Source organism: Cynoglossus semilaevis, chromosome 1 (genome assembly GCF_000523025.1).
Source record: "Cynoglossus semilaevis isolate Cse_v1.0 chromosome 1, Cse_v1.0, whole genome shotgun sequence".
Taxonomy (NCBI): domain Eukaryota; kingdom Metazoa; phylum Chordata; class Actinopteri; order Pleuronectiformes; family Cynoglossidae; genus Cynoglossus; species Cynoglossus semilaevis.
The window spans coordinates 7,396,392-7,466,387 of record NC_024307.1 but is presented as its reverse complement, the minus strand read 5'-3'; the positions used below and the strand labels follow the sequence as shown (position 1 = coordinate 7,466,387).

The following is a 69,996-nucleotide window of genomic DNA, read 5'->3' as shown; positions in this document are numbered from 1 at the left end:
ACATGTGGGAGAGACTGATTTCTCTGGACATAATTTTTTTTGCATTAAACGCTGGAATTTTTCCTCAAACTATTCTAACTGTTTTATCAGCTGCAGGATTTTGGTCGACATCTCTGTCTTGGCTACAGTTTACTTTCCTCACTTTCCATTCATGCAGTTGTTATATTACGTTTTAAACTACCCTGTGTTTTTAAAGTACGGATACACCTTTTTTGTCATCTTAAATGACTAAGTGATTGAAAAAGAAAACTATAAAGGGAATATTTTTCGTCCATTTAACTGTAAATTCACAGTTAATCGACACAATCCACCTGTAGGTGGTAATCTGTTAATGTTAAAGTGAATTATTCTGGATTTAACTCAACATCATCTGTGATGTCACTCTCCTGTCACACTATCAGAGTCAAACAAAGAGCAAGGAGATGAGAATAAACACTGTAGTTAAGGCTGTAATTAATGGGAGGGGGTGTTTGGGGGGGTAATTAATATGAGTGAAAGGGCCTCTGGCCTGCTTTAATGGCTCTATGTTAATGATCCTCCAATGACAGCAGCGGCAGCACTTGTATATGCAGGTACTAATGAAGTCTTAATAGTGTTAAATCTAACGGCCTCTCAATGATTCCACTAACTGTTTTATAGCCGTGTGGGCTGAACCCTAATTGGGGACTTGTGGCAGAGAGCTGCAGTTCACAGCTCTTCACAGGTTTAACAGCTCACACAGTTAAAGCAAGTGTAGATGCTCTTCACCGTGCCAAAGACAAGAGCCGCAAACGCAATTAGAGCAAAGTCAAACATTTATTTAGCGTTGATTGGATATTGGAGCGTCCGACGGGACACGGAAAAAAGCCACGAAGAAGAGGCAGAAGAAACAAAAGAAACGTGATTATGGAGGTGGAGGGGAGGGGGTGGAGGGATGTCTCTTCTTTATTTTATTTTGATTAAAGACTTTTTCAGTGCAGGTAAGGTTTAAATGCCCGGCGGTGAAGGTGTTTAATGATAGTGAGTGAAATTAAATTACATTTTACGAGCAGCAGCAGCAGAGATACGTACACGCTGTTGTCTGTTTGGCCTAATTGAAAAATGATGACAAAATAAAAAGCTCTGTATTTAACAATTCATTTAAATTGTGTTCAGTATTTAGTAACTCAGCGGGGGAGTCACGGGGGGTATTTGTGATAGAAGAGTAACTGTAAAGGAGGAGGTTTTTTCCTCTGGTTGGAGGCAACGGACCCTCCACCCCCACCACCAGCTCCACCCCCCAGCTCCCACTGAGAAACGGCCGAGGTGTGACGGAGGGGATTCCAGAGCATCCAACAAAAGGCAGGCACTTTGATTTGAAAAGCAGTGGTAGTCAGCAGTAGACAACAAACACACACACACACACACACACTCACACACACGCTCACACATCAACCACAGTCGCTGATCCTCGGCAGCCCTGCCCTGAGGTCTCATTCAGTTGAAAGACGAGGGAAACTCCAGATGCTTCACAGCAGTTGTGGGCAGAGATTTGGAAAAAGCTGGAGTGAGTGGAGGACCAGCCGGAGGAGGACACACACTGACGCAGGGCCGGGGTTGTATATTGGTAGGAAGAATTTTAACAGCACTGACAGATGCCTAAATTAATAGTAAAGCAGTGGAGTTCGTTTGCTTTTGTGGCCTGGAGCAGCGTGGGGGCTGGGGAGGGCGGGGGGGGGCAGCGGCTGAGGAGGTGAAGTTTGGGGTGAGAGGAGTCTCCAATGGATGGACAGATGAGGAAAAACAAAAAACGGGTGAGGGGAATTGGGGGGGGGGAGTGCAACAGAAAAATGTCCAGGCCTCTGCTGTGATGTAGCAGGAGGGAAAGGAGGGGTCGGGGCTGGGGGTCAACAGAGGAGCATGTGGAGATCATGATGAAGTGAAAAATGTGCCCTGCTCTGAGTAACGCTCTGTGCTGAACGCTTTGTTACCTGTTAGGACGAGAGACTGATGTGTTGGTCTGACTAAGACCAGACCATGAACCGTCTGATGTGATACTATAGGACTGGTATCAGTATGTACAGATACTGCAGCTGACCTACGAGTCAGGTACTGACTGTCACTGGACCCAGACCTTCCGTGTGCTAAACATTAGCTTCGTAAACTTTGGCCAAGAAGTAGCGGAAGCAGCACATGCTAACATTTCATACACTCAAAATACACAATTTTCAGCTTCCTCACAAATTTAATAACAGGAAAACAACATGTGGAAACATACATTTAAATTATAAACCAATTACAATTTCCAGAATACAGAGAAATAAAAGTTAATTGCATTGCTTGCTAAAACAATCTGAGCCACTAAGCTGCCTAATTTAATGAAATTTCAGACAGACTTAAAAACTGCCTCATTGTCTCAGATACATCATATCAACTCAGTGTAGCACTGATTAGTAAAACATTCAAAAACGGGAGACAGTTAGCCTTAACACAAGCTAACTGCTAACTACTTTTGATCATTCAGGACATAAACTAAACATAAACTGTAAGTATTTGAGATAAAATAAAAGAAATATTATTTAATCAACATTTAAAATTTTAGTTGTTTTTTCTACTTGTAAATATTTAAACCTTATTTAAACTATTGTTTCTGGAACAAATCAGCTACAGCCGTGATAAGCGCTTCAGTCCAAAAATTAGCAAAGTTGCTCATTAGAACATGTTAATGTGTCCTTTCTGATCAAATTAACAAATTATAAAATTACTAGATTGTTAATCAAGTAAAACTGAATACTAAACTTAGAGTACGGGGCTGTGAGGTTTATATCCGGTTTCTCACTCTACTGCCCACAGCTAATACGTGGACCGCTGCGTTAGAGTCGGACGTACGTCTTTCTAAAAATTGATTTTTTTTTCATGCTTTCGTACGCAGTCAGGCCTCTGCTGTGATGTAGCAGGAGGGAAAGGAGGGGTCGGGGCTGGGGGTCAACAGAGGAGCATGTGGAGATCATGATGAAGTGAAAAATGTGCCCTGCTCTGAGTAACGCTCTGTGCTGAACGCTTTGTTACCTGTTAGGACGAGAGACTGATGTGTTGGTCTGACTAAGACCAGACCATGAACCGTCTGATGTGATACTATAGGACTGGTATCAGTATGTACAGATACTGCAGCTGACCTACGAGTCAGGTACTGACTGTCACTGGACCCAGACCTTCCGTGTGCTAAACATTAGCTTCGTAAACTTTGGCCAAGAAGTAGCGGAAGCAGCACATGCTAACATTTCATACACTCAAAATACACAATTTTCAGCTTCCTCACAAATTTAATAACAGGAAAACAACATGTGGAAACATACATTTAAATTATAAACCAATTACAATTTCCAGAATACAGAGAAATAAAAGTTAATTGCATTGCTTGCTAAAACAATCTGAGCCACTAAGCTGCCTAATTTAATGAAATTTCAGACAGACTTAAAAACTGCCTCATTGTCTCAGATACATCATATCAACTCAGTGTAGCACTGATTAGTAAAACATTCAAAAACGGGAGACAGTTAGCCTTAACACAAGCTAACTGCTAACTACTTTTCATTCAGGATATAAACTAAACATAAACTGTAAGTATTTGATCATTCAGGACATAAACTAAACATAAACTGTAAGTATTTGAGATAAAATAAAAGAAATATTATTTAATCAACATTTAAAATTTTAGTTGTTTTTTCTACTTGTAAATATTTAAACCTTATTTAAACTATTGTTTCTGGAACAAATCAGCTACAGCCGTGATAAGCGCTTCAGTCCAAAAATTAGCAAAGTTGCTCATTAGAACATGTTAATGTGTCCTTTCTGATCAAATTAACAAATTATAAAATTACTAGATTGTTAATCAAGTAAAACTGAATACTAAACTTAGAGTACGGGGCTGTGAGGTTTATATCCGGTTTCTCACTCTACTGCCCACAGCTAATACGTGGACCGCTGCGTTAGAGTCGGACGTACGTCTTTCTAAAAATTGATTTTTTTTTCATGCTTTCGTACGCAGTACACAGTAGCTGCTGTGTTGAGATTCTAACTGTAGTAAACAGTTTTGACAGTTTTGAACAACGAGGCTTTGGGTCCGTGGAAATGTCACAGGCTACAATGCTCAGCCGTATACACCTTCTGAGATGCCGCTCTGTGGTCCAGTGGTAGACATAAACCTTTTGACTGGGGTTAACTTCAGGGCTTTTAAAACATGATCCTGCCACCCCACTACCCCGCAGCAGCCCCCACACACGCACATACACACACACTGCCACACAGACACACACATGCACCCCCGCCCCCACTCTACACACAGAAATGAAAACCTTCAGTCCTCTCTCTCTTTCTCACACACACACACATGACAGAAATGAAAACCTTCAGCCCTCTCTCTCTTTCTCTCTCACACACACACACACACACACACACCTACTTGCTCTCTGCTTCAGGGGCCTGCTAAAGCCATTATGGCTCTAAAGGAGATAGCATCGACTCCTGGCAGACAGACAAATAGTTAGTTAGACAGAGTCAGATACACAGACAATGAACCTGCAAACCAAGAAGCCTCTCTGCCCAGGACAGGCCGGCTAAATGCCTGGCCACTCTTCACAGCCTCTCAGGTGTGACCGAGCGCTCTCCCGTGTATCGCCGCCAAGGCGGCAGACAGGCACAGAGGTGTTTCTGTGAGGCCGGAGTGGAACTGAATATCTGCTCTATCTCCCCTGTCACAGGCTGCATGTTGGTCCCACGAGCCGCTCAAACACAAACCAGATCTTCTTTCCTGCAGAACTATGCGGGCTTTCACTGGGTTAATGCATATTTTTAGGCCGAGCCAAGGTCAAACGTATTGCCAAAGACCTGGCTGACACGTCATTTTTCCGAGCAGCTGCGGTTTCCAACTTTTGATGAATAACTTTGCATATGAATCAAAGACTTAAGCCAGCCCGCAAATTCATTGCACCGGGATTTTGGGAGAGGATGATTAAGGCTTTGGTTCTGAGCTGAGTCATATATATACATGCATCTTTTTTTTCTAGTTAACACTGTTTCATTGAGGCAGAACCCCACTAAAGAGGCCCTAATACCCCCTCCCTACACACACACACACACACACACCAAACTCTTCTCTAAAATTGCTGATGGCTTGTTTTCATGAACATATATTATTTCCAGATGGAGGTCATGAATAAAACCTGACGGAAACAAGTCGGGTGAAACTGGAAACTTAAAAAAACAGAAATGGAGGGGTATGGAGCCGGGTTAAAAAAAACAATATCTCTCCTCCCCCCCAGCTCCTTCTCCAAAGCCTTCACAAAAGGCTAACTTGTCAATTTCACGGTTAAGACAGGGGCACACTCTGCCAACAATGGACGCAGTCACGGCGATATGACGTGATCAATTGAAATGTTTTAATGAGAAGCAAACACGAAAAGCTGACACGTAGCTGACTAAAAAATCATGTTGACACCGAAAACAAAGACACAAAAAGCAGCTCAGAGCAGCTAAACCTTTAAAGCTTCACGTATATTCCCAGGTTCCAGCTAAATAAATAAAGACAGGAAAGAAAGGCGATACTTTCAGGCTCAAGTGAGAATACAAAAATATGCTGTGAAGCCCTCCTCTGGAATTAGAGCTGCACTCATTGCTGCTTCACAAACCCACCACTAACCCGTGGCCTCTGAATCTACCACGAGTACAAAGGCAGACTCACTGGTATGCAGTGTATATACGCTGCATTCAACTGAAAAACCCAACAAATCTCTCAACGCGCCACGTTTGTAACGTTTAAAAGCATTTGGGCATGAAAAAAAAAAAAAACACGTGCAAGCTTCTTATGGAGCCAGAACATCCATTAGCTCCTGCCAAGACTCAGTCAGACGCCAGGCGCCAATGTGGAGGAGGATGAAAAACAGCTGTAAGTTTTAATAAATCAAATCTTATCACTGGAAAGACATTCAAGGGCTGTTTGCCGGATCATCAATGGACGTGGTTCTCTCTGTGTTACCAGTTCAGCCAGCTAGCTTACTTTTCCAGATTCTTAACATACACTGCCACTCTGGAATCCTAATGTGTGTGCAAGTTTGAAGAAATTCGAGATCGAACAAGATGATAAAGTGGATACTTGTCTGCTTGGTAGGGGCTACACCCAGCAGGCCATTAGCGTAGCTTAGCTTGGAAGGTGGAAACAAAAGCTAATGAAGGAAAGACAAAATATATTAAAGTGATTACCTTTGTGTTAAAAAAACAATGTCCACGCTGAAACTGTAGTCAAATTGTTACTCTGTGTCTCTTTACAAGTTGTTTTTTGTTTTGTTTGTTTTTTTGTCGGGATAAAAAAGCTAACAACTTCCACTCTGTACTTTAGCTGAGCTAAACAGCTTGTAGCTTTAGCTCCACCTTTAGCTCTGAATTATGGGACTTTAGTGGCCTACATGTGGAATGCATAATGTGAGTAACCATAGATGGTCAGTCTGGCCTATCACGGAGCCAGGAAAAGTCCATCTTTGGGTTTAATTTGTGGCTTTCATTCTGGATCTCACATGTGGGAAAGTTAATACTTGATCTGGGCTTCTCTATAAAGGCCTGGAATTAATTATTGCACATGGGCCAAGTGAAATTCAACCGAAAAACACGTCCTAAGTATGATTTTTGAAACATAAATGGAAAGCACTCAGATAGTAGTTTCACACAGACAAGTATTGGCACGAATCCTGTTTTGATTCTAGTTCCATTCAGGATCTCGGTGCTCTCTGTGATTTAGCATGTGTTTGCACTAGTGTAAGTGGAACCAGAGTTTCACTGCCCGACTTTATCAGCAGTTGTCAGTGCGCTGGGTCTACTGCCTTCCACTTTCTCTTTTTGAATTCTGGGGGCAGCGCCAAAACACTACAAACACTGGATTTAGTTTAAAAATAAATCTCCATGTCCATTTACTGGTCACTAGTAATTCTTTCTTACCATCATTGAGAGCTCAACTTGACAAATCACGCCACATTAAAACAATTAACAGGGAAAAGGCTTGTCATTGGTTTAGGAGATGTTTGAGTTTCAAATGAAAATGACAAAGATTTACAAATTAAAAAAAAAATCTCAGATGTAGATTTGGCCTGATTACAGACATCTAAAGTGTCCCGATCAGGGGTCACCGACCTTTTTTAAACCGAGTGCTCTGTTAATGGTCCCAAGACATATGAAGAGCTTCGTCTTTGAAACACAATTAAATAATGTAATAACAATAAAAGTCTAGTCTTACTTAATAGGTTTAACTTTTAGAACATATTCCACAGGCACCTTAAGTGGTCCATATCCACACCCATCACCGTGTTGATGACCCCTGGGTTAGATCTCTTTAACAGCGGCCTTTTGATGACCAAAAATAAAGAAAAAGAAAAAAAAGTGCATCTGCAAATTAAAAATACACCTCAGTTTGGACCAAATCTGTACTGTTAGGTAAAAAGGATAAAAGGTGATTTAAACAGTTCCAGTGTTGGTTCAATGATTATTACAGACCTGTTGAGATGCATTTAATTGAATGGAAATATTAGCCACACCCATGGAAATTAAAGTGGCCAAACATTATGAACAATATTTTTATTAGAATGAAATAATAAATTAATGTATACAAATATTAATAATATTATAAATTTTTATCGTCACAACACTGGATCTCCTTTTCGTGCTTGTGGATTGTCTAGGTAATAATCGTCCTGATGCAAAACCACAGGACACCTGACATGGCTGAGCAATTTATTATGTACATCCTACTGTAGTTGTTTTTACTTTATTCAATCTCATCCTAAGAGTTCCCTAAATAGGCACCAAATCAACAAATGTCAACCAAAAAACAAGTAATTAAATGTTCAGATGTTTGTTGTGGAGACTGCACAGAAACAACACTGTAGCCAACACACACACACACACACACACACACACACCAGAAAGTCCTGTTCTGGTCAGACCTGTTGCGTTGGTGGACTTTTTTTCACTTTTTTATCTCATCTTTCTCAAAGAGTCCTAATCTCCACAATCAGACTCTCATCAGTGGGCTTTGTCCAGACAAAAGGAGCCAACATTAGCCAAGGAGGACCCTGGGGCCTCACCACTGTCTGAGCCATAAAAGTGTAATCTGTAGACAGGACATGTCCTTTCAAGTCCTGGTATGGCTCAATGGTACAGAGAAATCAAACAAAAATATCTAGAATCAAGTACAAAAAAACAAAAACATGTTTTTTTAGTAGCTTTTGGGAATGTTTTTTTTTTTAAATTCTGCTTCTATGTAACCACGTAGATAAAGTGAGTTTTTTTGTCATTGTGACACAACACAGGTAGTAACCCATCACCAAAGTGAGCAGGGGGGGGGGCAGTGTGTGGGGACGGTGCCATGTGCATCAGTGGTAACTTGGCAGCTAGTGGACTCGAACCTGAAACCTTCCCGACCCAAGTCCACCACTGCGTCAAGACAGGACATGTTCCAATATGAACTGATGTTCTTCCACTTCCACACTGCCTCAGTGGTTCAGGACTGTCACTGCTGTCATCACATTATGATTGTTGTCATCTCATCTCATTTTCACTGGTGGTTTTTCTGTCGTTTTACTGATGATTTATCCATATTTATATCACCTTTTATTACTTCTACTCTTTCATTGAACTTGCATCGGGACCAAAGTAACTCTGGTTGAAATGAATGAATCCATGAATCCGACGTTTTAGGTCAGGATTCACTCAACGTGGAGGTAAACATCTACACAGTCTGTCAGAGCGAGCGGTGAATGTCAGGGCACGGCAGGCGTTCGGTTTGACCTTTGTCTTCCGTGTTGCCGATGAATCTCCGTGCTGCAATTCTCGACCCCGTTGATCCCTCCGTTTGCCACCCTGTGGTCCTGCCATTATCTCACCTCACCAGGTTCCTCCTGGCAGGCACAGATGGCAAGTCCATTCGTGTGCAAACCACAGATTGAGCTCCTGATTGTTCCGCTCGCTGCCTTTGTCTTAGACCAACAGCCCCCGCCCCGCTCCCTCACGCCCGGTAAGTAAGCCAATTCACATGTATTAATTAAGACTCATAATGAGCTCAGCATGACGCGGCATTTGAATGCATTCCTAAGGTTTTGTGCAAACTCTGCGGAGCTCGGTGGGTTTGCAGAGTCACCCTTTCAGAGGAGCTGAACACTGTTGATGTGGGAGCACAGCATCAGATAAAGGATCTAAACACACACACAAAACCAGGTCACCCCCCAGCTTGGTGCCCACACACACACACACACAATGGACACACACACAGACAGACAGGTGTAAATAAGAATCAAATCAAAATGAGCCGTCCAGCATTAAAAGTAGAAACATAACATTTATATAATTACAAAAACTGTACAGTAACATTTAGTGATGTATAAAAACAAAAACACTGAAGTGAACAATTTTTCATTGAAAATAAAAGATTCACCCACAAGGTGCATGTAAGCTATAGTGCACAAATCATGTACGAACATTTACATTCAATTTGACCGTATAAATATTTATGTGAACTAAGCACTAAAAAGTTTGTTTCTTTTACGAAAGCGTGTAAAATCGACTTTGGAATGGTTTTAATCTGTGCTCCACGTTGACGTGTAAACGCTTACATGGCGTTCGCCGGGTCTCATACCACGGCGCAGCTGAGCCGGGGAACCGTGAAAAACAGGCGCAGCCTCAGCGCATTAACATCAAAGTGTGTTCCTATAAGAGCTTGTTTTCTCTTCTCGTCCTCAGGCTTCAAACGTGGAGAAGCAGTGGCTGTTCTCATTACCTCTTTGGCTTAAAAGTCCTACTACGTAGACCTGGCCTCACCAGAAAAAAGCCAACACACATGGCAAATAAAGACAAGGTTAGGAAAAAAAAAACATGTCAAGGGCACATGAGACTCTCCCTCCTTAATTGTACCTGAAGGGAAATCCCTTTAAATAGTAGTTGGCAGAGGCAGTGAGCTGGCAGGCAGATCAAACAGTCACTGAGCAGAAGCCCTATAAATACATCACATTCACTTGCCTCACTTCAAACACCACCTCCTCCTCCTCCTCCTCCTGTGAACCCACAGAGCTGAGCTGCGTTCAACGTGTTCACACGGACGACGCCGTTTTCTTATCTTAAAGCACAACATTTTCATTTGCTTCACATCGCCGGCCGTGCGTTATCTCTTCGTGCCGCTCCACAGAAACTCCGACGGACGATTTTGAAACACGAGCGTTCTCTCACGCAGCCGTCGTTTCAGGTGCTTTCGATTTCTTCACATACACCTCCGAGGTCCCATCAGGCACCAGATGACTGAAGCTGCTCCTGAAGGAGGCCAGGAGGCGTCCTGCAAAAGATGAGCAGAGAAAACAACACACACACACACACACACACACACAGACAAAACAACACAGAACAAACAGGAGGAGACAAATAAGCCGTTAACATTTGGCAACATCAGTGAAGAAGGAAAAAAAAAAAAAACAGGCTCTGACTTGATTTACTTAATGACTATGTACATTTCAACATTTAAAAGCTTCATCAAAAGTTTCGAGAAGTTCGGCGTGTTTGTTCAGCCATCAATGTCTTGTGACAAACAAGATCTAGCTTGTAATTATGGGCACGGAGCATGTGTGCTCAGAGACGATTTTATGAAAACAACGTGTGAAAACTGCAGGCCATAGGGTCAGAAATGAGCGAGGTCTCGGCGCAAAATGCATGTGAAAACCCATATAAAGTGCCCCTGAAATCCCTATAACAGGGGCATTTAATGACCTCATAAAAAATATAAAGGTAATTTTCACAATATCTAAGTGGAAAAAGTTCAGCTCCGCTAATGTCGCACATACAGCGATTCCTGGGCCTTTCGCCGTGTCAGACAATCTGAACACACACAGCTCAGCTTGGGTTTCTAAATCATTAAAGATCCGGGATGGAAAATATAGTTTAAAAAAATTAATGATAACAAAAGATGGTTAAAAGATGTGCTTAAGACAAGAGGCTAAATGAGAAAAAAAAAGTCAAAATATATCCCAGAAATAGCAAGACGTTAACCCCACATTTAGCAAAAAATAAGAGATTCACAAAATTAATTATAACTATAGAAGTATAAAACTTTAAATTTGATGAAAATACCCCAAAACACCTTAAAGAATCTGAACATTTCACAAAAAATTAAATATGTTAAAACCAAGTGTTTAAGGAAATATGAATACGAGTTAACAGCAAACAGCACAGATGTAACAAAAACATCAGTAAAAACAGTTCAATATTTTATAATAATATAGAGCTCACAAATGTTTGGTGACCGCACAGACATTTTAGTAGCTGTCATTGGTGCAGTCAGGTGACCGCAGCTGCCAATCACGATGCGCCAGCTCAGATACTTTAATCTGCTGCATTTTATTTGATTTTATTCATGAAAGTGAAAGAACAGTGGTTTAAGATTGTGTGGTGTTTTTAAATATAATTTTTAATTTTTAATTTTTAACTAATAATAATTAGTTAAAAAATATATTTTCATCAGCCATTTTTAAATGGATCACAAAATATTTCAGATGACCCCATTTAAATTTCAGGTGACCCCATGTAGGGTTCCAACCCCAAGGTTGAAAAACACTCGCCTAAGAAGTAGGTAAAGACAGCTGCACGTACTCCTGGTCCAAAGACACACACAGTTGAACAGATATGACTTCACTGACATAACTGTAACTAATGGTTACAGTACGTCCACGGAGAAAACTCCAGATTGCGAATGTGGATCAGATTAGAGATTATAAAAGTTCACCCACCCGTCCATGTCTTCTGTCCCGTCAGAGAGAAGCTGCTGCACTGAGAATGGGAGTTGCAGATGTACGCAGCCTCTCTGGCGCTGTACACCGACAGAACGCAGCCCTGCTGACTGTAGGACGGCCAGCAGCGGTATTCCACATTCCCTGACGTTCCCATTCCTCGGATCACGTTGTAATCTAACCACAGGAGAAAGAAGAAGCCATTTTGATTTGTGAGGATATAGACAGTTTTAAAACAAGCACAAGACATTGTTTTTGTTTTTTGTTTTTTTTAAGGAAGGTGATTCATGATTTTAGTGAGGTAAAAAACTTTTCATTTTCAATTCTAGGGTTAAATCTCGGGGAAAAACTAACGAGGGGAAATAATTAGGAGCCATCCTGGTTCACTGACTCCTCAAATTACTACAAAATGGAGCTAAATGGTCTCAGTCAATAGGCCTCGAATTAACACAGGGCTGCACTGAACACAGACATGAAGTCAATGAAGAAAATAAGTGGGGTAAAAAAATTTAGTTGGATCAGTGATGACCAACTGTGAATTTACAAAATCATTGATTGATTATAATTCAATAAAAAAATACTGGTAGTTTTTCCAAATAACTTTGTTCTTTTTTGCCCAATTCCATCTGCACGTCTTGTTTAACGAGAACTAAAATATTACTTTCACAGATCACAAAAGCGTCAAAAAACCTTGTTTATGGAGCGGAAAATTCAACGTCCACGCAGTCACGAGAGTTTAAGCCAGTGCCCAGAGGATTTTCTTTCTTTTTTTTTAAGAATGATCAAAGAGTTGATCTGCCGTGAAGGGAAAGAAACTCACTTCACCTCCTCCAGTCCAACATTTGTGTTCATTCATCATTATAATTCTTTCAGTCAGACCTCTGCTGGATCCGGCCTTAAATCATCTGCTACACATTAGCAAGAGCCACGGGAAAATGGAGTGTACGAGCGCGGATGGACAAAAACCTGCTCTGTGTGTTTGTGTGGAGGAGGCACGCTGTTATAAACTGTTAACCTTCCTAAATGGAAGGAGCTGGTCTGCGTGTGTGTGTGTGTGTGTGGGGGGGGGGGGGGGGGGGTAGGGGGGGGGGGAGCAAGAGGGACGGGTATCTCACTTCTGGGTCAGAGACAACAGAGTAGGGGAGAGTATTTAAAGTGTATTTCTCTTGAGACGAAAAAATAAATCTGAGGGGAACGTGGAGGAGAAGAGATGGAGAAATAGACATCTGGTGTAAATACAAGCTGTCCAATAATAAGATAAATTCCACTCTTGTATGTATATTCATCTAAAACATCACACACATTTATGTTTCAGGACAACGATTGGGGCATAAATATATTTTAAAACACACTAAAAGTCCATTTATTCCTGGAGCAACAGCTGTTTTATAAAAGACTTATCTTCAGGAGACTCCTTCATCAAATTACAGATGATCTCAGCGCAGGAAGAGTTCCATCTACATTTCTAATGAATCTCCATCTGTCAGCAATTTCAAATTAAAAACTCAAGACCTGCTCGGCACACACACACACACACACCCACCACACATACTCTCTCTCACACACACACACACACAGTTTTTGTGCTTGGTGAGCTCTTCACAAAGACATAATGCATTCCCAGACCCACTAACCTTGACTTTAACTATTACAAATATGTGCCTAATCTTAATCCTTAATCTAATCTGAACCTTATCCCAGACTGAGCTCTAAATTACATTTTAAACCTCTAAATATCCACTCACTCAGTGGGATCCACTGGGAAAAGGTGCCCCCCCCCCAAAAAAAAATTGTCCTTAAAAGTACAGTTTACCAACATCACACACACACACACACTCAGACACACCCCTTTTACACTCAGCGCCATTTGGCTTCTTCATAAAAGCTTTGGCAGCCATTCCATTTTTCTCCTCATATTTTAGGAACGACATTTTAACGAGCCCCTGTGGTTTTTAATTTATAACTGCAACATGTTTTGATTTCATCATTTTCTTCTGGTTGTTTAATTGTTTATAGCGTTAGCTTCTCCACCCTCCATGAAGAAGATGGTGCTACTGCAGGTGTCACACAGGGTTGAATGTGCCTTCAAGTTGGCAGCAGGTCGCAGAACAGTTCAACACTGCCCTTTAAAAGATTTGCTCTTCCCGTTGCCAAGTTCATAAACAAGATGGACGCCTCTGAGAATTAGCATTTTTTGTGCTCTTTGAAGTGCGGCCAGCTACAAACCAAATTTGAGCGTGAATGTGGCCTATTTAAAAGGAAACAAAGGCGGCAAAGAACACGAGCATCGTTTCTCAGTTGATAGCAGAGGCAGCCATTTTGGTTTTCAACTCTCGGTCAGATGATTTCAAAATGACTTAATGAAGTGCAACTGGAACCCTTATGGCTTTAATTTACCAAAAAGCCCAACGTGAAGACCAGAGAGGTGCAAATTCAGAACATAAACAGAGCGGGTTTCCTGCATTGGGACGAAGTTTACATAAGATGATACTGAAAGACCGGGACATGAAGCAATAACAAAGATGGCTGCCACAATACGGAGAAGCCTGTTCTAAATTTCAAATACAAAATGGCTGCTCTTCGTATCATCTGTAAGTTGCCGCGTTGGTTAAGACCAACTTCAAAATGACTAGGTCCATACTTGTTGCTTGCAGTACTCTGGAAGTGTAGTAAAATAGAAGTTTGTAGGCGACCATCTTGTTTCTGATTTTGTCAACTAGAATTAGTTTTTGCTTCTAACACAGTCATTTGTGTTCTTTTTAAGATATCTCTAGTCAAATGTATTAATCTTTCAGCCAAAAATTAGCTACGGTGGCTAACTTTAGCTCATCCAGGCTAGTTCCTAGCTTCAAATCTTACCTTAACTAAAATAGTTTCTGTGATACTCCAAGGCCCAATAGTATTTTTAACATACTTTTAACATAACATTTATCATAGACACAACCTACAGGATTTAGTGAACGAAATGGTTTAGAAAGGTTAAATTTTGTTGTGAAAAAAGATAGAAACAAAGATATGATTGTCACATTTCATTCAAAACATCTGTTAAACACTAAATAACTGGTTATAGTTCAATTTCCAGACATATGATTAATGTTTAAAAAACTAAATGTAGTTGAGTAAATTGGAGTAATTTGCCCTTTATAACTGATTCTGGCATCGGGACAAACGATTCTAGACAGTCCCATGGCTCATTAAACATTTTTTCACTAATGAATGAAGTAGACTGTTCATTTGAGAAATTGTAAAAAAATGTTGTTAAACCATGTTATACTCTCCATTGTTCTGATTAGGTGCAGTTTTGTTTCCCTTTCAGCAGCTGATAACAACCAAATCATACAAATCAGTAATGAAAGGCTTGTGACAAGGAAATGATCCATGCCGAAGGCAACAACGCTCTACACGCAGGTGCCAAGAAAATTCAGAAATTTAAAATCATCACAAACGAGGACAAATAAGTGTTTTGCCCTGGGACACACTGGGGCGTAAACTAAGAACAAAAATATCTGACCGTTAAGTTTGAAAATATCTTATTTACCCCTGGTGAAAGTGTGTTAATCCATGTTCTGCTCTATAAAAATGAATAGCTGCTGCTGTTAGCAGCTTAGCTCAAGTAAGTTTTATGTTTACAGGCAGTGAGAGCTTTTCATTTTTGCATTACCCACTCCTAGAAATAAGATTTGTTTTATCAAATTAATTTTGTATTTCCTGCCAATGAGGTAAAATAATATTTATAATTTTCCTAAAATCAGTACAAGTGTCTTACTTCTGAAAGACTATGTTGCTAATGCTAACGCTATACAGAAAGTTCTAATCATATAGAGAAAAACAACCTTGGAACTAGGATTTATTGTGATGTGTGTTTTTCTTTTTTTTTTTTGTATTTTCACTGCATCCATCCATATATAGTAATTCCATCTCAAAATAAGCTGGACCACCTCGCTGACATTAAAAAAAGTTTTTGTATTTCTTAAATATGAGCTCATTTCCCTGATGTATTACATGCTTAAGAAGATTAATTTGAAACAACAAGACTTATATTCTTGACGTGAGACCTTTTTTCATGATTTTTTTTTTTTTGCTTCTATACACGAAAACAAATAAAAAGGATTACATTAAATAAACAAAACTTTTACACTGGATTATGTTCATGACTGTTTCCACAGACTTGTCATCAACCTGTAAAACCTTACACAAACAACATGAATCGAAGGGAATTTTTTTTCAGCTTTGGAAGTGTTGGTTTACACATATTTTCCAACTTCTAGACAGGGCCAAGTTTTTCTAGTCAAGAGGATAAATTAAAATAACCTCCTGTTTCCTGTCGCTGTTTTTTCATTCTAACTAAGTCGGAGTTTGACTCTTTTCATGTAACTCTTAGGAAAACAGAAAACGTGTGTGTTCACTGCCATACGATGAAATCAGCTTTGCTTAATTAACACAAACAAACTGAACTAAGTCAAACAGTGAGCGACTTGGTTTGTGCATGACCAAAAAATGCCAGTGTTCAAACAAAAATCCCAAAGTATGGCAAAATGAATTTACACATTTTCATTTGCAGCAGCAGCAGCAGCAGCAGCAGCAGCAGCAGCAGCGTTGGCTCAGGCACTGACTTGTTAAACTAAAAACATTCCCTCCTTATGTCAGCCTCAGTGCCCGAGCTCTGGTTCTGTGATTAAATTCACAAAGAGCTGCTATATAAACAGTCCAGCATCTGGGGGATGGAAAAATTTCACCACAGGAACGCGGGCCAGTCATTCTGGTATTAATATTTCATTCAGAGGGAGGGGTGAGGGGCTGCAGTCAGAGACAAAAAATGTAAAAACACACCAATGGAAATTAAACCAAGGATGTCCAGATTTTCTTTTTAAGGGGAACAGATTCAAAAATGTAAAAATATTTTACGCCCAAATGCAACTCCTGTAATATCTCTATCTACAGCTAGGTGACGTATGACTGCCCCTCAGATCATAACAAATGCCTTTGTTTTTTCAGTTGGCTAATTAAATCCAGGCCACTTGGACTGGGGGAGATTTGCACGAAACATTTCAGTTTTTTATTGATATAGCAAATTATTTTAGTGTTAACCCAAAATTGGTTAAACATATGCAAATTAAAAGGAAAATAAAAAAATAATTCAGTAATAAGATGCAAAAAAAGTGTCTTAGCTACTTAGCCGCAAAGCTATTATTACACTAAATGGTCCGACATTACCAGAAAATATGAACATGAACATTATCCATGTGCCATTTTTGCCCCCCCCCCACAAATAAGAATTTGTAGGAAAAAACATTAACATAACAAAAACAGGAAAACTAAACCCTTTCCTACAAATAAGAATTTGTAGGAAAAAACGTTAACATAACAAAAACAGGAAAACTAAAAAACAAAAATCCTGAAGTGACTCAGAGCCAATCCCAGCTCAGTTCTGTTGAATGGTTACTGACGTGCAGGATTAATCCTACTATGTTGGCCGTGTCCTTTCATCGCAGCTGCTTATTAAACCTGTCCAAACAGTGTGAACCACACAAGCACCTCCTCTGCCCTTCATTTTTTTTTTGGATACATAATGGAAGGTGGAGCAGGGAGCGCTGGGTTTCTTTTTCAAGTGAATCAAAAAAGGGCCAAGGATTCAGGTGCTCAAGGTACAAGAAAGAACAAAAGTGCATAAGAGCTTGGTGTACTCTGTACGTAAAAAGCAGCCTTCCTTCCATAGTAACCTACCTCTGATTATTGATGGAGGCAGGTTGTCCAGGTGCAGGCCAGACTGGTAGAGGGAGAGGATGTGTTCAAAGGCCTCCAGTGTCTGATTGATGTCAGCTTTCAGCTCCCCTAGACACACACAATGCATGGAGTCAAACTCACCACAGGCATAAAGTCGTCCAATATGGTTTGATTGATTCTCTCCTCACCACTATCTAACCCTCGCTGTGTGATCTCACAAGATAACAACGTGTATTCATTACATCAAGACGTCAAGAACTCTTTTTTTTTCCTAAACTCATTAGAAGAGGAGTGCGGCCCTGGACGCTTCATTACATCCACTGCAATTACTTTGCTGCTCCTTAAAAGTGCACACACACTCACCTGTGGAGTTCATGATGTTGTCCACCAGGTGTGTGAGGCCGGGCGGGGCCTGGTGGGGCAGCAGGTAGGTAAAAAAATACCTGAGGCCAAGCAGAGACAACTCATTGAAGCAGAGAGAAAAACAAGACAAGCCCCATCGCATAGTTCCCACAGAACATGACTTGTCCCACATCGGTGTTAAAACAAACAGTTCGTAAAGCTGTCAAAAATGTAAGGCGTGTTTAAAGGGGGAATACTCCTTTTTCTGCTAGAGCTACTAATTTCATTGAACATATCTCGTAACTAACTTCACACACACAGCTGGTGGTTTCCTTGTCAGCGCAACCTGTATTTATGCAATTATCCGTATCGTCGCCGCTGCATCCATCCGTCACACATCTGTCATGCAGTAAAAGTGTCACTTCTCTTACCTATAGGCGTTGTAAATGTTCCTCTTCTCATTGAGACCCTCACACACTCCCCGAGCGGAGCAGGGCAGAGTGAAGTTTCTGTTTGGGAACTGGAGGCTGCAGTCTGCCGAGCTCTGACAACGCGTCTCCTCTGCACTGGCGTCGTCCAGGTCTGTCAGCTTCAGCTCGCCACCCACCGTGACAAACTGCCGAGGCTGGAAGTCCAGCAGAGCCACGGAGCCCAGCGGAGACTGGGAAAGGAAGTGGAGGAGCCTGACCAGGTCTAGACAAATCTGGGAGGACAAGAAGATTAGTCAATACCACCATCACCTGGACATGACTGAAGGGTTAAAGACGTTTGACTACCACAAGTGACCTCAGTACTTATAACTATAATAAAGAGCAAAAAGTACTGCATTTTAAATCAAATTTACTTTCATTTAAATTCATTTTCTTCAGTGATCCCAGTGTTGTATCCAAAACCAAAACATTTCCACTAAGCCTTTCAACTTATCAGTTTGATGATATGTTTAAATAACCAAGTTCTACCTGGCATTAAATGCACAATAAAGAAGAACACAGAAAAAACCTAAACTTAATAAATTGTTAACTGTAAGAGGAAAATTTAGCATAAGTAATTATACTATTACAAATTCAAAAGTAGAATAATGGTTAACTGAGACATTTACAAATGTTATAGGAAAATAAAGTCAAAAGCAGAAAAAAATGTTCCATGTACAACAACCGGCCCCCGAGCCACATATTGGAGTCAACTAAAATAACTAATGTCTTTTTTATTTTTACAAAAAATATTTTTTGTAAGATTTTTTCTGAACCGCAGTATCTAATTTTCTCAGCAAAAACATTAGAAATTTGTTCAGTTTTTTTTTCATGCAATGAAATAAACAAACAACAATGTTTTTTGTGTTCTACTTTTAAACGGTAAAATGTTGGACAATATAATTAAGCTTCCCCATGTTGTCCAATGTTGGACAATATAATTAAGCTTCCCAACATGGCTGAAGAGTAATAAAATATAAAAGTTAGTTTTGATAAATACTGTGTGATTTGCCTTTAAGACATTTCAACCACCGCACTTTGCGAGCCATTTCCTCCAAGTGTTTTTTTTATAGTACTCTTTAAAGCCTATAATAAAACGGGAGGAGAAGCTACATAGACCACTGAAGGCAAAATAAAGGCATTAGCCACGCACTGACAGAGCATGAAATGATCAGGTCACACAAACATAGCTGCTGTGTTGGGTAATGTCACCGAGCCCAGCGGACGTCACCGGTGGAACCGAAGCCCAGTAACAGCAGTGTTGGCTGAAACCAAACACCCCTGGATTATTGTAGCCTGCGCAGATGCAACGTAGCTGCAAACGGCCGTGCAGCTCCGCGGGGGTGTTTTACAGTATGAACACATGTGTATGAAAGATGATATGAGGCCCAGAGTCTGGTGTTACATTCAAGTAACAATTAGCATTCATCTGAAAAGCGGTTGGTTTAAATAGCATCTGCAAGGTTTGGACTACTTTTCAACATATTTCAACTACGTTTACCAGAACACCTCCACATATACAGTGACAAATCTGTCAACTTCGGTTGAATTCTCTTGTGCTATAAACAGTGGTCTTGAGTTCATGCTAAAGCTTTTCCATTAGATTTAAGGCAAAAAAACTTTTTGGTGCATCAATAAAAGGCTACTTGTTGCAATAGTAGTAATAGTATAGTATATAGTATATAGTATAGTTAATATACTTCACCTCCGTTTTATACTGTGAGGATGGTGTTCTTTGGGTCATATCCTCTCCCTTCTATCTTACCACCACCATACCAAACATTGGTTTCACCAAAGATTATTACTTTGGCCTAATCCGACTCAACATTCACTTACTTTGTGAGCAAGAAAATATTTTTTGTAAGTCTCAACTATGCTTTTTTTTACATTTGAAACTCCAGATATAGACTTTATACTGATAACATAATTAAGACAATGCCTATGTTTTAACTAAACTGTAGGGGGGCAAAGGATTTTGTCCTCAGCTGCTGGGGGCTGTGTGGTGGGTTCAACAAAACATGCATGTCACGTTAGATTTGGTCCATGGCTTAATCTGTCTTTTTTTTTTTTTCAAACATCCATGCATAAACACACACACAAAGGCTGAGCTCAACCCCCATCACAGGTATGCTCTCAGTAGGAGTCAACAGAGGCTGAGTTTGCACCGCAGGGATCCAAGAATGGTGTGTGTGTGGGTGAGAGAGAGAGAAAGAGAGAGAGAGAGAGAGACATGACATTCCAAGCCTCCAGTGGATTAACTCCAGGACCCATCTCTATTTCAACCACAACCTGATCAAATACACTGAGGGACAGATGTCAAACCTCCAGGAGTGTCAAATGTCCACTTCTCTAGTCTTTTGTGCCAACAAAACTGAGTGCTTCTACTTCTCTTATGTGCAACACGTGGTGCACTGTTAAGTATAAATGACAGTGTGTGTGTGTATCCAAAGCTAAAGAACAGAAGCTACCAGGCTTACCCTGAATCTGTCCTCCCAGGGGCTCTGGAGCAGCTGGATCATCTGCAGAGGATTCCCCTGCTCCAGAATAACGGTGACTCTTCCTTTTTCCCCCTGGCCTCCTGCATTTCCTGCACAGTGACCCTTCAGCTGTGGAGCAGAGAACAAATCTAGTCAGTCACAGTTAAACGGAATCATAAGTCTTGGTTGTAAAAGAAGAAACAGCCGTTAAACCACCGTTCTCTGTCCAGCACTTTCATGTGTAGGAGTCAACCATGGACACGCTGTTCCACCGGCCTCCCTCCCTTCCGCTTTGACTTGTGACAATAAAATCATATTATAGCCAACAGGGGAATGCCAACTTTTCACTAGCGTGTTTAAATCGAGCTGTTGGACACGCCGCTGTCACACGACGGTTGAATGCGACCAACAGGCCCATCTGTTTACTCCAAACTAGCTCTAAATTGGGCTGTAATGGTTTAAATGAGTGAGTGCTGGAGGGTTTCAGATGCATCCAGGGACAGGAGTGAGGACAGAGGCACATTGTCAGCTCCTGCCAAACTGGACCCAAAGGTCAAGACAGGGTCAGTGAATTTAATTTAATTACATGGGAAAGTCCTGCAGGGCCAATGAGGCCTTTCTTTCCAGGACACAAAGGAAAATGTGAGCAGTAGAGCATGGATTATGGAAAACCTTAATAACGTCTCATCAGTATTTCCAGACTTTAGAGGTAGGTCTTGGCAGTACAGTGGATATATGCAAGACGTTTACACACTGCTGTTAAAACAGGCAGACTTTACAATGTAAAACAACAACATTGTTAAAATTGTACCCAATTTTCATAAGACGTACAGTAAAATGACTTTGTTTAATTTAAAACAATAGAAAATGCTCCCAAAGCTCGTTATCTGCCATGTCGTCTTTACCTTTATCATTACAACCACAGCGGCCAAGTAATTTGATGTGACGTTAAGCCTTCGTACAGATTACCTATTATTTTGTTGTCCTTAAGTAAAAAAAAAAAAGAAAAAGAAAAAAGTAATGAGTAATATCAGTGCGTTTAATGTTGTATCCACTAGCTTCCATCATATTTTTAATATCTTCAACCCCCTTTTTTTGTAACTCACTCCTGGCCGTTAGCATCAAAGCTAGAAACAAATCCCTGAACGGATAAGCGTTTCTAAACTGTTCGAGTTTTTCATTTTGTATCTCTAGTTTTTTATGTTATGTTTGATCTCTAAAATTATTGTCAATAAAGTGTAAATAAAATGTTTTTAAAATTATAACTACGCATGTATAGTTTTGTAGTTTATAACCATCACCAAGTCTATATAAGTTGTTTGGATTTGTTGTGGTGCGTTTACGAGCGCGACCTCATTTTAATTTTATCTCAAACTTCTTCAATATAACTACATAGACACGCCCCGCTGGTTTGTGCTGACTACATAAGGAAGTACGATATTTGTAAGTGAGCTTAAATGGTTTTGTTTTCATCCTCAAAGCTAATTTAGCTCGGTGCAAAGCAGCAAATTCCTGTCACAGCCATATCGACGGTAGTTCTGTACTGACTGTTATTTATTTAACACAACCGCTCCCTAATTTACAAAAGAATGTACAGTATGTACACATGTAAATCTACCCATATAGATCCATATGTTGTGCTACTGACTCTTTTAAGTGAAATATACTTACGGAGGGCAATATTTAAACATTTTAAATTCAAATGACATTGCCTTAAGTGTAAAACCTTTTATATCTATTGCTGTAACTGCCGAGGTTCGACACTACAAAATAGGCAGGTGGATAAACAGTCTGTTTCACACACAGAAGCAGCAGACAAAGACTTTACCTTGATGACATTTGGATGCCTCAGCCTCTGCAGCAGCACCATCTCCTTCTGCAGCTTGTAAGACACCAGCTCCCTGCAGCCCTGGGGGTCTTTAAAATCCTCCACACACTTGCCCATGTCTATGCCCTGCTCGTTGACCAGCTTCAGGGCCACAGGCTGACCTCCGGCCAGGTTGACTTTGACAACCAGCTTGGTGTATCCAGAGCCAAGGATCTCCACCGCATGCATGTCCACCAGAGAATCACAGCCCATTTCATCCATGTGCGTTCTCCTGGAGCCATGCGTGATCTCATTCCACAGATTATAATCCACACTCAGATCGAGCTCTGGATGAAGTGGACTCCTGTCCTTATTATTACGGTCACCCTGGCGAGGTAAAAGGAGGGGAAGGATCTCTCTGCGTCTCTGGCTGAGTTGCTGGATCAAGGCTCTGTGGAGCTCCTCTTCATCACCAGCTTCTGGGGAAGACGTTGAATTAGAAAAGTGCGATATTCTGGCTCCAAACTGCTGCACACTGCTGATCAACAGTGACACCAGAATGGAGAGAACCACGAACGCCAGCAGGGCAGCCGCGCGTAAAGAGTTGCCCATCTCGGGCATTTTTCTCCCTCAGCCGCTGCAGACTGCACTCCTCTTCTCTCCGCTCCCAGTTCTGTTCTGTCCCCCTCTTCTCTTCCCCTCGTCTCTCCTCTCTTCTAACTTTTCTGCAGCAGAAGCGCTTCTCGGCTCCTTGTTTCCACCTCCCACGGAACTCCCCCTGGAGGTGTGTCCTGTGCGCTCGTAACTTTACACCCGCTGAGCGGCTTCGCAGGAGAGCTTGACCTCATGTTGTCACTCAATCCGCATGTTTAAAGCGCCCCCCGCGGCTCATCTGGGCTAATGAATAAACTCTAGTACTGATAATGCTCTGTATTCACGTCTTTATCTAGAACCCAACCCCCCGTCCCCGTCCCCCGTCCCCCATTAATTTCTGCTACCATTGTGTCTAAAATATAGACGCAGTAATATAACGCCTGTGCTGGCTAATACAAGGCACGATATGAAGGTTTTAGCAGCATCTTGTGGTGAAGTTAGGTGTTGCTATTTATTAATCCTGTACCACTGTGTAAACATGAAGCAGAGATGAAATCCTAAATCTGACAGTAAAGCATACCATGGTTTTGGTATTATGGTATAGCTGATTTAGTTTTAAAAAAGCGGCGTTTCTTAAATAATTACAGCCAAATTTATTGTTCAATTGATGCTACTCTGATGAACTATAAGGTCACTTATAAACACCATTTAAAAACAAGTAAAGGCAGCACTGTACATATACATGTACATTTATACACAACAAAAGTTTTCCTCCAGCAACACTTTACCACAGCTACTGAGTGTACTTTTCCTTTTTATGTTGTTGTTGATTGTTGTGCAAACTGGCAACTAACAAGTCACATGCCTGATCTTTTAACTGCGAGGTCACAAGCTGCCCCGTTTAGGAGACACTGATTCAAAATATATATTTTTAAGAATATTTATTTTACAAATTAACATTAGGAGGTGTAAAAGACTAGTGGTCCTTCTTTGAGAAAGGCTGTTCCAAAGCTCTGTGAAAATTATTATTTTCTTTTTTATTAATTTATTATTTAGGTCAGGCTACATACATTAAATGTCGGTCAAATAATTTCACATATTTTTTACAGTGAAAATACCTGATGTAATGTGATACGACATTATTTTTACTTATTTGTTTTAAATGCATTATTCATTGAATTCAGAAGCAGTGTGAAACAGTTACCACCTGCATAATCTGTCCAACAGGGGGCACCAAAACACCCTTTTACCTGCTTACCTACAATGAAACCTAGATTGAATCATGTGAAAAATACCTAACTAACTCCTCCTCTTAACAGTTACACATAAGGAGGGCATTCTATTGTTGTGTATTTTAATGTTCCACCTGGAGTCTGACTTACAGTAAACACAGGGATTTTTTTTTAAATAGAGTTTATAAAATGTTGCTGTTTTAATCCAAGTCATCTGTAAGCACCATTTTCTATCCCTCCGTCACATGAATCATTTATGACACAAAAAATTAGTAAAGGAACATTTTGAAAGCAGCATGTAACATATTTACATATTAAAAGCCAAAATGGCTAAAGAGTTTATGTTAGCCATGAAACGTCTAAATGTAGCTAGAGCAATATGTAAAAGGTAAGAGAAATATTAAAAAAGACAAAATAAATACAAACAATGGCTGTCATATAAAGAAACATTACCTAACAATTAGTCTTTAATTTTGCAAAAGGATACACAAAAGAAATTAAGGACAAAAAAAAGAAGTTAATTAAGTATATAGTGGAGGGTGCAGGGGGCACATTGGACATTCAAGATAAAACATTTTCTAAAACAGTGTCACAAAAACACAATCATTTTCCCACTGCTTCCACATAGTGTAGAGTGCTGCTGTGTTTTTATGTAACAGTTTTTCTCAGAGCTGTGGGCAGAAGTGCAGCTTTAATGATGCCTTTCCCAGAAATCTGCCACAGGAAATTACCATGGCTGTCACCTCAGTACCAGCCAGATTCCGGACCCCCCCCCCCCCCTCCCTTTGTTCACCCTCTCATTATGTGTGTGTCTGTGTGTTTGTGCATGTGTGTTTACTAGTGTCTGAGGTAAACACAAGCCATGTCAACTGTGACAGTCTGTACTGAGAACTTTACACAGCAGGTTTTGTTGGTTATCACTGACCTCTGGATGTCATACTCCAACTATTTAAATTGTAACTGATTACAGTTTAATCCAAAGATCTCATTCAAAACATTTAGTCCTGGCACTGAATTATAATCATCATCAGTCGAAACCCAACTCTGTGTTGTGGATGATCTGTGAAGTCCTAGAGCGCAGTCTTTGCAGTCCGAGATTCATCAGTCGGAGGGAAGACGTCCTCCGACGTATCTTCTCTCCATTTCTGCCGTCGACACTCGCAGAGTCCCAATTACCTGGATTCAGGAGCCTTAAGTTTTTTACATTAGGGAGGAGAGGCTTGGAGAATCTCCAGTGCCCCCTGTCCCTGCAGCTCCCTGATCTGTCAGAGTTTGTCTGCTCATATGTTCCAATGATGTCCCTAATATCACTGGAGCTGTCGGTGATATAATGGTTGGCCTTCCTCCCACTGAAGTCTCTGACCTCCACATCAGCATCGTAAGCTCCAACCAGAAGCTTCACCACCTCCATGTGGTTGTGCATGGCAGCCAGGTGCAGCGGCGTGTAGCCAGCATTTGACTGAACATCAACGCTCACTGGAACATTGTGTTGCTTGGCAAAGTTAATGATCAGTGCCATGAGATCAGGGTTGCCATACTTAGCGGCCCAGTGCAGGCAAGTGAACCCGGTGATAAAATCTTTCCTGGTGACAAAGCTGGGTTCTTCTCTAAGAAGGCGTTGCAAACTGTCCCAATTACCATCTGAAGCACACATCATCCACTCATGCTCCAGTGGCTCCAGAGTGATAGCGGTCCTGTCTTCATCCAGGTTGTAGGACACCTGGGAAATAGAGTCACTGTCCCCTTTGGAGGACAGTTGAAACGACCTGCGGTGGACCAGGCTTCTCCGCACTTGAGGGGAAGAGTCCATCATGACCTGAAGGAAGTGTTCGCGGCTGCCTATGGGGGTGTGACTACCATCACTTCCAGTGAGACTGGCCGTCTCCAACCGTTCCTCATCCTCCGCACAGTCTGGCCCAGGCTGAGTGGGTCCGTGCTGGGATTGCCTCTGTCTCAATGATGGCGGGCTCTGCTGGAGCTCCAGAGTGTCAGTGGGACTGAGTCCATCAGAAGTGCCAGGTTCCTGGCCTGTTCTACTACTGTTTACAGGCCCAGGCAGCTGGAACACAGAGTCCTCTGCAGGTTTGGGAGAGGCTTCAATCACAGAAATTTCTGGAATGTTGTCAGTGTTTCTCGTCCGCTCCTCATACTCACTCGTCCTTCTCTGGAAGATGTTTACGTTCCCCATTTCCCCAAGCTACCGTCACTAACTAACTAACTAGCTGACTGATTAACTTACTAACGAACGAAGAGAGTGAGTGATTGACAAGAAGACCAGATTCTTTACCTGTTGCTTCCGTGTCCTGAGCGGTGAATGGAGCTGCTCCCACCGATGACTCACTTTTCTGTGAATAAAGTTTGTAACCAACGTTCTCGGAGTCATATGCTCCTATTTACCCCGAGAACGAGTTTTTACTCCGGGTGAGGAGACAGTCCAAGAAACAGTAACGAACCACCAGGTCCAGTTTCTGACTCATTTGGTCCGGTTATGTCCTTCCACCTTGCAGCACTTCCACAGTGAAACATTCGTAGAACCAGGTCCCGCCCGGTCTTTGCTGCCTCTTCAGAACCGCCGGTACCCTTCCGGTGCACTCTGAAGGTCCAGAAAACTATTTCAAATTTACATTTTCTCAGAAATTCCTCCAGATGAATCGTTCTTTCTTGTTACACGCCTCTCTGGTGAGTTCAGAAGCACAAAAAACCCCAGAGGAGACGTACAGGTATTTGGTTGCAGGGGCGTTTCAAAGCCAGATGGGTGCGCCAGGAGGCGTGAAAGAAGGTAGAGGGGCCCCTTCATACCTGCCTTTAACCCGTGCCCTGTATCAGATGTCCTTAACAGGGAGGTACTGCTGGGATGTGTTGAAATTTTAGATTGATTTTTTTTAAATTATTTGTAGTGCTGGGGAATTATTTAGAACTGTGATTTATCACAATGAATCTTTTCTTTCAATTAAAAGCAAGTATGCACATAACAACAAACAATGTCCTTTTGTTATTTTTTGTTTTGTTTTGTTGAATCATAACAACTTTTTGATGCTGGCAATAATTTAGAATTTTATTGATGATTACTTGCATTTTATCACAGTATTTTCGTATGTATAGTATGTATACCAGTGTTGTTTTTTATTTGTTGTTTATAGTAAGCAAGTGTTACAGGAGTGTATTCCTTTTGAATTATACTTCAAAATTCCATGTACTCTGGCGATAAGAGCATTTAATTCAATAACTAAAATAAAAATAAAATGTTGATGTTTCTGTTCATGTGAGAGCTGCAGCAGTGGTTTCATCACCTGCACTGCTCCTATTGGTTGATTCTTTTTCACATATTTGCTATTTTACTATTAGTTTACAAGTTTCATTTAAGGCCTTATAATATTAGCCAGTGGCGCTTTGGCCCAGAGGCAATGTCTCTGTCATTGGTGTGGAACCCCAGCATTTAAGGCCTTATAATATTAGCCGTAATAAGATGGTAAGGGTCTAAACATGAGGGTCTTTCTCTGAGTTCTCCAGATGTTTTTAACAACATGACTCAACGGACCATTACAACATATGAGGCTACATTACTGACTGTCTAAAACTGCATGATCCTCTTCGCTGTCTCTGTCTTGTTCTGTGTTAACGACCAGATATAGATTTTAATTTTTTTCTAAAGACTTTCTCACACTACACTTTTTTTCTTGATCTTTTTAATTTCTTGATCTTATTTATTGGAAGAAAGTTCCAATAAATAAGATATTTTTTCCAAAGTGGTCTCTCAGTGCGGAGGTCTGGTGTCATGATTCATATTTATAACCAGACACAGACCAGAGGCTGCCACATTACAGAGACTCACTGGTCTGATGAGTCACATGGTCTCCTTTCTTCTAAGCCGTCTGGCTCTACTCTCTTCCGCTTCCTAATCAAGACCCCATTATTTTACTTCTCCTGCCATTTGTCCCTTTTTTACCAAGTGGTAACCTAAAAAAACCTGTTTACTTAAACTTGTTGAACCATGTCTTTTTTTAAAGCATTTTTTTCCATTGCAAACTACAAAGTTCTCAGAAGAAGAAGAATAAAGCAGTATAATTTTTTAAAAGCTCCCTGATGATCTTTCCTTGGCAGAGTTCTCATCTTGTGGCCAAAAGCTTAAAACTGATTTGTGAGTCTCGCTATATGCAGGGAATGGCAACAAATCAAAAAGGGTAGGGGGCTGTAATTTACCCTGAGAGGATTTATGTTTTGGCTCAATGTTTAAAATTGAACTTCAGTTCATTATAACAAATGAAGTGTGAATGAAAAACACAAGTTACTTACTGATGTATAAAGAACACAGTTTCTATAAAAGGTGGAAAACGGAGTTAAAACTAACATTTGTGCTTCATTTGAACCAATCTAACAACATTGACAAAAATGTTGGGTGAAACGTTCAACTGAAAACATCTTTTATTCTGAAGTTCCTCATATTGTTATGTTCCTAAAATAGTGGGTCAACTGTTTGGGTTATACTGATTTATGTATAAAGGAAAAGCATAATAAGAGCACCCATCAAAGGCTAGGTCTTTTCAAACAATTGTTTTGTTTTAACACGGCTAGACCTAAATCAGGCAACTGTCACCAATGACTGTTACACTTCAAGTTTGGAATACAACAAAATAACTATTTGTTATGACAGTGGTCTCAAACTCATATGAGTGGGGGGGCATTACTGTAATCATCATGTCATTGGAGGGCCATGTCAATGCAAAAAAAAAAAAAACTCTTTCAGTTGGTTTGTTTTAAATACTGTATGTGACAACAATACAGAAAGTCACTTCTGCAGAGACCAGGCACATGACGCCACTTCTGCTTTCAACTAACAAAATGCAGACGTGTGTATTCAGTTTAGTTAGTCAGTACAAAATCCTTTCTGCTCTGATTTTCTCAGTTACTACAACAAAAACATTTGTCTCATACGTTTACTTAACCCTCGAGTACATTTCAAATTGAACACTTGTGTGTCCAGGTATTTTATCAGTTCATCAAATCCCTTCATCAAATCATCCCTCCGTAGCCATTAACCCTCAGTAAAGAACTGAGGCATTATTGACATCGGTGCGGGCCAGATGTGGGAGGTTGGTGGGCCAGAAGTGGACCGCAGGCCAGGAGTTTGAGACCCTTGTGTTGTGCGGGCCAGAAGTGGACTGCAGGCCAGGAGTTTGAGACCCTTGTGTAATGAAGAAAAAAGTGTTTCTCCCACTTAAATCGAACCAACTTTTTGTATGAACGGTGAGCAAACACCATTTTAAACATTTTCAAAAAGTAAAAGAAACATTGTCACTGTTGCAGTCCAGTCATGTGGAAACAACTCGTTTGCACCCACGACTCCTTTGTTCCCAGTTAATTAATAATTAGCTCCGTTCCATCACAGAGAAGTGTAATGCCTGGGTTGCCAGGTTTTGAAAACACGTCCTGGTTTGTTCTTTCTATTTGGCTGTGCAGTAAGGAAGCACGTTAACCATTACCAGATGCTAACGGCTTTCTATTAGCCACCACTCAGTGCACCGGTTAAATGTCAGTGTTTTAGTAATCAAGACAAGCTGTAAGCCAAGCTGTCTTATTAGCTAAAAATGACAATGAAAAAGTATAAGGAAAATCAGGAAAAGATAAAAGCTAAACATTAGCTAAAAATAATTTAAGTGAGTTAGCTAGTTGGTGGGTTAGTTTAGATGTATTCAAATATAATTGGTCAAATATTTTTCCTATTTTATTTTTTATTTGAAGCATTTGAAAATACAATATAAAATCTTCATAATACACATTATTATGAATATATGACATAATTTAGGAATAGAATATAAAATAATTGTCTAATCACCACAAGACCACCCTGAAGTACTCCGGCGGACCATCTGGAGGCTGCGCACCCTCTGTTGAAGACCTCTAATCTAGATAATAGTAATACAACAAAATTACAAATAATCTCAGAAATTACTAAACATTAGTTTTGCAGATAGAAACAGACCGTTACTTTAGATAAAATTGTCTTAAATAACATACAGATCCCGTTATGTCACCATTGACTTTAATTTCATTTTGGTCGCCGTGTTGTGTGACCGATCGCCGTATCATTGTCAGCTCGGCGTCAGGTGGGGGCTCCATCAGAAAGCAGTCAAGCCTCAGGTCGGCAGCGGTTGGACAGAGAACCAGGCAGCGGCCTCAGCATCACCGCGGCTCCGCCAATCAGAGCAGGGCAGATTAACCCCAACAGTCCCGGTGCTGTCGTGGAGTAACATCCTTAGAAAACAAGCCTCCTTCTCGGTCCTCTGCTCTTCACTGTCGTTATGGAGGGCTCTTTGGCGGCAAAATAAACCGATACGATCGTTGTTTCGACCGATTTTATTTTTATTTCTATTTTTCGCCTCGAGAAGAGAAATGGAGGCTGGCTCCAGAATCGGAGAAAGCACGGATGCGATAGTGATGGACGATTCTCCCACAGATGAGAGGGGGATGCAGGATGGCTGTCAGAGGTGGGGTTTTATTTCATTACCTCTGTTTCATTTACTGTATTTTACTGTATAACCTGATGTCAGCTCGCTGCAAACACACGACATCTACAGTAGAAGAGAGATGTGCGTACTGTGATTACTATGCAGTGATACTCTGTGACAGTAGGACAGAGTACAGTGTATGATCTTTGTAGTACTTTATGCAAATTGTGTAATAAACGCTATCATTTTATCATTTTTAACTGATTATTTCTACCTTTATGATTTATTTATAACAAAAATACTCTGATGTTGTTAACGTCTAACTTCTTAATGTCAATGTTCAGTAATGACATTAATGTTTTTGCCGCCTCCATCAGGCAGTTTGTCAGTATCTGATGTGTTTTTGCAGCCGCAGGGATTTTATGTTGATATGTAACAGACAGTGAGCATGACATCACACATGACATCACACTACTGTTGACTCAGGAGCTGTGGCCTGTTCAGTGTCACCAGGCTTCTGCCATGGTCACCATGAGCTGTGTCTCACACGACAGATGGGACAGCAGTCCACAGACAAATATTAAACGGTGCAGGTCAGTTGTTGGAACTTTTCCAGTTGGCAACGGTAGCCTAACTTAAAAAATTTAAAAACGCTTTGTGGAGAATATTTTCTTAGAAAAAAATGAAGAAGCATATTAAAAAACAATAGAGAATAAAAAATTTAAAAAGTAAAAAAAAAAGACAACCTATTTAGTTATTGAGAAACGCAATAATTGGTGAGTAATTAGCAGTATTTTTTTAACTTAATGTCAATAGTAAATGCACCATAACAAGGATATTTTTAAACTAATGTTGTTGAATGAATCATGAATGTTTTATGCCATAAAAATGAAAGTTTTTCTGGACGCAGTTATCTCCAACCACCACCAGGGTACATTTGTTTCCCCTTTCATTACACTTGCCTAAAACCAGACCAGGGTATTAAGGACGTTAACAGTCTTCAGTAAAGTGAATGTTCTAGCATCTGACACTCGCCCAGCGTGAAAGACAGTGCAGACAGACTAAGCCTTAGTCCTGTTTGATTAGGGTTTTGATCGGCAGTAAAGTGAATGTTCTAGCGTCTGACACTCGCCCAGCGTGAAAGACAGGAGCCCGAAGGCAGGAGAAAAGATGCTCGGCTCGGGTGTCAAAGACATTTAGAGCGTCTCCTTTGTGCCAGTCATTTAAACACACAACCCACATTTACTGTTGTGCATTTCACCACTGATTAAATCCAGCTAAAACCACAGGTAAATTACAACAACAACGGATAGCTAAAAATCACAACAGCTAATGCTAGCTGCATGTCCAGCCACGTCACAAATGTTTTTAAGTCTGGCCAGTAGAACACAGATGGGTTTGGTTTGGCATTAATGGTTTCAGTCTGGCCAGTAGAACACAGATGGGTTTGGTTTGGCATTAAAATTAGAAATGTATTTCCATAGATTTTTTTTAATGTGAACTTGTCTTTGCGGCCAACTTGTAGCTATCTAGCTAGCTATTTGTGACCATCATTGATGTGTACTTCCACTATGTTCCAATGTTCCATATTTTATCATCTATTGTCTGCAGACTATGGATTTCAACCCATCTATAATTGTTCCTCAGACATTGATCTGAATCTGAATGTCTATAAAAAGAGATGAGATCAGCCCGGGCTTCAGCTCGTGCTTTTTGTTTTTCCTTGTTAGAGCAGATTTACGAGGCTATCCTGACATCGGTGCCTGATGCCTGTGTGAGTGGAGCAGCTCAGCGACACCTTCCCAGGATTTATTTTTGTATTCGTCCGGTGAATTATTGATGACTCTCCACAGTTTTTTTTTATATCCTTCCGCGTGTGTGTGTGTGATACCCAGCATTATGAAAAAAAATAGACTCAGTTTCATGATGTGAGGACACAGCACAGGTCACAGAGTGTCTATATAAAGGTTTAGTGAACATTTACAGCTGCATTAAACTCCCATTTAAATCCATGTTGAAGTTAAGCTGGTGTACGTTAGCCTGACTTCCACTTATACTGTATATGTTTTAATATATTTATTCATATATATTATATATTTTAATAGAATATATGTATGCATATATATCATATTAAAATATAATATATACTGTATATATAAAATATATAACGAAAATCAGTGAATGAAAAAATGTTGAACTATTTATTGATTTAGATATTTGTTTCCATTTTATTGCAACGTAACAAAAACTATTGTAACTTTACCACAGGGAGAGCGAGATCATCACCTGTCTCATTATAGAAGGATTTTAAAACAATATGAGGTCTTGCCGCCTCTGTTGACTTACTACGCTGCTATGGTGACAAGACAGGAAGTGCTGCTGAGTTTGGTCCACTGTGGAAAAACAAGCATGTGGTAGACTACACAGCAGTCACGGTCCAGCTCACTAAGACAACTGAAGCAGAGTTCTGTGTCTACTGTTAGGGCAAAAGTCATAAAACATTATAGCTATAGTTAAAAAGAAATATATAAATATACAGATAGTAAGACTAAGATTTTTAAATTACCTCAAGGTGACTCCGTTTAAAGCCTGTTTCTTTTGCCATTGTTATATATATATATATATATTTATAAAAATAAATATATATATATATATACACATATATATAAAATTTCCTGAAATATTTATTAACAATAGGAAAGTCCGGCAAACCGATATTATCCGCCTAATATTTCCTGTTTTTCCTTCTATAACGAAAACCTGATAACGCAATGCCTATGTCTGTGTCCTAAAAATAGTTTAGGGGATAAACGGCTGCATATTAAAGTGAAAGTCACTAGATGGCAGCATTGCAGCTCATTTGCTTAATCTCATTCTCATACAGTGGTTTGTACCGATAAATCATTCAATATTACCAGGCCTATATCAGTATCGGTTGATATCGGAATCGGAAATTAAGCATTTGGACCATATCGGCATATTATATCCGACAATAATATAATATCCGACAATGCCTAATTAACAACAACAATATATGACTCTGCAAGTAACACCAGCATGACCAATATTAAAACACAGCAACACAGAATTTATTTCTCCTCAGATTTTCAGCCAGCGCCACACTGTGGTGTAGAGTGGAGTAGTGACAGAACTCACACTTAAATTCAAATTTAAAAGCACATGTACACACAGGAGAAACAAGACTATATACTGTATATTAGATTATATAACAAGTACCACCATTGGCACACGTGCCATAGTTTGAAAACTGTACTGAATTCAAGGAGGCACTAAATGATCATTTTAAGTAATGGCGCCGTCTTTTAAGGGCTTCGGTCGTTTATGACAGCTGACCTTTCAGCTGACTTCTCACCATCAGGCTGCAGCTGGCAGCAGAGTGGATGAGGTGGTGGTTCTTAAGAGATTGCTTTGGTTTTTTTTCTAATGAAACTTTTTAATTTTGTCATTAGACAACGTCCAGGATTAGACAACGTCTAGGATAGAAAAGAGAATTAATGTTTACTTTCAGATTTCTGCCACAAATAATAACAACTGGATGTGGATTGTTGTTGAATTTGCGTAGTGAAAGAATTCAGAAAACAGAAAACAACCTCTTCTTCTCTCCTCTCTTCTCCTCAGTGACATCCCAGCTGTTTCCCTGTGCCCCCCTGACAGTGTGTGCTCTGCCGAGAGTCCTCTGAGGGTCCTCCAGTCAGACGGCGAGCTGTGTGACAGCTGCAGCAGCCTGGGCAGACCCTCGTCCTCCTGTCAACTCTTTCAAGTAGGTCTGAGCACTGACTGGTCTTCTACTTTTGGCTGAATACCACCAGATGTCCCCACGGGGGATCACATCCTTCACCAGATCCAAACTCCCACTCACCTCTATCTCTGCAAACCAACACAACTTCACCACGGTCTCCATCACGTCCATCACGTTCTCTCCTTATAAAACTGTCTTATTTCATAGCAGGTGTCCTTACTTTTTAGGAAGTACTTTTTTTTTTCTTAAATATTATTTAGCTGTGTCTTCTTCCCATGGTTCTGCAGGGGCCCCGACTCGGTGCCTATGACTCTCCACAGCCACTAAAATGCCCCCACTGTAGCTGCCGCGGGTCACTCAGACCAAACCAGGGCCACGGGTATCATTTGAATACAACAGATCCTCACCCGGATAGAGGCGCTGCAGTAAAGGTGGGACACAGCTGCAGTTCTGCTCATCAGGTGTCACGTCACGGCGACGCACGGTGCCACTGGCTGCACGGATCACATGACGGCAGGACGCACAAGGCGACGCAGAGACATGTGGTCACAGTTAGGTGTGTTTAAAAGAGCAGAAATAATCAAATTAATAATCTATTTACCCACGTTTTCATTTACTGTGTGGATCTTCATTAACATGACCTGTTGTATTACAGGGACGGTGGACTTTACTACATCCTTAGAAGGTTAGTATAGACACAGCTCTCACTGTAAGACCCTGAAACTGATGGATATATTTATCATCTCTGTCAACTGATACAGTATCAGCCAATATTAACATTATTATTATTGGTATCATAGTAAAAGGTACAATGTACAAAGTGTAGTTTAATGTGTATTTAAGAATTTAGTTTAAAAGGTAAACAAATTAATTAAACGAAAAAAATGCATGACCAACATTTTTTTCCCTTCAGTTATTCCCAGGTGATAGCAGACCATCCTTTAGCTCTGTTGGTGGGCTGTGCTGTACTCTTACTGGGCTGCTCAGTGGCAGGACTCCTCATCGGCCCCCTCCCTGACTTTTCTGATCCACTGCAGGTAAATTCTACACACAACCTTCCATTGTGTTTACACCTATTTCATATTTCCACAGAAACGTATTGCTGCCACGCTGAGAAAAAAAAATTGGCTCCGTATCACATAATCACGAAATAACGTGAAAGTTATTGTTATCGTTATTACGTGATACTGAGATAATTTCTTTTCTCAGTGTGGCAGCAATACGTTTCCGTATATTTCTTATCTTAAAACTACAAAAAAGAAAAGAAAAAAGGAATAAAGAATTTGATGGATTTCAACTGTAAGTGACCGTGATTCAGTGTTTGGTCTTTAATGGTTTTCAAAATGGCTGTTTTCAAAATCTTACATCTTATCTATCAATCTTACGAACAAGCAATCTTATCTAACTTATTGCCAAAGCAATGTTCAGATATTCCGTTCGATGAAATATGAAGGTCTTCATCTGAGCTGTCAATCTTTCTAATGTGATCGTCTCCCTCTCTCACCACCTGGGTGGCTCAGCGTTAAATAATTACTGTTTCCCTAATGACTCAGGAGCTCAGGCGTATCATTTAACACAGTCTCATCTCTGATTCACTGAACTGCTCTATATTAGAACACACATTTACGTCATCCTGATTAACTACACCCTCCTGTGTTTGATGAGCATGTCGTATCGTAAAGGGCAAAAAGGGGGGGAAAGTGCGTCAATACTGCAACGTGTAACTGCAACAAGTAGCTAATAATAGTTTTAATATGGATGTGTGTGTGTGTGTGTGTGTGTGTGAATGTGTGTAGTCATACCATCTAAACAGGGTTTCGAGCCACGGGGAACCTACATTGGAGTTCGTCAGTCCAGCCTGTCCAAGCTGCGAGAGAACACGGGCCCAGGAAAAGCTCTGTCTCCTCTACCACAGCAGCTCAGCACAAGGTTAGCATTATTAGGCTAACTGAGACTCAGGCCGTGATATAACAGTAACTCTAGCTACTCTACCTGTACATGTGGTTAAAACTCACAACACAAATTAGAAAAAGAAACATTACATGTGCACTCTCAACCCAGGGAATGATAAAAGTTTGTTCTGTGACTGAGAAAACATCTTTATGACTTACTTACAAAACTCAGTAATGGGGCTCAGCTAGGCTAAGCTAATCATGCTAACCGTCTTCTTCTGTGGGCTACATGGCAGTTTTTTTTGTCATGCCATTTATTTTTGCATAGCATTACTGCCACCTACTGAACCTACTGTAGTTTCCACTTGTATTTATTTCCATGTAGAAATATTTTACCTACTTCCATAAAATTAGACAAAATAATTATATGTAATATAATGCAAATACACAAGGCACATTTCCTATGGCCTGTTATATTATATTATATTATATTATATTATATTATATTATATTATATTATATTATATTATATTATATATAGCAATAAAAAAGATTCAACTTCATCAACAAATTAGTGCTAATTAATTACATTCACCTTTACTATTTATTGATTTATAATTATAAATGTTTTCCTTTTATTTATAGGAACATTTTACAGCACTGAAGCTAAGATGATATCAACAATGATAATGATCAATGATAAAAGACATTTCAAGCAAAGAAATATAAAAAAGGCAAAAAGAAATAAAATAAAACCAATTCTTTGGTTCTTGATCATAGCTTAAATAAATATAAATTCTTCCAAACCTGATTGTTGAATTTAAAAAAACGTGTGTAAATAAATACTAATTACATTGAAGCGCTGCATGTCCTTTTTTTTAACCCATAACCTAATTTATGGGCCTTTCATCAACAGAGACAGCAGTGATGAGAGAAACACCTCCAGACTCCGCGTCAGGAGGATGCTGGCCAGGGATCTTTACCCAAACACTTTCCTGTGTGACGCTCCAGGTAAGTCACTTCACAAATGGTTAATCCATACCTCATCGCTTTACTGAATCCAGTGTTTTAATTATTTGTTTTTTTAGAGATAAAATATAAATATACTTTTTTAAAAACTACATTCACATACAGTACTCAAAACTGTTTAGAATACAAAGCATCTGCAGAACCAGCAAAATAACAGACAAAACAGCACAATAACAATACAGATCCAACAACAACAAAGGGATCGGGAACTGATCTATTGTGGCTTGAAAAATATTTTTTCTGTTCTTTTCCCCAGGCATGTCATTGAAGATTTGAATTTTGAATAAATATAACAAATGTGTTATTAGTCTTCTTTTTCCTTGATTAATTTCACCCTCCACAAACACTCATGTCATGGCAGCAGATAAATCACGAGTCAATGATTCACTGCTGGTCGTCTTGTTTCTGAAAGTCAATCCATCTGTCCGTTTCCACGCAGGCGCACATTTGGCCCAGCTGGTGTTCCGATCTGAAAACTCTGCGAGTCTCTGGAGCCTGGAGGCCATCCACGCCATGTGTGAGATGGAACAATCCAGGGTTAGCTCTGATCTTTTGTCCCTTTTAGTCCTACGTCCTTCTCTGCACCTACGCTCTGACGACCTCATTGTTTTTTTCACATTAATACAACTTCTCTCAGAACTTTATCCAGTGGAAGCTGAATTATTTTGTCTGTTTCAGATCCGCTCCCAGGCTCAGTTCACATTAATACAACTTCTCCCAGAACTTTATCCAGTATTTTATCTGTTTCAGATCCGCTCCCAGGCTCAGTTCCAGGACATGTGCCAGCAGCACGTGAGGACGGAGACAGAGGGAATGTCCAGAAGCGGCTGTTGCCCAAGCTGGTCCCTGGGGAATTACCTTGCTGTGCTTATGAATGCTTCCTGCTGCCTCAGCCTTACATCTCATCAGGTACATTAGCATTCCAGTTGGTTATGTCCTCGATAATCTCCTCATCGTAATGCATATTTTTTCTAAACCTTCTTTGATTCCCTGACAGGTTTCGGGCTCTCTGAGCCTTCTACGGAGGTGTGCTCCACACTATCACCAGGGCCATCTAGTGGAAGCCTGTGTGGACAGACCAGAACACGGCGCCTGCTCCTCGGTTCCAACTCGCTGCAAACAGTCACGCATGGTGTTCCAGATCCTGCACTTTCTGGTGGATAAAGACTTCCTTGGCCCCCAGACTGTTGAATACCAAATCCCCACACTGAAGTACAGCCTCCTGTTCTTACCTGTCACCAAAGGGGAGCGCACCATGGAGATATATATGAAGAGTCTTGAAGGCAGGGAGCTCAACTACAATAATACAATTGTCACTGGAATGGATTTTGGCATCAAGCTGACGCTGTTTAAACACTATCTTGCAAGAGACTCGATCTTCCCTGCCTTAGCTGTTTTCTGTCTTCTTCTGACCATGTTTTTTTATCTCCACTCTCTCTTCATAGTGGCATTGTCTGTAATAGCAACCACTGGGTCCCTCCTGACTTCCTATTTCTTCTACAAAGTGGTCTTTCGTCTCACGTTCTTCCCCTTGGCCAACCTCACAGCAGCTCTGGTTCTCCTGGGAAGCTGCTCAAACCAAGTTTTCATCTTTGCAGATTTATGGAATTTGCAGCTGTCACAAAAGCCACCTGCCGTCTTGGAGAAGAGGGTGCACAGAGCAGTACAGGAAGTGGGCTATTTTATTTTAGCATCAGGGTTGACTTCCAGCGCAGCGTTTTTCTCCGGCTATCTCAGCAGCATCACAGCTGTCAGATGTTTCTCCGTGTATCTTGGGACCTCCTCTTTGATCAGTTCCCTCCTGTCTCTCGTGTGGCTGCCTTGCTCTTTTGTTCTGCGGGAACGCTACTCTGCGACTTCCTCCGTATCTGTAGCCGTGCAGGGCTGGAAACCTTGCTGTTCCAAAACCGGTGGATTCTGGGAAACAAACTCGCGCAAAAGATGCCTTTTCACCCTCTGCCAGAAGCTGAGGGAGCTAAAAAGAGGGCTGAGTGACACTTCAAATTTGTTATTCCTCAAAATTGCACCTTGTGGAGTGGTGAAGTTCCGGTATATCTGGGTGTGTTGGTTCGCCGTACTTGCTGCTGGGGGGATGTACATGTCCTGCATCGACCCAGGCATGAGGCTCCCCACCCTGGAGAGCAAAGATGCCCAGCTTTTCCGCTCCAGTCACCCATTCGAGCGATACGACACAGAGTATCGCCACATGTTCATGTTCGAGAGACAGAGAAATGGAGAGGACAAGCCTGTGATGGTGACACTGGTCTGGGGGATCGAACCAACAGATAACGGGGATCACTTTGACCCTAACAGCAATGGTTCTTTGGTGCTTGACCCACACTTCAACATGAGTAGTGCAGACGCCCAAATCTGGTTAAGGGACCTGTGTGGAAGGGTCCGGAACCAAAGCTTTTATTCTCGTACCTCACCTGAGGACAGAAACATGATGACGGAAAATATCTGCCTGGTTGAGCAGCTAATACACTGGGTGTCGCTCAGACGCTGCTCAGATCCTGACGACAACCTCCGTCCCTGCTGTAATGACCTGTCTTTTCCTTACGCTCCCAGTGTTTTTGAAAAATGCCTCAGTATGATGCTGGCAGAGCGGTACTCTGAGGGTCATCTGGCCCACACTGGAGGCCTGTACTTTCACCCAGATGGCAGGTTTGCTGCCCTAGTGTTGGAATTCAAAACCACCTACCTCTACAGCTTCAACTATAGCAAAACCAACACTTTCTACAAAGAAATCCTGACATGGTTCAACAGGGAACAATTTGGAGCACCTCAAGGGCTGGAGAACGTCTGGGTCAGCAGTCAGCTGTCTCTGTTTGACCTCCAACAATCCCTCAGCTCGGAGACCCTGGTTGTAGCCGGTTTCTCTGTAGCTCTCACCTTAGCTATGCTTCTCCTCACCACCTGGAATATCCCTCTGAGCATTTATGGCACTGTAGCAGTAGGAGGCAGTGTTTTCGTCACAGTGGGCCTCCTGGTTCTTCTGGAGTGGCAGCTGAGCGGGATCGAGGCTCTGTTGATATCGTCGGCTGCAGGACTGTCTGTAGACTTTGTTGCTAACTACTGTATCTCGTACAGCTTGGCTCCTCATTCTGACAAAATTGGAAAAGTAGCACATTCCACCAAACGGATGGTTCGCCCTGTAGCAATAGTTTCCGGTGCTTTTTTCTCCATGGGGATCATCATGTTACCGGCTACAGCTCTCCTGTTCAGAAAACTGGGAATTTTTCTGTTCTTGGTCAAATGCGTGGCCTGCGGTTTTGCGACCTTCTTTTTTCAGTCGTTGTGCTGCTTCTTCGGGCCCAAGACAAACTGTGGGAAGGTCACTCTTCCTTGTTTTCCAGATAAGTCCAATGGCAGTTTGTCCTCAGCCTCGGTAGCAGAACCTGGTCTGTCCTCTGCAGCAAATGGGGAGTTTGCTAGACCCAGAGTGAGGAGGAGTTATGAACAAGACGCAGGTGGATATCTCTACCCCGTTCACCAGCGTCAGCACCGACAAAAACAGATGGGGGGGAGAGAAGGGGTTTGCAGGGGACCAGAACAGTATGAACTTCAGCCGCTGGCCTACAGGCTCAGCGACAGCTTCGAGAACAGCACCTGCACCAGTAAACTGTCCAACCGTCCCTCGGTCCTCTCTGATGAGATTGAATATTGCGGTAAAGATATAGAAAGAAACGGCACAAGTGCTGAGAATGTCCAACATAAGATCTACCAACCACCTCCGGCCGTTCAAACCTCATCTCCTTACAGGGACAACACCCTGAGGCCTGTCAGGTTGGCACAAGCCGACTTCGCTGATGACGAGTTGCTGTGTAAGACTTGCAGAGGTCAGAGTAGCGGGGCAAGAGACTGGGGCAATACATCCTTCTCTTCATCGTCGAGTATACAGGACACAATAATCAGCCACACGATGGAGACCACTGACCAGCCCTCACTCTGCAAAGAGGAGCAAACCTCCGAGGAGTGTCTCCACTACCACGCTGTGACAGGACGCCTCCCCTCCCAGTCGCAGAGCTCCTGCGAGGGTCTGGAGGAGTCTTGTGAAACATGCCTCAGTGACATTGATCCAGGACCCTCCAGCACGCAAGACCAAGGAGACGCTCAGTTACAACCAGGATACCTAAACGGGAAGAGGGACACTCTGCGCCTCTCCCTGAAAGAAACTGTTTATGAGACGTCCAAAGGACGCAGCAGTCAGAGTGAAGAGCTCGTCATTTTACCCAACAGTAAGCCCGATTTACCAGATGTGTGGATAAAGAGAGATGGGAAACGGGAAGATACATGTTAAAAAGAAAAAAGTTTCAGGATTCCTGGTTGACACTGTGTCTTCATCAGAAGACACAGGAGATTAAAGAATTGAATAAAGGACCATACAAGGTTACTTTTGATCTTGTATTTCTGACACACTTTTTTCAAATTTTAAATTTGAATATCTGCTTTGTGCACGTCTACATTGCACCCATTTTTAAAAGTCAGCCTTTCTCTGTATAAGAATTCACTCATGGATATTCAGATTATGACTAAAAAATGACAGAAAAATGTTCTGCTTTCCATGGATCATGATGTTTGCAGATGATATTGTAATCTGTAGGGAGGGTGGGGAGCAGGTGGAAGAGAACCTTGAGGAGTAATCTAAGGCAGTGGTTCTCAAACTGTGGTACCCACCAGTGGTACGTGAGCGCTCTCTAGTGGAACGTGGGTGAAATTCATATTTTCATTAAACATAACCATCATTATAAACATATCTCCTGTGTTGTTGAAGCTAACAGGGAAGGCCTATGCTGCTATATTCTAATGTTGGTCACCGTGGTGGTACTACAGAGAGCTGGTACAGAGTATAAAAAGTTTGAGAACCACTGATCTAAGGTGAGGGTTTGTTTTAGGGCAACAGGGAATAAAGTTCAACAGAAGTGCGACACGTGGAAAGATAAAAACTGTAGCAGACGTAGTTTGAGAAGAAAGGGAGTGGAATGGGTGGTGACGAGTATCGAGGTAACATCCGGCAAGCAGCTTAAATGAATAGGAAGGTTTAAAAGACAGTAGTGAGATATGCTATGATGCATGGTTTAGAGACAGTAGCTCTGTCTAGGAGACAAAAGGTTGAGTTGGAGGTGGCAGAAACGACGATTCTGAAAGACCAGGATGGACAGGATTAGAAATGAACAGATCAAAGGGACAGTTAAGGTGGAGATGGAGTTAGAGACAGAGGTTTGGATGGTTTGGACATGTGGTGAGGAGGGAATTTGATCACACTTACAGAAGACTTTGATTTTGCACTAACAGCAACATGTACAGCACACGCTGATATTTTTTAGAATCACAAAAATGTCTTTCGTGAAGTCAGTTTGCATTTAATGTTTCCTCGTCAAACTAAAGAGTCCTGCCGTTTGTTCAAGTGTCAGTGCCAAAAAGACGTTTCTCTCTAAATTGTATGTCTTTAAAGCTAGTAAAGGTTTCTAAGAGTCAAACCCACATGTTTTTTCTACAACGTTGACAGATTATGGTGCAAACTGTTCCTGGATCTGTGGATCTGTCTGTACATGCCTGTGAGCTCTGCTGCAGTAGTGGAACCATCACTACTGCAGTATTGCAAAAGTACATACTGTACATTCTGGCTGCTGCACTGCTTCGAGAAACTCCACTGAACACAGATTAACGTTCTGCTCATGTACTGTATGTCCTCATCCACAGATCTTTTGCAATAACATTTTTGTGAGCAGCATGAACCGACGGTCCGTCAGTAGGAGCTGATAAAGATGTTTGTGATTCGTCCAGCTGATGTATGAGTATACGAATATTTCATGTGACTTTGAGTGTTCTGTGTTGTTCAAGGAAGTTTGACATGAGGAAGAAAACCATGTTACATTTATGTGACTGTGAAGATGAGTGCTTTTGAAGAAAAAATGAAATTATTACTGGCCTTTGACCCTAAAGCTGCAAAATCAGTTGCCTTTGAAACAATGAAAATCAATAAAGTGGACGAAAGGTCACAAACTGTCATTTACAGCCATTACTGTTTATTTTTTCACAGAGCTGGAATCGAATAAAATATATATGTATTTCCCTGGAGGTTTGTCTTCTTGATTCTTTTCAGTATTTGTTCCGAGAACTGGACAAAAACACCGGGCCTCAAGTATGAAAATTAATTTAAATTTGCTGGGCATAAAACCATAAAATGAGATTTCCTTCAGCATAAACATCCAAGAAACAAAATAAAACATTTTTTTCACTTTTTAACAGTAGCTAAATCAGATTCTTCCCAGTCTTCTCTGGCCCAGTCGGGTAAACGTGTCGAATATTCAAAGTCTGGTCCTTTGTAGCGTAGAGCGTGGAGGTACATGATGAGCTCCCTCTCCGTGGGATCAGGTCTCAGCAGCTTACATTCACTGCACAGATTGTCTCTAGAGTCGGTGGACGGTTGATGTCCATTTGATTCTGTTGATAAACGTCCCTCACCTGCCGCCACTGTGGTGCCGTCACCGTCTGCGGAGCCTTGGCTCGTCTCATTTACTGCCACCTCGCTTGTGCCACAGACCTCAGGTGACTGTGTTGAACAACCTTTACTGCCCACGTCTTCTTTGGATGGTACGCCCGACTTCTCGTCTTTTTCGGAGGACTTGATTTTTGTTCTGAATCCATCGTCCGAAACAAAAAGACTTTCCTGAGATTGATGTTCCTCCATCAGAGCCTTTAGCAGCTCTTCGTCACTCCTTCCCGTCACGCCTCCCTTCCCCCTGTGAGGACCCCAGGCTGAGGAGCCATAGATGGGATCGCTAAGGATGGGAAAGCCCAGGTACTGCAGGTGGACCCTGATCTGGTGAGTGCGGCCGGTCAGTGGTAAGCAGCGGACAACACTGGTTTTGCCGTTGAAACTCAGTCTGTTGAAGACGGTTCGACTGTCCTTTCCCTTGGGGTCCGCGCGACAGAAGCCAATTTTGAACGACGTAACCAGAATGGGCTCCTCGCAGACCACCTCACCCTCTGGAAACTCCCCCTCCACTCGGCACACATACTCCTTCTCAAGCTAGGAGAAGAAAAATTACATCAGCGTCTTTCACATACTTCAAAATGACCTGTTGACCAAGAGGACTAGTCCAGTCTGCAGGGGACATACCTGTCTGTCTCTGACCATCTGGTCCAGTTTCTTCGACACCTCCAATGTCCTAGCGAACAGCAGAACTCCGGAGGTCAGCCTGTCCAGCCTGTGGACGGTGTGGAGCTCAGAAATGCCCTGCTCTTTCCCAAGTATGAAAATGACCGAGTTGTGGCGAAATCGGCCACAGGGGTGAACTGGGATGGAAGCGGGCTTGTCCACCACGAGCACCTCACCGTCATCAACCAGAACCTCCAGAGGTCTGCCCACCACTGGGGGCTCATGGCGGTGGACAGTGTGTTTTAAGAGGTCGTTGTTCTGTGGAGAGTGGGTGGAAAATGATCAACCAATGAAAAAGTCGGCCGATTTGACAAACCCAAATAGGGCTACAAACTAAAACTAACGCTGTGGAAATCTGCAAGAGTGTGAAAACTAATCAGAATGATATTCACTGTATATTAAATATGCAGTATTACTATAAAGACGTTATGAGATCACTGGGTTAAATACATTTTATTATATGCATCGATATGTAAATAAAGACGTACCATGAGGTCACTGGGTTAAATGAGTACATTTTATTATATGCATCGATATGTACGATGAGAAAGATGCTGTTTCTTCATGGACTGTGTGGCCTTATATGAACTGTAAAAATACTGTACCAAAATCGTAAGAATACTTCTCAAAACCAGTTTTTGGAACACAGTAATATTTAGTAAACTTTTCTTTGCAAGGTCAAACATTTCTTGTTCAGTCCAAACCAACACAAGTCACAAGAACTTTTACTGTGTGAAAAGTTCACACAATGACAATTCACAATGACTAAGTGATATACTTAAAATGCTTAAGGATGACAGAACTTTTACTGTGTGAAAAGTTCACCTTTAAAATGACCACGTGATATACTTAAAATGCTTAAGGATGATGGGGTCCATTACTGTATTGAATCTCTACCTACAAATAAAACTATAATAAATGTAATTCAAGCTAACATTTTTTAAAAGTGTCAATGTATTCAATCTTCATGAAAACCCTTGGGAGGAACCTTTTCTCTGGAGATAAATAACTGTTTTTCCTGGTGTGTTTTGAACCATTTAAAGCTCTCTAGTGTTTCTAGAGTAGCATTAGTAGTGATGATAAATCTCTGGGGTGCCCTGCTGACACTGACCTTCAGAACCACGGACAGATCATCCACCGGTGTGTCGTTCAGTCGGATCCGTCCTTCTTTGACGGCCTCCTCATAGTACTCTATAGACTCCACTCTGAACTCGCTCTCGAACACGTCCTTCAGACTCTTCCCCACCCAGCGGCCTTTGCAGTAGGTTTTAAAGTCAAAGTAATAGGGTCGGACTTTACGAAGACCACCTTCGTAGTAGTAGGTGGTCTCGTTGAAATGCTCCTGGCTGAAGCTGACGCTAGGGTTTCGTTTCTGCGGAGGAGGGACGTACCTCTCGCCGGCAGGAAGCTTCTTCCCCCCGGCTCCTCTTCGCCTCTTACTTCGCCCTGAAGGTTCGGCTCCACTGCTCTTACGTTTACCGGTATCTGCTGCTTTTTCCGCTGTGGGTATCAGCGTGGACACCGTCGTATTTGTCTCCGCCACCGGTGACAGTGACTGTGGAGCAGCGGCTGCCTCCGCCATGGTAAAGCGGCTGTACCGGGAAAGGGGAAAAAGACGACCCGGAGATGGAACAACACCGGGATATGAAACGCACCGCTGCTCTTTATTTACCGCACGACCAACAAGTTCAAGTCGTGAGAATAACTGAATCAACAAACTATGTTTATTCAGACATTTGAAGCTCACGTGCATCTCAAACAAATGTCCTCTCCTAGAGAGGCGCGTGTTGATGACGTCAGCGCACGTCAACGTCGTGGGTATTGAGCTAACGTAACTCAAATATTATTTGGAAAAATAATATTTGGATTACCATAGCAACGACAAAACACATGAAATGACAAAAATTAAGTTTTAATCTCATTCAGTGGCATATTTTACTTCATAGGATTAATGCAGGTATGTTCTTATATTGTGTTGAAAAACAAAATACACAATCAACTAAGTAGGTTTTAATAGCAAATTTAATAGGTGAACACATAATTACAATGCTCAGTAGATAAAGTTTAATCATTGTCTAGCTCCAGGCTCCCTTTTTATCATCATGAATAAAAACTTGCATATATATCATTTATAAATATAAATGCATCCCTATTCAAACACAAACATTAGTAGCATTCCTAGCTGCTTGTGCAATTTACCGTCTTTACTCACCGACCCCAAAGTAACAGTGAGAGGAATCAACACCCAAGACAAATTTGTCTTCCACCTGACTCTGTCCACTGGGTTAGTCAGGACTCTGGCCCTGCACTTGTCCCTCGCTCTCTCCCCCACTCCTGTTGCTGGGTGAGAACACAGTGGGGCAGGTGGTGGTTAGTTGTGGAGCTCAATGCGACCAGGGAGAGTTGTTATGGGGAACCAGAGACACAGCACCAACGCCACCTCCTGCAGGGGCAACATCACTGCAGTCAGAGTTCATCTCTGAGGAAAGATACGAGGATGGTAAAATCAGCAGTCATAACTGAGGGCTGAAAGGTCAAAGGTGTCGTTGGACGTTACCCCGGCCACTGATGCCTCTTATCTGTCAGAGGCACGTACACCACTCCCATCAAAGCTTTCTTAATGAAGGTCCCATCACTCTGTCGTTCATACTGCTCCAACACCTGACTGCCACCTTCAGGGCCCACTGGGAGAACCAGCCGGCCCCCTGGCTTTAGCTGCTCCAGAAGCTGAAACACAGGTCACAAAAATGTAAAAATTGATCACCCACTTCAAGGACCGTGTTCTTCCTCCTTAGTGAAAATCCTGTGTTCTTACAGCCTTTGGAACTGTAGGTGCAGCTGCACCAACATGGATGGCATCATATGGCGCTCCATCTGGGAAGCCCATCCTTCCGTCTCCCACTGAGGACGGATTAGTAAAATGCTGTAATGTAAAATGTTAAATTAAAACAGTTACAGCTTTAACACTGCTGGACTCACCCACAAGTCTGACGCGTCCAGAGGAGAGCAGTTCAGGCTCATCTGTCTGCACGTTCCTTATTGACATTTTAACCAGTTCATCTATGTGTTCAATACCAACCACTCTACCACTGGGTCCTGTCTACAAATACACACACAAACACACAAGAGAAAAATTACAATGTGTTGAAATGACATAATGACATAATATATCCATAAAGATTGATATCTCAAAGGACCGACCATTCTTGCAAAGCAGGCTGTGAGGTACCCACTACCAGAACCCACATCCAGAGCTGAAGCTCCTTCTGTTAATTTTTCACTTAACAGCTCTAAGGCATGAGCGTGCTGTCAGACAAGAGCACAAGAGGAAACAATTAATAATATATATATATATACACACATATATATATATATATATACATGCTGTACATACATACACATATGTATACATATATATTTGCTATATAAATAGACATACATACACATATATGTATACATATATTTGCAACATATACTGTATGTATAAATTAATATCAATTCGGTAAAAACTTTATATTTACATGTGAAATATAAAATTTCAAATTAAAATTCCTTCTTATATTTTGTCCCTCACCATATGTGGAGCACTGATGGTCGCTCTGTAACCTGTGGTAACAAACCTCTCTCAGTCAAACTGTACACGTCAGCTTCAAAATCATCCATTACCTAACAGCAGAAAGTTACTTTTTTAGCTATGATGCTAATCATTCTTTAGCTTCATTCATTACCTATGGACTGAGGAGAATCTGTATACGGATAGTCTCTGCAGTACAGCCCTCTGTCTGTAGCCAGCATGGCTTCAAATACCCTGTCACTGCGGATGACGCCATGATCTAACAGAAAAGAGAAGAAGACAGGGTAGTGAACAGAGGATAGGAGGCGCCACCGAGCAGAAGCGCTCGTATGGTTTTTCTTTCTTGGTGTTTTTGAGTTCATTTAACTGTAAACCTCCATGCAGTGTTTGTTTGAAACTTCACTTCAGCCATTTTCAGCATATTTAAATCCATACAAACATGAAATATTTATTTTTGTCTGTAAAGGAAAAAGCATTCAAGATGTACAATAAGTTTAATAAAGACAAAAACTATGTGCAAGAGTTAGCCCATATTTAAGGGTGTTTTTATTTTCCTGTATATACAGTATTTCTATTAGTATTGATGTAAATGTAATTGCTTTTGAGCCACTGTAATTTCGAATCTTTACCCCTGAGTCTGCTGACGAGCTCTGGGTGTGTTTTGCCACTGGACATCCAGGCCATACTACGGGACAGCAGTAAACCCATAGGTACTGCCACTACTGCCAGACGCAGGGTCACTAGCATTTCCTCTCACTTTGCAGCTTCCTGCAGTGACATAATCATAAAAACACAAACTCAATCCAATGATATTTAGCCAAAACATATATAAAAAAACACAACAATAAGTTTCTAGGCTTATTAGATAAATAAAATCATTCTAAAGTCCGTTTTTAGATGCAACATATGTATAATGTTCTTTTAACTGTTAGCTAAATAGAGGCAACAAAAATACAACAACAAAAAAACACCGTGTAACCCAAAGGACAAATTAAAAATCAAAGATTCTCTTGTTTGTTAATGACTGTTTGAAAATAACTCAGTTCTTCCCTCCGTCGAATACTCCCTGCAGCGAAGGAAAATAAAGCACATTCTTCAGACAGTAAACCGAATATTCATCGTTTAGGCCCCCATATTTACATTTTATATTTAACAATATCTTCTTTTGTCAAGTAGAAGCCCACGTGACGTGTCAAAAAGCTAACACTAACTAATAAAATCATTCAGCAGGTCTGTGAGAATGTTTACCTTCGCCACAGATTCTTCTTTCCTTCAAGCTGACGCGTTTCTCAGAGCCCGCCTCTCAAGGTTAGCTGACCAATAAGATACCGACGTTCTAGCAGATGCGGTCACAGCCAATAACAATATGGGGAAGTTTGATAGGCGTATAATATGCCCTATCATTGCAACCCAATTACGGAAGTAGGCTGTTGTTTATATGAGCTTGTGGACGATGGACGTGGTTAGCTAGTGAGGCTAAGTGTTTGAATTTACAGAAAGTCTGTGGATGTGATAATAGAAGTCATTGCTATTGTTTTTCTAAAGGTAAGATGCTGCAAATAATATACCGACGGTGGTGATATGCATAGCTAAAAGTCATAAACATGCTTTACGAAATGGTTAAGCTAACGATTGTAGTCGTAGCCTAAATGGTGCAGCTTCACAGTCCTTTCTGCAGTGTATTTACCACATTTTCATGAATATCTTTTTTCCATAAGTTTGATGAATTTACTAGTTTTTAAATGCTGATTCTCTTAGGCATGTCGGGTAATAATGGCTTCGTTTTGACACTGATGTTGACATTATGACAGCTGCGGAATGACGGACGACTTCGAGAAGCAGAGCCACGATGTCCGCTCCAGCGGTGAGCTGTGGACGGAGATCTGCTCCAGTCTACCGGTCGTAAACGTAGAGGTAGCACCGGAGAACAACGGAGATTTCCAGGACTCATTCCAGCCAACAGCAAACGTCCGTACAGTAGTTATTGGTCAATCTGACGGGATAAACCATGACTCTACCAGTGTCAAGTGGGAACCCATGGAGGATTCAGAGATTTACATAGCCAGTTTAGGTACTGTAAACTTTATGTTATTGTGAACAAAAATGTTCTCATGTTAACGCCATCGTTTGATGTTGATCATTAATTGCGGCTGTAACTAATATAATTATAATTCATACCGTTGATCATTAACTAACTAATATAATTATAACTGTAACTAATATAATTATAATTCATACAGTAATTAATTGATTTACCTAACAGATACATTATTTATTTAGATATTTGGAGACTCCAGACTTCATATGTGACTTATATTGTTCTGCAGAGAACCGTCTGAAGAAGTTAAAGGGCCACAGCAGTGATGTCACCTCGAGGGACATGCTGCGCTCTTTGTCTCAAGCTAAAAAAGAATGCTGGGATAGATTCCTGCACGATGCCCAGACCTCAGAGCTTTTTCAAGGTGGAGACATAGATGAAAGGTAGGAAAACAGGAGCTGGATTTTAAACCAATGTTTCAGGTATTTTATTGGTATTGACTGTTCTGGGTAATTTTTTAGCCATTTCTCAGTAATTACTTTTTTTTAACTGGAGGAAAAGAACAATTCCCTCCGCTATCAGAAACTAAATTGACCAACTGCTTCCATTTTTGTATCTACCTCTTCCAGTGCACTTGAACATTTCAAGAGGTGGCTGATCCCTGAGAAGGTAGCCATCAGTGCAGAGGAGCTGGAATATCTGCTGAGGCCGTCGCAGAGCCAAGAGCCGTCCGAATCAAACCAGACACAAAATGGAGAGGAAACAGAAGGAGACGCACAGCACTCTGAAGAAGTGGACGTCCCCAGTCCAGAGAAATGATTGTGTTCAAGGAACGAGGACAGGAGAACGTGATTAACAACATCTTTAGAACATGTGACTTTGTAGCCTGGACACCCATTTTCCACCCATGTTGATGTTCTTGTTTTTGTCCTTTTATTAGTGGTCAAAGGAAGTAATTACAGCCTTTATTTATTCTCCATATCCGCAGCAACTAAGTACTCAGTCCTCATTCTGTCCTTGTTGTTTTCTTGCGTAGTGTCAACTACTTTACTTCACAGTAATTCTTCCTCCCTGGGAAACAGGTGCCGAGATGAAGGAACCAGGTGCCAGTGTCATTAACATTTTAGAATGACAGTGTTTGACAAACAAGTTTATTTATATTGAACTATTCATGTGTGTGTCAAGAAGAAATACTGATGTTATATGCAGTATTTTGCAAAAGGTAAGGCAGATGTGTGCTATTAAGTAATGTTAAAACAAATATACATTTTTTTTAAAAAACTACACAATTTTTATGTTAGATGTCTAATAAATCGGCACAGCAATCTATTTCGTATGTATGTATACATATATACATACACATTACTAACATCTTTATTGTTGACATGTTATTTTACCCAAGTATCAATAAAATCGTTCTTTTTACATGTCTGTATAAAGTAAATCTGTTTTCACCACATGATTAAAATGTGTTTTAATAGTTTTTCTTAATTTTTGATCATTATATTAAGTCATGTCTTCTCTGCTCTGGTGGTGTTACAGGGTGTAAAGATGCAGCATACTGAACTAACAGGTCTGTGTAATACTATGAAAGTGGAAGGACTATATATACTTTTCTAGTTTCTGGTTAAAGTCAGAACAAATCAATTTAATTTAAACTGGCAGCTGTTGATCATCATTCTGCAACTTATGGTAGAAGATTAGACTCTGGAGGTTTCCACTAATGTCTGGCTGTAAATGGACATTAAAATATGAAGAGCACAATGCTCTGAACATATGTACTTATTAATTATTATTGAACAAAAGATTATATTTTTGTCTCCTTTAGACTCGTAAAATCATTGTGGTCCAACCACTCAAAAAAAAAGCTGAAAAAAACCTGGTTTGAACTTGATCACTCAAAAGTACCAGAAAGTTCCTTGTACATAACTATTTTGTAGAAATGGAAAAACAACTAACGTTAATGGACAAATTTAAACTGGCACAACATTATGCATTTAATCCCTACTGGAGTTGTTATGAATTACAGGCCTTTAGATTAAAAATGATGATAAATCTTTGTCCATAATTTAACACTTGTCTCCTCTTTTCTTTTAAGCCTCAAGTGCCAACATTTTTTTTCTATCTTCCATCTTCTTTTCTATCTTCATTTATGACTTGCTACCAGGACTCTTGATTGTCTTATTAGAAAAATGGTTATGAATATTTATCAAGGGAAATGCTGGAGAAAGATCATGGTTTGTGGCCTAATTACTCAATTTCTTGCTTTACCCCCACATGCTTCTGTCAGGCTGGGTTAACAAAATGTTTAAACCAAAGGTAAAAAAACAGCCCACATAAAGAGACGTTCATGACATAACATTCAGAATGACAGAACTCGGGTCGTTCTCACGATTTCTTCTTCAACCTCCACTAATTTTTTAATTGTTACCTTTAATACAATTTAATTGTGTCAAACTCAAGGCCTGTGGGCCAAATGTGGTCCGCCAGAGCTTATCATGCAAATGGATGTAATAAAATAAAGCTCTCAAAGAACTTACTGTTTCTGCAGTTGTCAAAGTATGTGTTAATTCACAATTAATTCATTTACATTTGTTTACTAAAAACTTCAAGTCTTCCAAAATGTACATTGATTTTGTGACCTGCATCATGAAGACACAATGGACTGTTCAGTATTTGTCAACCCTGTTTGGACCACAACTAAATTTCGGCCCCTTGCAAGATTGAGTTTGACACCCTGGATTTAAACGATGAACCACGTCACATTAAAACCATTAATAACAAGCACAAACTTAGCAACAATAAAAAAAAGACAAAGTTCAGCTGTTGTAACAAGATACTTTGCCATTGACTGAATTACATCAAACAGCAAAAGCAAAAAAATGCAGACCATCTGCATCATCACAAAAAACAAACCTTCTATTCAGAGACCTTCTGTTGAAATTAGACTACATTTTAAATTTAATTTAAAAAAAACAAAGCCAGATGTTTGACTAAAATAAATAATAAAAAAACTGTAAAAAAAACTCCCTTACCATATCCATTTCCTATGAAATATGAATTATAACATAATAATTTGAAGATTTTTTTAACCATACTTTCAAAGAGACAATGTGTATTAAAAGAACTACACAACTCCAGGAGAACACAATGTGCCTCACACCACAGTAATAGTAAAGCACCAAGGTGGGAGCATCACATTTTCGGGCTTTTGTTTTTGGGCTTCAGCTGGATTTTAGTGTGAATAGTAACCCCACAAAATCTTCAGGAATCTGCCAGACAGACCGAAAAAATAAAATCCTCAAACTCCCAGCTCAAAAAACAAATCCAAATCAACCAAAAATGTTATAAACTGTTCAGTAAAAGTTTTAAAATGAAAAAAAAAAAAAATCTTCATTTTTCTTGCTCATCATTTTTCATTCTAAAATCATTACTGAGGCAGTGTTTTTTTCCTGCACTCTCTTCTCACTTAGTTGTCGAGATGATGCAAATATCAAGACGAAATGGAAAGAACATCAGATGCAGAAATGTGGTCCAATATTGTGTCAAAGCCGCTATAAAACGGAGTGTGCGTGTGCCCCAGAGACACACGAGCGCTAACGGGGGAAATTAATGACTGCAAGAAAAACGGTGAAAAATAAAAATAAAAAATGTTGTGAACAGACTCCCTGTTCATATTTGATGTGAGAGGTTGTGTGGCCCCTCAGAGGAGACCATAACGATCGTTCACAAAGGTGAGACTGAAATGTCAATGTAGATTGTTTTTGTGAAACCTCTCTAGAAGAAGTGACTCACTCACAGGAGTGTACATCTGTGTGTGTGGTCAGAGGGGAGACAGAGACTAACACAGAGACAGAGAGAGAGAGAGAGAGAGAGAGAGAGAGAGAGCAGCAAATTTCTTCTGCACCAAATTTAACAGACAAAGTAAGAAGAAACGGTTGGACTTCTTGAAAACAGAGGACAAACAGCTGCTGAACGACAGACAACAAGGTAATTACTGCTACATTAAATACATGTATTCTAGCGACAGAAGTGGAACTGTGATTCAAATCAGGTTCCTATCAGATGTCAACATTATGGACGTTTGTTATTATTTTTTCATCAGTTGATGAATTTGCAGCAGAAGCACATTTTTGCTAAAGCTTTAGTAAGACGTTAGTAAGAGTGCACTGACTGACTGTCACTGTTCTGATGTGTTGTTTCTTCAAATTACACTATATGTAATTATCACACATACAGGAACGATTATTATCATCTTTATCATTTTTTTTAAAGCTTTTCCATGCAATTTTAGCAGAAATACAGATTTTTCAGATTGTGCAGAATATATGTAAATATATATATATATACATATATGTACATATATGTGTATATATATATAAGGCAAAATCATTATAACAAATCGTGGTAACATTAAAATCTTTTTTTTTTACATATTGTTTGTTTCGCTGTGTACTTCAGTACTGCAAGTTGCTACACACACACACACACACACACATATATATATAAATATTATTTTTGTGAAGTTATGTTAGGCACAAGTCTGGACTGACATATTGCTTTGTTGAATCAAACTAAGGCTCGGGTTCAGTGAGTGTGACAGATGTTTTTTTTTTTGCCATATTTATTTAAAATCCTGCAACTATAACAATATTTCCTATAGGCTAATGATCCATGGCTCAGTAGCAGCCTGCGGACCAGAGGTTGAGGAGCCCTCTCTTAGATTATTCGCCACCGTCCCAAACCATACATCATATCTTTTCTCACAACCGTCCTGTTCCTCACCTCTTGTCACCCTTTTTTATAAACCTCCCATTAATATCAATTATTCTCCCATCAAAACCCGATTGACTTTTCCCCCGTCAGACTATTACTGTTTAATGCTGCACATGTGAGTCTGTGAAGAGTGGATGGAAACTGAACACACAAGTACTGACAGTGACGAGAGAATAACAGACCAACGTCAAAGGAGTCCAAGGAAGTACCATGTAAAATCCCACAGTTGTATTTAGGACGTATTTTGGCGATGTTGACTGTGCAAGAGCAGCACAAAACTTTGTAGGCATCTTTTTCTTATGAAAACAACCAAAAGTTCATTAGTTTTAACCAGAGTTGTCTAACGGTTGTCTAAAAAATTAATCTGATTAAAAAAAAGTCATATTTACTTATTTTACCAACAAAAAGATGAATATCAGCAGGTGGATGTATGATATTTACACCTGTTTTTTTCTCTCATTCAAATGATGAAATTAATATGTAAAAATGTCATTACTGAGTAAAACTTTGGCCATTTTCACTTGACTTTTTCCACAATTTCTCCAGTATGGGATCAATAAATGTAATAATCTTCAATCAACAAGTAAATAAAAAAAAAAGAAGAAATGATTGGATAGACACCACACCATAACTACCCCATAGCTGATATAAATTGTGCATTGGAAATTAAAACTGTCTCAGACAGTACCACCTGAGGCAGTACCACTGTGGCTGCAGCTGAGCTAGACTCTATCCTCTGTCCTTCCAAAGGATCCAGGTCAATGACACAAATAGCAGATCCTGAAATGTATTAAAAATATGCGTTAATGAACGTGATCTCACATCTAACAACCTGGTATCATTTTTCCTTCTGCAGCCATGGACTGGGACACGTCACTGAACCAGTCAGGAACGAACATCTCTTCAGTTTCACCTGCACCTGGACCTGCGTCTTCATCCACCTCCTTCTTCTCTCCCTGCTGTAACTCGTCCAGCTCCTACTTTTCCACCTCCCTGTACCTGGCCCCCACCTTCTCTGGTCTGGACCTGCTGTTTGAACTGAAGCTCCTGTTCATCCCTCTCTACTCTGCTGTTGTCCTGGTTGCTCTTTCTGGCAACCTCCTTCTGCTCTTTCTCATGTGGCACAACAAGAAAAGACACAACACCACCAACTTCCTCATCAGTAACCTGGCCGTTGTCGACCTGGTCATGTGCATTTTCTGCGTCCCCCTGACGGCCTCTTATGCTTTTGACAAGCGAGGCTGGATTTTTGGCGCCCACATGTGTCATTTTGTCACGGTCATGCAGTCCGCCGCCGTCTATGCGGCGGTGCTGTCCCTCATGGCCATTGCGGTCGATCGTTACATCGTCGTGGCCTATCCCATTCGCAAACGAGTGGGTTGCCTGTTCTGCTGGGGTCTGGTGGTCATAATCTGGCTGTCCGCGCTGGTACTATCACTGCCCACGGCTCTGCACATCGTCTATCTGGACCTGCAGGCTACAGGCCTGGAGATGGCTGTGTGTGAGGAGTTCTGGGACGGCCAGGAGCGAGGTCGTCTTATCTACTCCTGCTTCGTCCTCTTCTTCTCCTACTTCGTCCCCTTGGCTGCAGTCTCCATTTCCTACTGTGCTATATCCTATCATCTGAAGCAGAGGACCATTTCTGGATTAACAGCGTGTCCAGAGCTGAGGACGGCACGGGCTGTTTGGAGCAAACGGAGGAAGAGGACCTTCTGTCTGCTGCTGGTGTCCGTCCTCTGTTTTGCCTTCTCCTGGCTGCCCTTACAGGTACTGCAGATCGATGGTTTGGTGATTTTAAAGGGACAGTTTTAATGTCGATAGCATTAGGCTTTATTACAACTTTAAAGATTAGGTGAAAAAACTACTTCTGAAAATTGATCAGTCTTTTTTCAGGGATTTCGAGCTAAAGACAACTCTGTCCCTTTCTTCAAAACAATCTTTAGGATCAGACAAGTCAACAGTGGGAATCAATAGTCTGTCACTTTACCACAGAAGTGGTACTGAACCTTTACCAAGGGGAGTCCAGAGGAGTTAAAATATCAGTGAAGGTGAAGAGGGATTGACATCAATGGTCGTAAAAAGAATTGGGGTCTTTGGGAAAACAACCCAACTTCTCACAAGTCTTTTAGTGAATCGCCCTTTTTCTTAAGGTCCCAGTCCATCAATAAAGGCCTCCAGTATAACATCAAATTTGAAAAGCAGAACATTTCCAATCTCATCTGATCTCAAAAACCAGGCAGGGTCGCCCCAGGTCAGTACTGTGATTGGACACTTCCTGGTCAGAATAGCTGCTGTAACCTTCTCATCCCCTGGGCAGCCCACGGCCTAGTGGTCAGTGGACCGAGGATTGTAGGTGTCATTCCTGCAGAAATGATGCTACGATCGATGACATAGGCTTCGTAAAGTCCATGTGACATTAACAGGAGCCAACCCCAGAGTAGTATCAGTATAATCTGCAACGTTCGTAAAGTCCATGTGACATTAACAGCTGCTGCTAACAGGAGCCAACACCAGAGTAGTATCAGTATAATCTGCAACAGTATGACTTAGTTTTGCAAATAATCTTCTGTTTGACTAGTATATAATCTGATGTCAAAGTAAATATGTGTAATGGTACCTCTCTGGCAAAGAACTATATAAATAAAACAAAAACCAATAGAGACCAATTAGCGTTTTTACTAAATCTAACTCTGGCAAAGAACTATATAAATAAAAAAAAAATAAAAAAAAACCCAAACAAGACCAATTAGCGTTTTTACTAAATCTACTCATCAGATTAGTTTTATTATTTTAACACTATTTATTTTTTTTGCAGGTGGTGAATCTGATCCGTGACCTGGACACCGACTTCTCTATTTTGGGAAAAGATTACATAAATGTCATCCAGGTTTCCAGCCACCTGTTCGCCATGACCTCCACCTGTTACAACCCTTTCATTTACGCATCATTACACAACAAGATTCTGTCCTACCTGTGCCAACAACTCCTGTCCTGGAGGAAAGAACATGGAAAAGACCAAAACGCCGGCTCCAGCACCCTGAAAATGTCCAAAGTTACGCGTCTTCACACCACAACCATTGTTGCCGATCTGCCAGGTCTGGGACAGAGCCGCATCACTCCTGAAGAGAACTACGCTTGAGTTTTTACACCACATGATGATGATCTTTGTTATTTGGATGCAGATATTTTCAGTGAACAGGATCTTTGTTGTTTGGATGCAGATATTTTCAGTGAACAGTGAAGAATGACTTTCTGTCTAAAATGGGGAATTATTGTAAATTCTAATTTAACAAAACTGAAATTCACAGCCAAACAGCTCATAGCCAACAATAAAAACATCACAGTGCTTCAACTATAATTACGTTTTTTGCACACATTTGTGAATTAAAACACAATGAATTGTGTTGAATTATTGGATTATTGTATAAATTCAAAATATTATGTTTCTGTAATTTTCTGTGTAAATTTTGTAACATTTGTGTCAAATAAATGTGTTTTTTTTATGAGGCGTTAATTCTTAATTCCTATAATATACAGCTTCTGGACTCTCCTTAACTAACAAACAAACTAATGTTCACGATCCAATCTTCTTCAGTTTCTGTAATCACTCCTTTTACAGTTCTCTCACAAGATATTCCTTACCACACAGATGTAAGGATGGACATGACAGGCACCACAGATGTTCTGTCGGCCAGCTCTCCTCCTCCATCTCTCTCCGCCGCTGCTCTGTTTGCTTCACTAAACTTTAAAGGAGTCCACTGTTTGAAGCGGAGCACCGAAGCTCCTGTCACATGATCACAGCCTTGCAGGACATTCTTTGCAAGGCCTGATGAACTGGCTGCTGAGAAACATTGTTAAGGATCAGAACATTTAAAAAAAACAATTACATAACCTTACACAACATGCCATCAACAACACCAGTACACGGCAACAATAATTACCTACTGATCCACTAACATCCACTGCTCAGGTTGCTACTCAACTGCTACTCACGTTTGTATTTTATTGTATTTTACCCATTTGTGTGTTTTTACTGTTCTATCTACAATATCTATAACAACAGTTTTGGACGGAGACTGAAAGACGTGTCGTTTTTAACAATTGTCAGATTATCTTTGATGGTCTTTAAATAAAAATAAATAAATAAAAAGTACATTTGTAATTCTTTCACTGCGGGCCAGTACCAAATGACCCACCGACCAGTCCTGGTCCACGAACCAGGTGTTAAGAAGGCCTACTTTACAGGACACAAAGAGCTTAAAGGTCAGGGTCAGGAAAACAACCTGGTATAATCCTGGGGATGTGTTCGTCACTGATGATGTTCAGTTCTGGTCTTGTCCAATCCAATCACATATCCTGGTTGTGTGGTAAAACACAACACCTCACTTATTATTAGTTAGTTTGTTATTGAAACCACCTGCTGTTACTGATTTTTTTAAAAATCACCCAATCAAAGAGATATTCTGAGTCAGGGAACAAAGTTGTATTTTTAATTAGCCATTAGATTGCTGTCACGTCGCACAACATACGTATAGCGGTTTTAGTAATGGTTCGAATGAGGATTCAAATAAAAGACGATGAACTCACAGAAATATAAAGAGCCACAGACAGATGACGCCCGTCAGCTTAGATTATATAATAACTAGAACTTCGATTCAGACCATGAAGCACTGGTGCTTCAGTGAAAATGACTCTCAATAATGTGTGTTTTTAATGATTTGATGGAGCTAATTATCTAACATTAGCAGTCTTTTGATCATGTGGACTGATGCAGACTTGTTTTTGAGGTTATATAATGGACAATTACTGTTCAGATAATATTCTTTAATAGAAGGGTTTTTTATTTTAGAAACCACAGAGGAGGTTACAGAGAATGAAAAGCTCATTTTTAGAAGCTGATGTTGAGAAGATGAACTACACGTTGAATGTCACACCGTGTTAGCACAAATCACTTTAAGTAGCACAAAATATGAGCCACACTCTTATATGAGTATTATTAATGCTCTCAATTTGGAATATGAAATATCTTTTGTGAAAATGCAAATAGAGACCCACTTAAAGAGCGTATGCTAATGTCACTGATGTAAGAGTTTAAGTAGTTTTGTATAATTAAGGACATGTGATTTTTTATCTGTTATGCAGTCGCTGATTTAATATAAGATTGCTTTTTACGTCCACTTTTATTAAACTATAATTTTTAACCCAACTGAAGCAGTAGAATATTAAAACTACATGAATAACACCCTGTATAATACTACAGTTTTACTACAGTTTAATTTTAAATAAAAGTTTGTAAAGCCTTGCAATGTTTAAAAAGAATTGAAACAATGGTACCCAAAGTGGGACTTAAAAATTAAAAAATAACTGAAAACCAAATTATGTTCCTTATGCATGTGAAAACAATAGTAGGACAATAGTAGTGAAATTATAGCAAAAATATCTTGGAATTTTGGTAAAAGAACGAAAAAAAATCCAAGTTTGTTTACAGAAATATTATAAGTATAAAGCTATATTGGCATATTTAGCTCAACCAGCAAACAATTTTAATTCAATAAGTAACAACCAAAATAACCTAACAATCCAAATCCAACAATCCAACCAGGAAAATAAATACAACTACCAAAATAACAAGCTTAAAGCTACCTGTAAAAATGTCAAAAGACAAAAAAAAAAAAAAGCTTAAAATATCTACAAGATAACAAACATAAGCTAAACGTGAATAAAAAAACAAATCAAATGCAACCCACACTGTTATTAACTGAGAGTAAACAGCAGCAGGTTTGAAGTCGATCTTCGCCGCCTGATTAACGTCAAACACCTGCTGCATATTTCATGTATTGATTATCATTTAAATGAAATGCCATATATAAAATATATATTTTCAAAAGGTTTAATGTCATGACACCTGTTGATTACAAACACATGACAGATGATAGATTATTACCTACTGGCATTAGAGAACCAACCTTTGGGTTTTTCAAGCCTTCATATGATGTGACCTCCTGGCTCAGGTTTGAATTAGTTCAGAGTTAAGGACATGATTGCAACTGAAAATGTTTATTTATTTTCCTAATAATTTCATCACCGAGTGTCTCCGTGTACGTGGAAGTGTCTGAAAACCTGATTAGAGTCGGATGCTTCATACATATTAATCAAAGACCTGATTATTGAAGTTAGACGACGTCTCTGTGTGCAATTTCAAGATGTTCGCATTCTGTTATTCCCTCCATCAATGTATTCAGTGAACCATGACAATGAGATCCTAATCACTCCAGGTGGAGAGGAATAAATAAGGTAAAGCCAGGAAACAGAAGGGGGGATTTCCTTTTTGAAATTATGAAGTAGTTTTTTTGGTTTTTGTTGTATTGTTCTTAAATTTTCATATGGCTACATTGCTCATTAACATTAACACATTACCATTGCTCATTAACAAACAATTGTTTGGTTTTAAAAGTTCTACATGAACTCACCTAATATATTTGTCTTACACTGATTGAAAATAACTCGATTGTAGATTTGATTTGTGGTTGAATATCTGCCTTTATAATGAATCAAAAACTTTAACTGCTTCTTCAATTACTGTATTAGAATAGAAATGATTGGAAATGGGAGCCCTCAAGTGGACAATGGCTAGTACTACAACTAAAACCTGGGTAAATTTCGTAAAGCGATATGTTTGGATTTATCGACAATTACGTTTAAGTTCTGCGAGAATGAGTGAAAAATAAGATTTTTTTTCTCAAACTTTTAAAATAATCATATGATAAATAATCTGTTGATGACTTACCTTTTCGTGGGAGATTTGAACAGGAGTATGCTCTCTGCATCGAACAATTTAAAAGTTTCTATTTTCCCTGTCAGTCTCCTCGGTAGTTTCAAATGGTTGTCACCTACTTCCGGTTACCTTCCCGCCACTGTCCTACATCTTCTGCTCTCCCTAATGACGCGCACCTGCCTCTATTAAGACGAATTCCTTTGTTCGTTTATTTTATAGGCCCACCCCGGAAATGGGGATACAGCAAACTTGATCGAAATGTAACAGTTCCATCATTTAATCAAAATGGCTGCTATATGAACTGCAAGATAAAGCAGTTTGTTTTACTTTTTTTATGTGTGTGCTTTTTTGTTGTCCGTTAAAGTGATGCATAAATTGTGTGTGTTAACTGAAACAAAACAAAACACAAATTAGTTGTATTATATACGGAAAAAATAGCCAATACGACTTAGTTATTTATAACTTACACATTACAATTTAATGATATTTTACAAATGTTATACACTAACCAACTATGCTGATCTACAAGAATGATTCGAGAATTCAAAATAACTACACTTATTAAAGTTAAAAAACTGAATAATTATAAAAGAGGCAGCCAAAAGCTAAAATAAAATAAAAAAATCAAAATGATTATTGTGTAGAAGAAACTCCATCAAAAACAGTTTCAAACGCATATATTATTTATTACAATTAAATATTTTTCTTATATTACAGAGGTCCATTTAAAACCATACAAATAATCTGTGCTGTGGTTAATATTTCCAAGATATTTCCAAAATGCCATGCAAAGAATACAAACATAAATTCACATAAGAAGAAACAAACTTTAGGTTTTTGTACACCTGGGAATGAAGTTTTGTATTTTTGTGGTATTTCAAGAATCAAACCTGCATCATCAGCATCATCAAAACGAAAGGCATTTGTGAAGTGAACACACACACACAAAAACATAAAATAAAAATCCTGTCCTTCTCTTGAAAGATGTGGAATATTTTAGGATTAAGGGAACCGTCACGGAGAATCAACTAAGACAATGGTACCACACGTCGCAGTGAAGCATAATTTACTAACTTAACGTCTGCTAAGGCCATGACACAACTGTAAATGTTTTTAAATGACATATATGAAGGTTCAGAGTTAAGTCTTGTGAATCTGACACATTATCAAAAACATTTTCTTGTGTTTTAGGTTGTTTGTAAACCACACATTAGAGCTAAAATAAAAAATCAAACCTTATTACATTTCTCTATTTCTGCTAGGAAGAACTGTGCTGTGTGGGCTTTACTTTTTAAAAACCTGTCCTTTGGTTTGTTGACAACGATGTAAAAGGCAGGTGTGTTTGTTCCTATCACCTAACCTATTCATTCAAATCAACTGATTAATTGATAGGAATATATTAATTTATTAAATTTATTTACATCAAGACCATAATTACTGAATCAAATTAACCCCGCACTAAATATGGAACAAACTGAGCATATGTTGGGGAAAACAAGAAAGCAAAAGAAAAATTCAATAACGACTCAAAAGACAAAAGAAAGCTGAAAAATGATCTAAACACACACAAATGTTTCACACGGACACAAAAACCCCATTGAAAGCAATACTTTGATTCTGATGTGAACATTTTTCAGTAGCAAGTTGTGTGTAGAAAAGTGAAATGGTTTTTAAATGGTTGACAGTCCAGATGGAGAGAAGATAAAAGATCGGATGTTTTTCTTTGGACTTTTGCAAAACCTCAGCAGCATGGCAACTATTACAAATCAAGTTACAAGTAAGAACAGCTGTTTGGGGATTAAACAACAAAACAGTGACAAATTCATGAAGGGAAGGAACGCCTTCTGTTTTGAAAATGATTGTTAGAGGATTAAACTTGCGTTAAAGGACATACTGCAGCGAGCCAGCTATAATAGTTATCACACAACAACACATAAGGCTGTTGTCAACAACTGGATTAATTAAGACTAAACATGTCATTAAACTGGGAGACAGTGGTAGGTAGTCTAAATCACCTGGGCGTTGGGGTTACAGTTCAGCGAACACACACACACACACACACACACGAGTGATAATAATCCTTGCATAATTTAAAAACTACACATAATGTCAAATACTTTGCAGCACCTCTCTGCTCTCTCTTACAATTTCAACTCAAATGAATCATGAACACACAGGAAAAAAAAACAAAAAACATGTCGATACAAGATTAGGTCTACGCATCTGATCTGATCAGAGGTGTCAAACTCAATAGACCTGGACCGCCACTGATCATCCAGGGTCACGTGGGCGCTGGGACTGAACATGAAAAATGTACAAATAAAGTCAGTCTTATTCGCTCACTACTTTCTGCCAAATATCTGAAAAGGCTTCTTTTGGGCACATTTGTATAAAACTTTACGGTTGTACTGCAGTATTATTTTGGCTTTAGCAGAAAACTGTGCTTTGTGTCACTCACATAGTCTGTAATTAGCCCAACCTTTTGTAAAGCAGCCACTGATCTTGTAAATACGACACTACATGCTGCACTACAATGGCTGAAAGTATGAAGTACATCCCAGTACAATCAAACGTTTTCCCCAAGGACAGTGAAGGCATCACTGGCATGACCTGCATCTGGTCGGCAAGTTTGGTTTACCTGAGTTAGCCAATCAGATGCGCAGTAGGGCAGGTCATGTCTGTGAATGCATACACTGTTTTACATGTAGTTCAAATCATAGACATGAAGCTTCAGGGCAGGTTTTTAACCACAACGTGGATGGTGACAGCATGGTTGCGAGTTTGAAACCGCTGGATCAGATGCACGACACATGGACATGTGATGCAGTTCAAGCATCTAGGAACAGATCGACGATCTAATAAGCACACGTTTCTTCATGAAAGGCCGGGAATGTTCTATAAGGCAGCAAGGTCAAGGGCACAGGCTAATGGCAAGGTAAGATTGAATCATCGTAGCGTTCAGTGATTAAAGGTGAAAGAGCAAAGCCTTAATGTCTGAGGGGACGGGACAAGAACATGACAGGGAGTCCGGAGCGGCCAACACAGGGTTTGGTCCGGCAAGTTAAGCATCTGGTCACATGTTAACAGGTGTCCTTCAAATCTGTATCTGATCCGTCCTTCCATAAATCTGTCTGGAGGACTATGAAAAGTCGCCACAACATTTAATAGGCTTCTACTGGGAAAAAAACCAAAACAAGCTCAATCAATCACAGAAAAAAAATAACAAAAAGACTCATCGATACTTTTCATCTTAGATAATGCAGGTGAAGAACATGGACCTGTTTCCTAATCAGGAAAAGAAGCCACTCATCTAGAACTCTTATTATTTAAAATTATCTTTTAAAAATAAATTATATATTTTTTTCTTCTCCGTACAGAAATAAATACATATCTTTTTTTTCCAACATAGGAATGAATCATTATCACAGATCTAAATGCTACACTGAATACATTACTCAGCATCTAGTTAGTGAAGAATCAAGAATATTAGTGACTAACTGTTGCCATCTGCCAGCATCAAACACACAAACACACACTCAGGGTGTACAGCTAAACCTCATCTGTGGCTTACAGCGGTGAGAAATGTAAATGTTTTAAAAGAAAAACTGCAACTGAAAGCACAGCAACGGTGACTTTCGCTCCTGGGCAGCCAATCACAACTGTGCTTTTTCTGCTGACGTACGTAGAATTCACGACTGATGTCATAAAATGTCATTAGTCCTTCAAATTCATTTAAGGAATTACACTTCATTATTCCACGTCCACTAAGATAAACAGTGGATATTTCATAGACCGTGTATAAAAAATGGACGTAGCCATCGGGAAAACTAGGCATTACATCGAAGTCTTGCTATATGTGATTTTAAAAAGTGCAAAAATCATCCCCCCCCCCAATAGTACCTGCTTTTTTTAAAATAGGATTTTCTTGCCTTTGTGAAAACAATATTAACCAGGTCACCAATGTAAGATAGCAGCCTGCTGTACTGGTTTGAGTTTGGTGTATGATGAAAATATTACTTTGAAAGTATGAGAATGACCTACAGTAGGGAGGCAAAGCTTATTAATTTGATTACATTTAGTGATCATTTTATTACTTTCCGTTTAGTGATCATTTAGTGATCATTTTATTACTTTCCGGTCAACTGTTGTGTGTGTGTTGTTGATGGGCTTTTAGTGGATATTAGTATACAGCACATATATATGTATATATATTATTTAGACTTACTGTTAAAGGTTATATAAATGGTAGGCCATGGTAAATGTAATGTTCTTTAGCCAATTCTGATACTCGTGTTTGACTACTTTGATTTATCGACAACAAGCTATTTTATACAACACTATCTCTGAAATCCCTGTAATTGTTTTTTTAAAAATTGCATGACATTTAACAATTTTTATTCATTTTGTACAACTTACAGGACAATGTTTAAGGGCGTTTAATATGTGGTTTACTATTTTGACTCTTCATCTTCATTTGTCTACATTATAATTCACAGTGACTGGGATCAAACACCTGTAGAATATGTTGTGTTGTTGAAAATAAAGTTACGTTATGTTCCTCTATTTTAACCAGTGGAGCTTTTGTTTTTTAAGGTCATATCCACTTCTGCTTCAGGTTTTGCGACCCGGTGGCTACCTCCACTTGTTATACAGTCAGTGATTTGTTCAAATTTATTCTGAGTCTGTTACACTGAGATGTAAATAGTGTCACAGAAAACATCATTTGTAAAACATAATTTTTTGATATATTAAGACATTTTCTCACTGAGATTGAATCTGTGTGTTTATATGCGCAGTCAATATCCTGCTGCTAGCTTAGCAACTGCCATACAATATATTCCTTGGAACTTCTTTCCTGATGTTTTCTCAATCTTTCTCACCTTGAATTAGACTGTAAACCCTCCTCAACACAATTGGCCAAATGTGTTAGGCAAACGGAACGTGGCTACACGCTCAGCTAGTAACACAGCTAAATGTGTAAATGATTTCTACTCATGGAGAAATTAAATTGACATGATTCTGCTAATCATCCGCTCATGTGCATTTTGGCAAGAAATTCATTAGTTACATTTACCACGACTACATTTTTCAAAAAGGACAAAAACCTCTCTGTTGAACTTTCTAATCCTAATCATGAACATGATTACATCTTCAGCCACTTCAGTGATTCTTGATATCTGCAGGCCGGCAGTAACGTTACTCACGTGTTACATCAACTTCTGCTTATATTTACGTATAAATATATCAACTGTCACATTTCTAAGAGCTACAGTAGCATTTTCTACAGCAGAGTACATTCCAGGTTCTTCACACAGCTGATAAAACAACAAAGAGCCAAGTATGATAAAGCCCAATGACACTGCCATAACTACTCTGGTACAATACTGTATGTCGGACATTACTCTTACTAGTATATGGGCGGCATGTTGGCTATGATCAAGAAATTTCAAACGAAAACAAGCAAATTTCTTCCTCCTAAATTCCCAGTTCCTCTCTGGCAGAGGCAGCAGGTAGGTTTGACGCGTATTAAAATTTTGGAGAATAAAACCAGAGTGTCATCAGTGCACATCCCTTAGTGTAAATATACCACGCCTGACAGAGGCTACTGCAGGTTCTTTAGCAGGCGTCCGTATCTAAAGTCGTAGACGTGTCGACTGAAGAACACCAGCTCTGGATCGATGTCATCGGGCACACAGTGGTGGGTGGGCATGGTGTTGCCAAAGATGGGTGGCACCAGGAGGGCGGCGGCACTGTCTTGTACGCCTTCCCTCTGGCGTTTTACAAAGGCACGAAATCTGAGCACAAAGCACGACACAGGCGGGTGAGACGGCAACGTCAAACTATAAAGAAAATCCATGTTGTAAAAAAAAAGAAAAAAAAAAAGTCTTACCGACAATACTGTGCCAACGTTAGGACATAGCATTTGTCTTCAATACAGGCCACACTGTTCACATCCTGGTGACGTGATGCAAAGACTTCATTCTGAAGGAAGAGAGCGGTATACATTTAGATTTACTGATCATTTCAGATTCTCAGTACCGACCGTGGGATCCAACCCATCAGATTTTTCAGTTCACCTCACATTTGTCAAGTCAAGTTTAACCTTTTCATTTTTGAACTGTGTCAAGTGTTACTATGGTAATACAGAACGCAGACATGAACATATTTGTGGCTCACCTCACAATGAACGTCGGGGTTGCGTCCCCCTTGTGTGTGTTCTGGACGGTAGTACCAAAACAGGCTCATCATCATCTCTCCTGAGGAGAAGAGAGACACAGCGTTCAGCTCTGTGCTCAGGGTAATTTAGACTGCAGCCCTGCAGCTTCGCTTGATGTGGAAAATGTTTGAACCTATGAACTGGATTAGGCTGATTATTGTTCAGACTGATACTGATGTGAACAGCTGCTCCAACAAGAAGTCATCATAGGGTCATTACATGAGTAATATAAACTGTATTTATACAGACACACACACACACAGATACATATATATATATATATATACATGTATTTTTGTGTATATATATATATATATATACACACATATGTATATATATATATACACACAAAAATATATATATATATATATATATACACAAAAATACATGTATATATATACACACACACACACACACACATAAATATATGTCCAGGTGTCTCTCAGTGGAGTGGACAGTAAATGTCCGATTCGGAGGCAAACGTGTTTAAACCAACTAAATTAGTTGTTTTGGTTTTATTTCCTTAACTGAATTCGTTTTTTGGCTAAATTAAATCCTAATGAACCTGCAGCTGTCGTTCTGTGGTTGACTATATTCACTTACTCTGTGTCTCTTGTTTTTTTTGTTTTTTTTGTTTACTGTGGTTGACTATATTCACTCTGTGTCTCTTGTTTTTTTGTTTAAACCTTTTCAAGAACAAATATTAAGGTTCTGGTGATACACAGAAATGGGAAGTATCTACAGATTTAACTTGCTTGTTATTTACTGTATTTATTTTTATTTTTCAATCATGTCTAAATTTGTAACGCTGGCAAATATGGGTTTGTTCTCAACAACACAGTACAGCCGGTCATTGCTGATGAAGCAAGTGTGTGAAAAAAAGGACAAAGTTTGTTTATTTGTCCCTTTGTCTATCTCCTCCACACAGCAGGAAAGACAAACACCTCTTTACTGGCTTCTTTAACCGTCACTATTCTTAGAAGATTTCACAGCAGTTCTGTCTAAGTGACTGCATATATTCCTAGTGTTTGATGTAGCTGAACCACAGTGATTAAAATGCATGAAGACATTTGGCCAGTTTAAACTGAGCTAATGTGTTTGACTGAGTTAACAACCTGACTCAGGATCTTCCCACAGCGCTGAGATCTTAGCCACGTACGGCAGCGACTTCTTCCTGGGTCCTGATTTCAGCAAAACAGTGTCTCTGACTCGAATCAGCTCGTCGTCTCTCCGAACGGCCTCAAAACACTTCCTCAGGACAGGAGCCTCCTCTCCCTGAAAACACACACAGGCGGCAGGAGACTCTGAACACTGCGGCAGCTACGCACTGATAAGCTGTGAAAGGCTGTGGATTTAAAATCTGCAGTATGACATTTGTATTGAATTGTTCTGAGCCTTGACAGATATGTGGAGGAAGAAACACAGGATGGGGCCGATTGTATGGCTTTCGAATCCTTCCAAACCTTTTAAAGTACCAGTTAAATGACATCAAATTTAATTACCAATGGCTGCATGAAACAGAATAAGTACGACGTTTTCTACATACCACAGAGAAAACCTCCTTCTGAAAGGGCAGGCCAACTGGCCGCCAACCGTTGGTAGTTTTTTGCCGGGCTTTTTTTGGCTGCTTGGCAACCGATCGCTCTCTGCCGTTGGCGGCGCTGAGCTTCTGTTTCTTATCCCTGGTGGGAGAGTAGACAGCTGAGCCAATGCCGCCTGGGCCGCGCACACCAGACCTGGACCCGCTGGGTGACTTGGCACTCTGCGGACACTCCTTGGCCACCTGCAGCGGAGGCTGGGGCTGGCTGGGATCGGACAGCGGAGACTGTACGTGGGGCACGGATTGGCCGGCTGGAGGCACAGTGGGAATGGGACAACCAGTGAGAACTCTGGGACTGGGAGAGATGGGA

At 40.2% G+C, this 69,996-nt stretch overlaps 8 protein-coding genes across 14 annotated transcripts in view; 3 read left to right on the top strand and 5 right to left on the bottom strand.

Annotated features, from left to right (window-relative positions):
• Positions 1-9,317: 9,317 nt before the first annotated feature.
• On the bottom strand, positions 9,318-23,455 carry pkdccb (protein kinase domain containing, cytoplasmic b). The gene is made up of 7 exons (XM_008308175.3): positions 22,610-23,455; positions 20,782-20,910; positions 18,266-18,537; positions 17,856-17,935; positions 17,493-17,600; positions 11,769-11,945; positions 9,318-10,324 (listed from the first exon to the last, which is right to left on the bottom strand). The coding sequence occupies exons 1-7, from the start codon at positions 23,207-23,209 to the stop codon at positions 10,218-10,220; spliced, it is 1,473 nt and encodes a 490-aa protein (XP_008306397.1). The 5' UTR covers positions 23,210-23,455; the 3' UTR covers positions 9,318-10,217.
• A 1,398-nt stretch (positions 23,456-24,853) lies between these two features.
• Positions 24,854-27,507, bottom strand: LOC103377391 (ankyrin repeat domain-containing protein SOWAHC-like). Its single transcript, XM_008308186.3, has one exon. It carries the CDS (start codon positions 26,600-26,602, stop codon positions 25,442-25,444), a length of 1,161 nt encoding a protein of 386 aa, XP_008306408.1. The 5' UTR covers positions 26,603-27,507; the 3' UTR covers positions 24,854-25,441.
• A 2,974-nt stretch (positions 27,508-30,481) lies between these two features.
• Positions 30,482-42,690, top strand: disp2 (dispatched RND transporter family member 2). The gene is made up of 10 exons (XM_017038071.2): positions 30,482-30,899; positions 34,500-34,641; positions 34,908-35,176; positions 35,276-35,305; positions 35,534-35,657; positions 36,434-36,549; positions 37,429-37,523; positions 37,981-38,078; positions 38,292-38,450; positions 38,539-42,690. The coding sequence occupies exons 1-10, from the start codon at positions 30,805-30,807 to the stop codon at positions 41,839-41,841; spliced, it is 4,431 nt and encodes a 1,476-aa protein (XP_016893560.1). The 5' UTR covers positions 30,482-30,804; the 3' UTR covers positions 41,842-42,690.
• An 858-nt stretch (positions 42,691-43,548) lies between these two features.
• rpusd2 (RNA pseudouridine synthase domain containing 2) lies at positions 43,549-46,535 on the bottom strand. Its single transcript, XM_008308212.3, has 3 exons — positions 45,818-46,535; positions 44,668-44,964; positions 43,549-44,577 (listed from the first exon to the last, which is right to left on the bottom strand). The coding sequence occupies exons 1-3, from the start codon at positions 46,457-46,459 to the stop codon at positions 43,780-43,782; spliced, it is 1,737 nt and encodes a 578-aa protein (XP_008306434.1). The 5' UTR covers positions 46,460-46,535; the 3' UTR covers positions 43,549-43,779.
• Positions 46,536-46,710: 175 nt separating this feature from the next.
• pcmtl (l-isoaspartyl protein carboxyl methyltransferase, like) lies at positions 46,711-49,587 on the bottom strand. Of its 3 annotated transcripts, none has more exons than XM_008308236.3 (9): positions 49,529-49,587; positions 48,910-49,048; positions 48,435-48,539; positions 48,281-48,312; positions 47,908-48,012; positions 47,686-47,806; positions 47,522-47,607; positions 47,264-47,433; positions 46,711-47,185 (listed from the first exon to the last, which is right to left on the bottom strand). In XM_008308236.3, exons 2-9 carry the CDS (start codon positions 49,025-49,027, stop codon positions 47,173-47,175), a joined length of 750 nt encoding a protein of 249 aa, XP_008306458.1. In that variant the 5' UTR covers positions 49,028-49,048; positions 49,529-49,587; the 3' UTR covers positions 46,711-47,172. The 3 variants fall into 3 exon arrangements, with proteins under 3 accessions (XP_008306458.1, XP_008306445.1, XP_008306451.1); XM_008308223.3 differs by having other exon boundaries at positions 46,711-47,149; XM_008308229.3 differs by having other exon boundaries at positions 46,711-47,149; positions 49,421-49,535.
• A 102-nt stretch (positions 49,588-49,689) lies between these two features.
• On the top strand, positions 49,690-51,801 carry ccdc32 (coiled-coil domain containing 32). 2 transcript variants are annotated; one of them, XM_008308244.3, is made up of 4 exons: positions 49,690-49,825; positions 50,092-50,351; positions 50,608-50,761; positions 50,948-51,801. In XM_008308244.3, the coding sequence occupies exons 2-4, from the start codon at positions 50,099-50,101 to the stop codon at positions 51,135-51,137; spliced, it is 597 nt and encodes a 198-aa protein (XP_008306466.1). In that variant the 5' UTR covers positions 49,690-49,825; positions 50,092-50,098; the 3' UTR covers positions 51,138-51,801. The 2 variants fall into 2 exon arrangements, with proteins under 2 accessions (XP_008306466.1, XP_008306474.1); XM_008308252.3 differs by having other exon boundaries at positions 49,705-49,825; positions 50,039-50,351.
• Positions 51,802-55,934: 4,133 nt separating this feature from the next.
• Positions 55,935-58,247, top strand: prlh2r (prolactin releasing hormone 2 receptor). Its single transcript, XM_025054229.1, has 2 exons — positions 55,935-56,861; positions 57,910-58,247. Exons 1-2 carry the CDS (start codon positions 55,953-55,955, stop codon positions 58,231-58,233), a joined length of 1,233 nt encoding a protein of 410 aa, XP_024909997.1. The 5' UTR covers positions 55,935-55,952; the 3' UTR covers positions 58,234-58,247.
• Positions 58,248-67,273: 9,026 nt separating this feature from the next.
• Positions 67,274-69,996, bottom strand: part of bahd1 (bromo adjacent homology domain containing 1) — a 44,295-nt gene continuing 41,572 nt past the window's right edge. For 3 of the 4 annotated variants that reach the window (XM_017038091.2, XM_017038095.2, XM_017038099.2), the window contains exons 3-7: positions 69,633-69,996; positions 69,202-69,361; positions 68,047-68,126; positions 67,760-67,851; positions 67,274-67,664 (exon numbers count right to left, since the gene is read on the bottom strand). The exon at positions 69,633-69,996 is cut by the window's right edge and continues 46 nt beyond it. In XM_017038091.2, the coding sequence (XP_016893580.1) occupies positions 67,472-67,664; positions 67,760-67,851; positions 68,047-68,126; positions 69,202-69,361; positions 69,633-69,996 (889 nt within the window). In that variant the 3' untranslated portion in view covers positions 67,274-67,471. The remainder of the gene's footprint in view (positions 67,665-67,759; positions 67,852-68,046; positions 68,127-69,201; positions 69,362-69,632) is intronic. The other variant, XM_017038108.2, reaches the window with a different exon arrangement.

Coding starts and splice junctions, on each gene's coding strand:
- prlh2r (XM_025054229.1), top strand. CDS start 55,953: ATGGACTGGGACACGTCACTGAACCAGTCAGGAACGAACATCTCTTCA. Junction 56,862..57,909: donor TCTCCTGGCTGCCCTTACAG/GTACTGCAGATC, acceptor TTTTTTTTGCAG/GTGGTGAATCTGATCCGTGA.
- LOC103377391 (XM_008308186.3), bottom strand. CDS start 26,602: ATGGGGAACGTAAACATCTTCCAGAGAAGGACGAGTGAGTATGAGGAG.
- ccdc32 (XM_008308244.3), top strand. CDS start 50,099: ATGACGGACGACTTCGAGAAGCAGAGCCACGATGTCCGCTCCAGCGGT. Junction 50,352..50,607: donor GATTTACATAGCCAGTTTAG/GTACTGTAAACT, acceptor ATTGTTCTGCAG/AGAACCGTCTGAAGAAGTTA. Junction 50,762..50,947: donor GGTGGAGACATAGATGAAAG/GTAGGAAAACAG, acceptor TACCTCTTCCAG/TGCACTTGAACATTTCAAGA.
- disp2 (XM_017038071.2), top strand. CDS start 30,805: ATGGAGGCTGGCTCCAGAATCGGAGAAAGCACGGATGCGATAGTGATG. Junction 36,550..37,428: donor CCACAGCAGCTCAGCACAAG/GTTAGCATTATT, acceptor TTTCATCAACAG/AGACAGCAGTGATGAGAGAA. Junction 38,451..38,538: donor TCAGCCTTACATCTCATCAG/GTACATTAGCAT, acceptor ATTCCCTGACAG/GTTTCGGGCTCTCTGAGCCT.
- rpusd2 (XM_008308212.3), bottom strand. CDS start 46,459: ATGCACGTGAGCTTCAAATGTCTGAATAAACATAGTTTGTTGATTCAG. Junction 44,965..45,817: donor ATCTGTCCGTGGTTCTGAAG/GTCAGTGTCAGC, acceptor CACTCTCCACAG/AACAACGACCTCTTAAAACA. Junction 44,578..44,667: donor AGATGGTCAGAGACAGACAG/GTATGTCCCCTG, acceptor TTCTTCTCCTAG/CTTGAGAAGGAGTATGTGTG.
- pkdccb (XM_008308175.3), bottom strand. CDS start 23,209: ATGCCCGAGATGGGCAACTCTTTACGCGCGGCTGCCCTGCTGGCGTTC. Junction 11,946..17,492: donor GCCTCCATCAATAATCAGAG/GTAGGTTACTAT, acceptor TCCTGTGGTTAG/ATTACAACGTGATCCGAGGA. Junction 10,325..11,768: donor GGGACAGAAGACATGGACGG/GTGGGTGAACTT, acceptor CATCTTTTGCAG/GACGCCTCCTGGCCTCCTTC.
- pcmtl (XM_008308223.3), bottom strand. CDS start 49,027: ATGCTAGTGACCCTGCGTCTGGCAGTAGTGGCAGTACCTATGGGTTTA. Junction 48,313..48,434: donor AGATTCTCCTCAGTCCATAG/GTAATGAATGAA, acceptor TTGTTACCACAG/GTTACAGAGCGACCATCAGT. Junction 47,608..47,685: donor TGGACGCGTCAGACTTGTGG/GTGAGTCCAGCA, acceptor ATCCGTCCTCAG/TGGGAGACGGAAGGATGGGC.